General features: G+C 36.4%; 1 protein-coding gene across 1 annotated transcript; it reads left to right on the top strand.

The window, feature by feature from the left end:
* Positions 1 to 25,068: 25,068 nt before the first annotated feature.
* MAP9 (microtubule associated protein 9) lies at positions 25,069 to 57,954 on the top strand. Its single transcript, XM_082728461.1, has 14 exons — positions 25,069 to 25,139; positions 26,118 to 26,267; positions 27,073 to 27,157; positions 28,279 to 28,599; positions 34,530 to 34,759; positions 42,013 to 42,106; positions 43,576 to 43,814; positions 45,846 to 45,916; positions 46,943 to 47,111; positions 48,056 to 48,145; positions 49,793 to 49,954; positions 50,086 to 50,231; positions 50,422 to 50,554; positions 56,700 to 57,954. Exons 2-14 carry the CDS (start codon positions 26,193 to 26,195, stop codon positions 56,820 to 56,822), a joined length of 1,938 nt encoding a protein of 645 aa, XP_082584587.1. The 5' UTR covers positions 25,069 to 25,139; positions 26,118 to 26,192; the 3' UTR covers positions 56,823 to 57,954.
* The last annotated feature ends 14,135 nt before the right edge of the window (positions 57,955 to 72,089 follow it).

The raw sequence follows: 72,089 nt of genomic DNA, 5'->3' as shown, positions 1-72,089 counted from the left end.
ATTTTCATTCAAGGCATTTCTGAAGCACCAAAGAAAGACAGAAAGTTGGGAATTCATTGAGCTTACAGAAAAAAATTATATGGTTGCTTTTTTTCTTGCTCGCTGATAAATGCCTATTTGTGGAAGAATATAGAAATACAGAGTCTATAAAACTCAGTTTCATTATAACTTCATGACAAGATTATAGGAAAGAAGCTGATTCTAATCTTCATTTAACTATCAATGGGTTCTAAGTTCTATTACAATAAGCTAGCAGTCATATGAACCAAATTGAATTAAGTCATTTCAGTGGTCTTTAAACATTTTGCTCATGATCTCCTAAATGAATGTTTATAAATTATGTTTCTCTCTCACATGTTTAAGTTGACATCCAAAAATTTTTATAAATTTCAATGAGATAAAACTGCTAGATTTTTATAAATATTGATATCATGAAATTATTAAAATATCTATCCAATGTTTCTAATGGAATTTAAGTATGTTATAGTTATACACTTGACATAATTAGAACATTATCATAACAACATCTGAGAAAAAAGCATTATCCTAATTAAATTACATTCATTTTCTAAAGTTCAGGGCCAATTTGTTATAGATAAGATTTTGGCAACATTTTGCCCAAAACCCTTATAGATGATCTACTTTGAAGAGTATAATATAATGGTCCTTGTTGAAATAAATATCAAAAACAAGAAATGATATTACCCTATTGATAATTTTCAAGCTTACCAAATGTATTCTGATAATTTTAGTACGTACACTTCTGACAGTAGATTTCAAAACTTGTTTACATTTTGTTAAGCTAAATTAACCATTACGTGGTGTCACATTTATTAATAGCCCCAATGGTCAAAACAAGTCAAATGGCTGATCCAAGATCAAGACGCAAGTAAATAAACTCTACCTTTGATGTGAGGAATAAAGAAGTCATATAGCAAGGGCATGAATAGAGAAGGGTGAAAAATTGGGATCATTTCTGCAATTACATAGATAATAGGGCATCAAAAGCCATGAAGCTTTGTCTTTCTTCTCTCATCTCTCCTGTTCTACACTAGCTCTATCCTCCACATTAGCAAAACATACCAGGGACAATAGGTCATTCTAACAGAAATGAAAGAGGGGCAGTGAATTAATTGTTATATTTTTAAAATAGGTGATTCTATACAAATAGGATGTCTTATTAAATTATATCCACAGAAGTTTTGTAAAAGTGTAATTTTTTAAAGAAATATACATTTGGAGGGCATGGGGAGATAGAGAGGAGAAGGGAGTTGAGGGAAATTGGAAGGGGAGGTGAACCATGAGAGACTATGGACTCTGTAAAACAATCTGAGGGTTTTGAAGGGTCGGGGGGTTGGAGGTCAGGGTACCAGGTGGTGGGTATTATGGAGGGCACGGATTGCATGGAGCACTGGGTGTGGTGCAAAAATAATGATACTGTTATGCTGAAAATAAAAAATAAATTAAAAAAAGAGAAATATACATTTGGAAATTTGGGTTCTATCTCTGTATCTGTCAGTCAATTGATCCTTGACAGTATAAGAGTCTCTCTCTAGCCTTTGATCTATTCTTTCTTAGTCCCTTTATTACAAAAAAGAGTACAATAGAGAGGCAGATGGAGTTGGTCAAAGAGTGGGCCAAAGAGAAAGAGAAGAAAGGCAAAGTGATAGGTAGGCAAAAGGACAGATGCGAAGAAGAAAAAGAAAGATCCATGAAAAGTCAAGAAGAGAAAATGCAGGTAGGCATTGCTCTCCCACGATTTTATCATTTCAGCTCCTAAGATTATTGAAAATAATACCACCCCTACATTCGTAATGAGAGTGCATAATAGTTAAATAAGAAAGAGGGGCCTATAAGGACAGCGTCACCCAAAAGGAGCCAGAGGGAGGCGTATCCATTCACCTTGCACTCCAGTCACTGTTTGGTGCTGGCCCTCTAAAAACGGCAGATCCAAATAGGCTGGTTAATCCCACTCAAGAAATCTGTGCACCAGCAGCCTCTGTGTCAGCTAGGAGACTATTATATATTCAGAAGCTCAGATTCCACACCATACCTACTGGATCAGAATCTACATTTTTACCAGCTGCTGAAGGGACTTGCAAGCACATTGAAGTTTGAGAATCCTGTGTCAAATGCACAAGGAAGCCCTTCACATATGTATTCCCAGGAGCTAAACAGGCTGGTGTGCAGAGATTAGTATTTTCTTACAGCAGAATCCTTGGCTCTGCATGCTTATTAAGGCTCAGTAAGCTCATACATATTCGCTTAAGGCCGGGATGGGCCTTTTATAAATCCCATGTTGTCCAGCTAGCTAAAGCCTGAGGTATAAAGCTGCACGTCCCCACTGCGCAAAGCCTCTGTGTGATATTTTGTTTCACAAAATTTATTTAATCTGATTCTCAAGGTTCACATGTAAAGGAACCACATATAGGGTTTTCTTTTTCTTCATAGAACATAAAATAAAACACTTTCAAATGTACAGTTCATTGGCATTTAGTCTGTTCACAATCCTCTGCAACCATCACCTCCCTACAATCCCAAAACATCCTCATCACAGCCAGAAGAAGCCTCATTACATGCTTGACCATTCAGTCCCCATCCCCCTCTTTCTCTAGCCCCTGACAACTATCAATTTGTTTTCTATCTCTAGGGATTTACATACTCTGGACATTTCACATGGATGAAATCATACAATTCATGCTCCTTTGTATGTTTCCTTCCCCTTCGGGTCGTGTTTTTGACCTTCACCCATACTGTAGCATGTATCAATATTTCCTCCTTTCTATGGCTGAGTGACCTTCCGTTGTATGGATATTCCACATTTGTTTATCCATTCACCAGTTGTTAGACTTTTAGGTTGTTTCCATTTTGGAGCTATTGTGAATAATGTTCCTCTGAAATATGTGTATAAATTTATTTTTTTAATTAAATACCTATTCCTAGTTCTTATGAGTGTATACCAAGGAGTGAGATTACTCAGTCATATGGTAATTCCACTTTTAACTTTTTGAAGAACAGCTAAAATGTTTCTCATAGTGGCTACACCCTTTTGCATTCTCACTTGCAATGTAATTTTTCCATACTTTTATTAATATTTATTTTTTCCATTTTTAAATTTTTTTTAAATTTTAATTTTTTAATTTTTTAAAAATTTAAAATTTAATTTTAAAATTTAAGTTGAAAATTTAAAAATATTTTTAAATTTAAAAAAATATATAGGGCACCTGGGTGGCTCAGCAGGTTAAGCCGCTGCCTTTGGCTTAGGTCATGATCTCAGGGTCCTGGGATCGAGTCCCACATCGGGCTCTCAGCTCAGCAGGGAGCCTTCTTCCCTCTCCCTCTCTCTCTGCCTGCCTTTTTGCCTACTTGTGATCTCTGTCAAATAAATAAATAAAACCTTCACCCAAAAAATAAATAAATAGATAGATAGATAGATAGATAGATAGATAAAATGTAGCCATCCTAATAGTGTGAAGTGGTATCTTGTGGTTTTAGGAAATGTAGAATGGGAAATTCTACATTTGAGAATGGGAAAATGTAGCCATTTTCCTAATGGTTAATGATGTTGAGAATCTTTCATGTATTTATTGGCCATTTGACTATCTTCTTTGAAAATGTGTCTCATCAAGTCCTTGGCCCATCTGACTCTCTCTTAGCAACTTCCAAATATACAATACAGAATCATTAACTACTGTCACCATTGTACATTACATTGTAATTATACAATGTAATTCACATTACATTACAATATACATTTATATGTACAATGTACATTACATTCTCCCATTGTTTTCAGTTGAGCATTTTGTCCTTGTGTTGTTGGGTTCCTCTTACAAATCTGACTTCAAAGCCACCTGTGATTCAGATGTTGGAGGAAGGCAGATCTGCCTTATAGTTGATGAAGCCATAAGGGAGCTTATAGCTGAAATGTGAGAATTAAATGGAGTTCCTCCCTGCCCCCTTCTCCAGCCCAGATCCTGCACCACCTCACCCAACATGTATGGGACCACTTTTATTCAGGACTGCAGTCTCACCGTGTTCTAAATGGGTCTCTAGAAAGAGATCTTTTACTTTCAAATTTTAAAATGGTTAGCTCCAACTACATGAAAAGTACAGATCAATGGCTTTCATAAAGTAATTCATCCCACATCTGTGGAGAGGAGTAAAGCATGGGTTAACAGGTCACAATACATTAATAAGAAAAGTTTTTCCTCTTAGGAACCAGAGAGTGGGGAGGGGGAGGGGAATCTCCCTATTTGAACCATCAGAATAAAAGTACTTTAATTTTAAAATCACTCATTTATTTTAGCAATGTAAATAATATCGAGGTGATTTTTTCCCAACAGTCCTCATTTTGTTTTTTAGATTGCATTCCTAAAATGAATACGACATCGACTATTGAATTAAATGTTTAGGAGAACATTATAAGAGTAACAGTTAAGGAACTAAAAATAAAAACAGACCACAACAGAAAATGTTTACGTTGTATTTGGTTTTGTGTTCTTGAATTCTTTTTTATTTTTAGTTTTCTTGTTTATTTTGTCAATCAAAATAAATGACGTGTTTGTTTCTGGAAGCACACAATAGTCTTGATTACCCCATTAAAGGGAGTCAAGCAGAGACATTTCATGGTTGAAATAATTCCTCTAGAGCATAGTGTTGGAGTATCAGCCAGTTTGTGGGACAGAACACTGCCGGCCTTACGTGTCCTCGGGAGCCTCCGGTGAACAGCCATCATCATGCTGTGGGCAGCTCACAGCATTAACAGTTGTTCCTCATACCTCACACCACCTGACTTCCTTAAAATTTGTTATAGCTCCTCTGCTCTTTCTACCTAAAGGTTTTCCTATAGTTTTGTTTTTTTTTTTTTTCTTTAAATCCCCTAATTCTCTATATGATATCCTTCTGGCTTTCAATACTTGGAATGTTTTCTGCTCTTCTTACTGAACCCTGGATCATGGAACATTTGCTACCAGAAGTAGTTCTGGGCCTCTCAGAGAGCTTCCATAACTACGCAAGACAATCTTCTCCCTCATAGCTCCAACACCACTGTTTACTAAAGCAAATATAAATTTTATGCTTCTGCTTATAATTGTAGCACAAATTGAACTATAGTGCTACTTGAATTCATAGTCTGAGCAGGTCTTCTTTATGAAAGTCAGGACATGGTTGAGAAAGTGTGAGTCCTAAAGAACTGGACATGAGAAATTGGGGTAGATTCAGAATAATCTGGTGACCTTTATCCTTTAAATTCCACTGTGACTGTCTGAGAGAAAGGGCTTGACTTTCTTAGTCTCAGCCCATTAGATTTCTTTCCTTGGAAATCCTTCATTGCCTTTATTTGAGGCATTTTTCTTATGCCTCAAAATGTATTCTCCATACTTCTTCTTTTCTTTTTTAAAAACTGTACTTTTTTTTTTTTTGTAAAATTTTATTTATTTATTTGTCAGAGAGAGCACAAGCAAGGAGAGTGGCAGCCAGAGGGAGAAGCAGGCTCCCCACTGAGCAGAGAGCCTGATGCGAGGCAGGACCCTGGGATCATTACCTGAGCCTAAGGCAGACACGTAACTGACTGAGGCACCCAGATGTCCCTGTTCTTCACACTTCTTGATAGCTCTAGATCTGTAACTAGAGTCAGTCTCCTATATGCTGCATATGAACAAGAAAAAGTATGGACAAGGAAAAGGAAAATATCACATGAAGACCAAAATAATCACAATAGTTTTCAACATATTTCAGTGCAAACCTGGAGAATATTTGTGAGATTGCATTCTATCAGTGTTAAACTGGGGGAGGAAGTAGCCTAACACTCTGTCAGATGGAATTTTTTAATGTCATATTTATCAGAGTGTCTTTGTTTAATGTGTTAGCTCAGGCACTAGAAGTAATTTTAATATTGGTTGTCCGATGGAAATCTGAATTCGATGGTATTGTGTAGTCAATGAACTTGAGATTCCAGAACTTCCTTTGTACAACCCAAAGAAGGAATCTATAGAATAAGGAGTTGGAAATGTTAGAGTAGCTTTATTATGTGTAGCTTAGTCAACCAACCCTTAATACATGCCCTGAAGAATCCAGAAGGACACTCTTCTGCAGCACTGACATATGTCAGTGAGGGGAGCTCCAGTATCCTTCAAGAGCTCTAACATAGTTCTTTGCAGGCTCGAAATGATGGTAGATATTATACCATGAAACACACTCCTTAATTTTACTTGGGAGGCAGTAGGATCTGAGAATGAGAGAGGACAAGTAACAGTCCTGAAGGCAAACATGAAGTTACAGGAGTAGGTGCTTCCTATTTTTGTGGCATCTACTCCAACTGCATTTCACCTCTTTCTCAAACTAAACAAAGACTACTTTGGGAATTTCCTAGGACGAGCTATGGGGGTGTGGGGTGGGAAAAAAAGCAGGCAATCTGCTGATATCAGTCAGTAGTGCACTGGTGCAAAATTACAGCGCCCAAAGGAGAGTGAGGGTGAGAAATCCTCCAATGGGCAGCACTGTGGGCAGTTGATCGGCTTATTCACTCTTGGTATGATAAAGGAGGGATGGCAGCTCCTCTACAACAAGGCACTGATCTGTCTGATGATTTCTTGGAAATAAAGTATTACGGAATTGATGACAAGAAAGTTTGTGGATAGATCATTTGGAAGGGGTCCCAATTTTTAGTTTATTGTTCTGAGTGCTAAATATAAAAAAGCCAGGAAGACTCTATTCGTAATCAGATGGATAAGATTAGCTAATGCTCTGTGAATGTTAGTCAGCCTTTCTTCAGCTACCCCTGTGTTTATTCAAAGTGGAATCCTCAACAAGGAGGGAGATTATACACGAATTCAGCAAATTAAATTCATCCTCACCATGGCTGTTTTGGCTTGTTAATGTTGAATGTCTAACCTTCCGACAGCAGACACCAACAACACGCCCCTGCTAGGGCACCATATGCAGATGGGACCAACCAGTCACTTTTATACAGTTTGATTTTACTAGACTATACTCATCGTGGAGGAAGTTGAGATTTGTGATTACTGAAATATACATACTTGTTCTGCATGTGGCTTTGTCTTCTCTGTTTAGATTGCTCTGCCAGAAACACCACCCAAAATTTTTTTTGAATGTCATATTTACCATCATGGTGTCCATCAGAGCACTGAATTTGACTGAGGAACACTTTTTAACCGAAGAAAAAAATGATGTACTACAGTCACCCCATGGGATCACTGGTTGTGTCATGTTTTCCCTTACTCAGAAGCCACTGGCTCTCATGTAATGGTTGAATGGATCTCAGTTACTGTACTGGTCAGAATAGGGTACTCTCCCACATGATGCAGTACTTGCATTGAACTGGGACAGATATTATGGCTAGTTCTCCCAAAGGTACACAGTTTCAGGAACAAGCAAGGAAGAAGGAAATCTTAACTTACTGTTATTCCTAATGAATTACCTGAAGATCATGTTTCTCATCCCTGAAATGGTGGGTTCTGTCTGTTTGAAAGGTCTTGCTTCCCAAAAGATTAATGCTTCACCCAGGATATGAAACAATGATCCCGTGTAGAAGTTAAGACTATAACCTGGGCATTTGGGTTTCTTTTGCAAGAAGAGAGTAAATGATCTTGATTAATTAAGGGGAAGTTGGGTTGTGTCTATAGAGATAGGAGGAGTTTGGAACATATAGTATGTATTATATAACATATAATGTATTATATAACATATAATAAATGACAGAAAATGTAATATAAAAAACTGAAAGGTATATCACATATAAACACAAATGCACAACTCCATCATTGACTCTAACATTACGATAATGTTTTCCATGTTATCTTTATTAATCTTCTCAACAGCAATCAGAGAAAGGTATCTTCATTTTTTTCTGTTTTGCAAAGGAGGATGCTTCAGAAGGTTGAGCAATTTACCCAAATTCACAGAGCTATTAAGTGGAAGAGCCAGGATTTTAACACAGATTTCTGATCCTATTGCCCAAATTTAACTGACAAATTAAAACAGACAAAATGCCACTATGCAAGACACATGAACACAGTGCCAAATTGCAACATCTACTTTAAATCTACTTTAAATGTTTACATTGAAATTGAAGATGTAAAGAAAAGTGAAAACATGAAACAAAAGTCTAAAAAACTTATAAAAATAAAAAAAAGAATACAGAAGATTTAATTTTAATAAACAAATAGAAAAAATTAATGGATAATGACACAAAAATGGTACATAAATCTAAGAGCTACTCATATAATTGAATAAGATTTGATAGGTTTATATCTAGTTTCAACAGGCATTGAGAAAATTTCTGATTTGGATGTCCATTGATTTACAACGAAGAATTGGTGGTCAGAGCCACAGGTATGAGTATGCTCTTACAGTATTATTCCTGTTAATTAATCAACACTCTTGCCCCCACTGAGTTGATTTCCAAACTTGTCTATTATCTTGTTTCTGATCTTTTTCCTTCTAAAATATATTTTGATTCATTTTTTCAAAAAATTATTTTCCTCTATCTGCCATTTGCACAAGTCCAACAATAAGAATATTCTAAACTTAAAGGGAGCATCAACAATTAATGCCATGTCTGAATCATAAATGTCCAATTTAATCTTGTAAAAAAATCTTGTAATCTCTTGAACCACTGAAAGAGGAATGTTCCACCCACAAACCAGTAAGAAAAAGCCAGGATACAAGAAGATAAGCAGGGGTAAGTTCAGAGATTTATTCTAACACACATGCAGTGCAATTGTAAATGCCCTCTATACTGTTTTTGACTATCATATTTGCAAGCACTTTTAATATATTTTAATATATTACAAAGTAGTCCAAGCTTGCACTATTTGGGGAGCATAGTAAGAAAAATCATAAAATACTCTATGCTGAAAAAGATACGGAATAAGATTACCGAAAGAAGTTACGGTAACTGATTCAAGAAACGATCTGTTCTTCAGTGTGAAATTAGCACCTTTTCTATCATCACCAGAAACTAAAAGTAGCTGAACTCTCTTATGTCCATTGCGCTGCCCTTGGGAAAGACTGTGAAGCAAATTTCACCCCTCTCCACTAAAAAATACAAAAATTGAAATAAGTGCAACCCTTCTCTGAAATAACATTTGACTAGTAATTATGTAAGACCTATATCATATCTACACACAGAGAACACACAATACCCTTAATTCTGAATCCATGGAAGTTATATACAAGAATTATTTCACTTTTTCTATAAACACCCACATATAATAGAGATTAAATGATGGAATCTATCTATTTTAAGATCTGGACAGTGTGGGATAAAGGTGGATACTCAGGGAGAAATTATCACATTGTATTTGGTTAATTATAGAAGGTTTTGTGGAGGATATAAATGTGGGAAAGAATTTTGAATGATGGTATGTGGGAGGCTTAGAAGAAATGGCATTTCTATTTAAAAGATGCTTCCAAAACACAGTGTATCGGTAATAATAAAACATAGGTTTGCCTGAAAAAGAGTGGGATTGTGGGGTTGGAAGCAGGTGTGTAGTCATGGAGTTCTGTATTTCTCTAACTTTTATTCACATTTTTGATGCTCTTAATTGTATCAACCCCTGCAAGATTAGAGTGCTTAGTCCATTTCTCTTTGTAAAGCTGTCACACAAATTGGAGTTGTCCTCCCATAATGGTAGAAAAATTAAGTATTGTGTTTTTAGGGAAACTGGTTTCAGGTTGTATAAGAACTAGGAGATTCTTCTCTTTCTCCTCCCATTCTCTTGCCTTAAAGAGCGGACAACATTCAACAATTCAGTGGCTATCAAAATTTTTGCTCCTATGTACTGAAAAAAGTATATTTTATTATACCACCTCAACATATGTGCATATACAATATGTGTATTAAATTTCTATTTTATAGATATTATATTTGTATATTATGTAATGTATTATAAATATTTGTTATATATTTTCCGTATATAATATATTCATTATATATGTGGGAATATAGGCTTTCTGAAATAGCACATACTTTTCTGGTTTATAATGTCTGTGTATTTATGTACTGTTCTAATCTAGCTTATGCCAGAAATCTCTTTTTAATCTTGATTATGATCTAATTAATGTGATAAGTCATTAGTGGTCACATTCACAGTTTGGGAAATGCTGCCTTCCTTGCACACAGACACTGATGTAGTTGAAAGCACTTTCTGCTTCCTCCTTTACCCTGTGTTTCATTCTCTCCATCTCCTGGGTAGCACTCCCTGGTTTTCATATTCTTCCACTCTACATATATTCCTATCACCTCCATTTTAGAAATAGACAGACATCTAATTTCCAACTGATTTGTTGAACAGGTGAGGAGATTATCCATTCCTGTTTATTGTTTCCTGTGCCTGATCTCACTACTCCATTGGTTCTACCATTTCTCTGTGAAGTTCCAGAGAGCAGAACCTGCAACCGCACAGTGGTCCTCTTTGCATGCCTATGGTTAAAAAAAAAAAAAAAATGAAGCTCCCCACTATTCCCCTTTTTCAAGATGTAGCTTTATATTGACATGGATATAAGGAATACAGTAGAGACATCATCACTCTATGATGAGAGTGCTGTGATAGAATAAGGTAAAATCTAACTCCAAAAAATAAAAGCAATGCCCAAAGTTATAAAAGATTTCTTATTCAATGATAGTTTGAATCCTACTCAAAAACTATGAAAGACTGTGTGTGTATTTATGTGTTTTTGCAACAAAAGTCTAACTATAAAATCAAATAGAAATAAATATTCTTATCAATAACCAAATGTCTAAAGATAGAAACTAAAAGAAATGGAAACATGTCTGTTGGTGTTTCCTGTAATAGAAATGCAGCTTATCCTAGGATTTAGAATAATTTATATGTAACACTCAAAAAAAAAAAAAAAAAAGAAATTCTTACATTTTTGAAATTTACTCCACCTACTCTATCAATGTCCCCTAACTAATCCTAGAACTATTAGGACTATTTCTGTTTTCATTCTGACTCTATGCTTAAATTCTTTATTTGCTAAAATAAAACTATTACTATACCTTTCAGTAGTTCAATATTCGATGTGTCTGGTAATAGTAATTTTTTGCAATGTAATTCTGTTCCTCCCAAACCATCTTAAAGTTTATCTGTAATTTAATTATATGTAATTAAATTAATTATATTAATTTTAAATATATTTAATAGTGTTAAATTTTTTTCTTCAAGTTTTTATTTAAATTCAAGTTAGTCAATATGCAGGATAATATTAGCTTCATGTGTAGAATTTAGTGATTCATCACTTACATACAATACCCAGTGCTCATCACAAGCTCCCTCCTTAATCCCTATCACCCATTTAGCTCATCCCCGCCACCCATCTCCCCTCCAGTAATCCTCAGTTTGTTCTTTACAGTTAAGAGTCTGTTTTATGGTTTCCCTTTCTCTCTTTCCCCCCATGTTTTCATCTGTTTTATTTATTTATTTATTTATTTATTCAGATTTATTTATTTATTTGTTTATTATTGTGTCATGTTAGTCACCATACAGTACATCATTAGTTTTTGATGTAGTATTCCACAATCCATTGCTTGCAAACAAATAGCCAGTGCTCCATGTAATCCATGCCCTCCCTAATACCCATCACTAGGCTAACCCATCCATCCAGCCCCCTGCACCTACCTCCACAACCCTCAGTTTGTTTCTCAGAAGTACGTCTCCCACTCTGATTTCTCCCCTCTCACTTTTCCCTTCCTTTTCCTAATGTCCTCTATGCTTTTCCTTATGTTCTACAAATAAATGGAACCATATGATGATTAACTTTCTCTGACTTATTTTGCTCAGCATAATCTCCTCCAGTCCCATCTATGTTGATGCAAAAGTTGGGTATTCATCCTTTCTGATGGCTGAGTAATATTCCATCATGTATATGGACCACACCTTCTGTATCCATTTGTCTGTTGAAGTGTATCTTGGCTCTCTCCATATATCGGCTATTGTGGACATTGCTGCTATGAACATTGGGGTGCAGGGGTCCTTCTTTTCACTACATCTGTATCTTTGGGTTAAATACCCAGTAGTACAATTACTGGATCATAGGGTAGCTCTATTTTTTTAAATTATTTCTTTTTTTTTTTAAAGGTTTTATTTATTTATTTGTCATAGAGAGAGAAGCGAGAGCAAGCACAGGCAGACAGAGTGGCAGGCAGAGGCAGAGGGAGAAGCTGGCTCCCCGCCAAGCAAGGAGCCGATGTGGGACTCGATCCCAGGACGCTGAGATCATGACCTGAGCCGAAGGCAGCTTCTTAACCAACTGAGCCACCCAGGCATCCCGGGTAGCTCTATTTTTAATGTTTTGAGGAACCTTCACACTCTTTTCCAAAATGGCTGCACCAACTTACAATCCCACCAATAGTGTAAAAGTGTTCCCATTTCTCCACAACTTCTCCAACATTTGTGGTTTCTTGCCTTGTTGATTTTTGCTATTCTAATTAGTGTAAGGTGGTATCTTAAAGCAGTTTTGATTTGAATTTCCCTGATGGCTAATGTTGATGAACACTTTTTCATGTATCTGTTACCCGTTTGTATGTCTTCTTTGGAGAAGTGTCTGCTTACATCTTCTGATCATATTTTGACTTGATTATTTGTTTTTTAGATGTTGAGTTTGAGAAGTTCTTTATAGATCTTAGCTATCAGCCCTTTGTTTGTAGTGTCATTTATAAATATATTCTCCCATTCTGTAGATTGCCTCTTTCTTTTGTTGACTGTTTCCTTTGCTGTGCAGGAGATATTTATCCTAAAGAAGTCTCAAAAGTTCATTTTTGCTTTTGTTTCCCCTGCCTTTGGAGATGTGTCTTGAAAGAAGTTGCTGTGGCCGATGTCAAAATGTTACTGCCTATTTTTTCTCCTCCAGATTTTGATGGATTCCTGTTTCTTTTTTATTTTAAGGTTTTATTTATTTATTTGACACGGAAAGAGAGATCACAAGTAGGCAGAGAGGCAGGCAGAGATAGAAGGGAAAGCAAGCTCCCTGCTAAGCAGAAAGCCCGATGCGGGGCTTGATCCCAGGACCCTGAGATCGTGATCTGAGCCAAAGGCAGAGGCTTAACCCACTGAGCCACCCAGGCACCCCAGATTCCTGTTTCAAATGGAGGTCATTCATCTATTTTGAGTTTATCTTTGTGTATGGTGTAAGAGAATGGTCAAGTTTCATTATTCTGTATTTAGCTATCCATTTTTCCCAGCACCCATTTATTAAAGAGACTGTCTTTCTTCCATTGGATATTTTTTTCCTGCTTTGTTGAAGATTAGTTGACCATAGAATTGAGAGTCCATATCTGGCCTCTCATTGGTCTATGTGTCTGTTCTTGTGCCAGTACCATGCTATGTTGGTGATCACAGCTTTGTAATATAGCTTGAAATCAGCCAATGTGATGCCCAGGTTTGTTTTTCTTTTTCAACATTTCCTTGGTGATTCCGGGTCTTTTCTGGTTCCATGCAAATTTTAGGATTATTTGTCTCAGCATTTTGAAAAATGCCATTGGTATTTTGATTGGCATGACATTGAAAATATAGATTGCTCTGGCCAGCATAGACATTTTAACAATGTTTATTCTTCCAATACATGAGCATGGAATGTTTTACCATCTTTTTGTGTCTTCTTCAATTTCTTTCATGAGTGTTTTGTAGTTCCTAGAATACAGATCCTTTACGTCTTTGATTAGGTTTATTCTAAGGTATCTTGTGATTTTTTTGCTATTATAAAAGGAATTGATTCTCTAATTTCTCTTTCCACAGCTTCATTGCTAGTGTATAAGAAAGCAACTGATTTCTGTGCACTGATTTTGTATCTTGACACATTGCTGAATTGCCATATGAGTTCTAGTAATTTGGTGATGGAGATATTGGGGTTTTCCACATAGAACATGATGTCATCTGCGAAGAAATGGAGTTTGACGTCTTCTTTGCCAATTTGAATACCTTTTTTTGTTGTTGTTGTCTGATGCTGTTGCTAGGACTTCTAGTACTATGTTGAATAATCGTGGCAAGAGTGGGCATCCTCCTTGTGTTCCTGATCTCAATGGGAAGGGTCTCAGCTTTTCCCCATTGAGAATGATAATCACTGTGGATTTTTCATAGATGGATTTTATGAAGTTCAGGAATGTTCCTCCCTCCCTATACTCTAAAAAGTTTTAATAGGGAAAGGATGCTATATTTTGACAAGTACCTTTTCTGCATCAATTGAGAGGACCATGTGGTTCTTGTCTCTTCTCTTATTTATGTGTTCTATCTCATTGATTGATGTGCAAATGTTGAACCACTCTTGTATCCCAGGGATAAATCCCACCTGGTCGTGATAGATAATCCTTTTAATATATTGTTGGATCTTATTAGCTAGGATCTTGTTGAGAATTTTGGCATCCGTATTCATCAGCTATATTGGTCTGAAATTCTTTTTGATGGGGTCTTTGCCTGGTTTGGGATCAAGGTAATGTTGGCCCCATAGAGAGTCTAGAACTTTTCCTTCTGTTTCTATTTTTTGAAACAGATTCAAGAGAATAGGTATTATTTCTTTTATGAATGTTTGGTAAAATTCCCCAGGAAATCCTTCAGGTTCTGGACTCTTATTTTTGGGGAGTTTTTGGTTAATGCGTCAATCTTTTTACTGGTTATGGGTCTATTCAGGCTGTCAATTTCTTCCTGTTTCAGTCTTAGTAGTTTATAGGTTTCTAGGAATGCATCCATTTCTTCCAGGTTGCTTAATTTATTGTCATATTGTTGTTGATAATAATTTCTGATCATTGTATTTTTTTTCCTTGTGTTAATCATCTCTCCCCTTTCATAATTTTATTAATTTGGGTCCTTTCTATTTTTGGGAGGGATAATTCTGGCCAGTGGCTTATCGACCTTATGAATTCTTTCAAAGAACCAGCTTCTAATTTGTTAATGTGGTTTTTTGTATTTCTGGTTTCTAATTCATTGATCTCTGCTCTAATCTTAATTATTTCCCTTCTCATGCATGGGTTGCGTTCAATTTGTTGTTGACTCTCCAGATCTTTAAGGTGTAAAGATAGTTTGTATATTTTGGATTTTTCTTTCTTTCTTTTTTTTTTTTTTTAGTGAGGCTTGGATGGCTATGTATTTCCCCCTTAGGACCTCCTTTGCTGTATCCCATAGGTTTTGGATCGATGTGTCTTCATTCTCATTGGTTTCCATGAATTGATTAAGTTCCTTTTTGATTTCCTCATTGATCCAAACATTCTTGAGCAGGATGGTCTTAGCTTCCAAGTGTTAGAATTTCTTCCAAACTTTTTCTTGTGATTGAGTTCCAGTTTCAAAGCACTGTGGTCTGAGAATACAGAGGGAATAATCTCCAGTCTTTTGGTATTGGTTGAGACCTGATTTGTGACCTAGTAGATGATCTGTTCTGAAGAAAGTTCCATGTGCACTCAAGAAAAATTAATCTGTTGTTTTAGGCTGGAATGTTCTGTATTGATCTTTGAGGTCCATCTGGTCCAGTGTGTCATTGAAAGCTCTTGTTTCTTTATTGATTTTCTGCTTAGTTGATCTGTTTATTGCAGAGAGTGGAATGTTAAGGTCTCCTACAATTAATGTAATATCAATATGTCTCTTTATTTTGGTTAACAGTTGGCTTATGTCGTTGGCTGCTCCCATGTTGGGGACATAGATATTCACAATTGTTAGATTTTCTTGTTGGATAGACACTTAAAGAATGATATAGTGTCCTTCTGTATCTCTGACTATCTCTGTATCTTTAGCTTAAAATCTAATTTGTCTGATATTAGAAAGCAGCAGTAGAAACCTGCTACCCCAGTTTTCTTTTGAGATCCATTGGCATGAAAGATAGTTCTCCACCCCTTCACTTTCAGTCTGGATGTACATTTAGGTTCAAAATTAGTCTCTCGTAGACAGCATATGGATGGGCCCTGTCTTTATCCAATCTGTAACCCTGTGCTGTTTTATGGGGGCATTTAGGCTGTTCACATTGAGAGTGATTATTGACAGATAAGATTTTATTGTCATCATGTTGCCTGTGAAATCCTTGTTTCTATGGATTATCTCTGTATATCACTGTTTTATATAACTCTTGGGGTCTTTCTCCTTTTATAGAATCCCCTTTAATATTTCTTGCAGGGCCACCTTAGTGGTCATGTATCATTCAGTGTCTGCCAGCCCTGGAAGCTTCTTATCTCTCCATCTGTTCTGAATGTCAGCCTTGCCATATAAAGAATTTTTAGCTGCATGTTATTCTCATTTAGTACCTGAATATGCCTTTCCAGCCCTTTCTGGCTTGCCAAGTCTCTGTGGACAGGTCTGACATTATTCTGATGTTCCTCCTCCTGTACAAAAGGCATCTCTTCCCCCTAACTGCCCTTAAAATGGTTTTCTTGGTTCTAAGATTTGCAAGTTTTACTAGTGTATACCTGGGCATTTGTCCACTCTCACTGATCTTGGGGGGTGTCCTCCCTGACTCTAGGACACGATTGCTTGTTTCATTCCCCAGGTTGGAGAAATTCTCAGCTACAATTTGTTCAAATATATTTTCTAGTCCTCTCTCTCTCTCCACCACTTCAGAGATCCCAATAATTCTGACACTGGAGAATTTCATGGTGTCAGTTGTTTCTCTAATTCTGTCTTCACGGATTTTAAGCTGTTTGTTCCAGGCCTCCTTCTCCTCATCAGTCTGTCTTCAAGATTACTAGTTCATTCTTCTGCCTCAGTTACCCTAACTCTTAGAGTATCTAGATTAGATTGTATCTCATTGATACAAGTTTTTAAGTTTTGCCAAATCTGCTATCACTTCTGCCCTTAAATTCTATGTTGCCATTAATAGTTTTCTCCAGCTGACTATTGTCTTCATAACTACTACTCTGAAGTCTATTGACATCATACTTAGATCCATATCCATTAGATCTGCTGGAGAGGCCATTGTCTCTGGGTCTTTTCTTTGTTGAGAATTCCTCCTCCTTGTCATTCTGTTGAGTTGTGGTTGAGGGGATGTACAGTCAAAAATTTCAACCACTATCCAGGCAAGGTGTATCCTCGAAGTTTCAGAAGAATAGGAAGTCACGGGGCGCCTGGGTGGCTCAGTGGTTTGGGCTGCTGCCTTTGGCTCGGGTCATGATCTCAGGGTCCTGGGATCGAGCCCCGCATTGGGCTCCCTGCTCCGCAGGAAGCCTGCTTCCCTCTCTCTCTCTCTCTGCCTGCCTCTCTGCCTACTTGTGATCTCCGTCTTTCAAATAAATAAATAAAATTAAAAAAAAAAAAAAGAATAGGAAGTCACCACCAATAAGAAAAGAAAAGAAAAAAAAAAGCCAAATCCATATCTTTTGTCCCAAGAGTAATATTTATAAAGTATAAAAACAAAATCAAACAAATAAACAAAATACCAACAAAAGAAAAAACAATCCAAAATAAAAAGGGGGGGGTGGCAGGAAGGTGGTTATAATCCCTCAGTATGGGTGAGTAAGGGTATTTCAGTTCTTCCTGGGTGTATATTCTTATCTTTGTTTGAGAATTCAACTTTCCAGAGATACACAGACAAGGTTCCCCTCCCCCATCCCAGCAATTGTCCATTAAGCCCTTTTGTTCTATTTGAGTATTACTATCAGTCCCTCCTCATCCCACAGCCACTGGTTCCCAAGGTATCACTGGTCCCCAAGCACAGGGCACTTTTGCATTGGGGTATTACTTTCCAATAGCTCCCTTCTGGTGGCTCCCTCCCCCTTCTGTTTATCCTCCTGATATCTTTCTTCACAATCCCACCTCTGTCTTTTGTACCTCTCAACTGATGATCTGCTGTCCCATAGAGATCCAAACATATATAATCTTACATCTCAGGCAGGATTTATGGGTGTCCAGAGTGCTCTGGTGGATATCCAGCTCAAATCAGGAGACCAGTTGAAATAGGGTCCCCTACTCCTCTGCAATTTTGTCCCCCTCCTCCATCTGTTTTGTTTCTTAAATTCCACATGAATGAAATCATATGGTATTTCTCTTGACTTATTTTGCTTAGCATAATACTCTCTAATTCCATCCATGTCAGTACAATTGTCAGGATTTCATTCTTTCTTATGGCTGAGTAATATTCCATTATATATCATATAAGTGGTAATCCCATTTCTCTAATTATGGAAAGAGCCCAAATGTCCATTTTTGTTTGAGAATTCAAATTATCAAAGGCATATGATCATAATATACTCTTAAACATCTCAGAAATACAAACACATAAGTGGGTAGGTTTCTATAGGTCTTCATATTATAAAAATATAGCTATCTGGAACAACTTCTGAGGTTTTGAATTAGTGAAAGTTACTCTTTTAGGTATCATTTCTAAACATTTTACAATTTTTTTAAAGATTTCATTTATTTGACAGGCAGAGATCACAAGTAGGCAGAGAGTCAGGCAGAGAGAGAGAGAGAAGGAAGCAGGTTCCCTGCTGAGCAGAGAGCCCGATGCGGGGCTCAATCCCAGGACCCTGGGATCATGACCTGAGCCGAAGGCAGAGGCTTTAACCACTGAGCCACCCAGGCACCCGTCTAATGATATTTGTAGTAAATATCCTTGCCATATACATATCTTTATTAAATTTAAAGATAATACAAAAGTGAAAAATTGTATGCTGGATGACAAAATAAGAACTCAAGAAGTTTTCTATAGAGTGAAAGATTTAAAAGAGTTGCCCCAAACCATACAATGATATTTAACACATTAAAATATCACATACATTTTGATTCAAAGTTTCTTTTGAATCATATTGTACCTAAAAAATCACAGCATCTGGTTGTATACAAGTCCACAACACGAACCAATGGTAGAACCCATCTTCTGGAAAGACATCAACATAAGCTCAGACTGTTAGCAGTTTTCATGCCTTAGAAAGGAATCATTCCTTTACATAGGTTAAACCACATCTAGGTTGTTATTCTGCTTATCTTTAGACACAACTTTTGAAGGACAAAATCAAATTATATTATCCAGAAAAGAACAACCAGGATGATAATGGACTTTTGAAACTACAGAAAATAGCAGTAAAGGAAAAAGGTAAATGGGGAGAGAGAATATGCTAAATATATCCAAAATAGAAATTTTGTCATGTGAAAGAAATATTAGATTTATTCTCTGAAATTCTGCAGCATAGAACTAGAATCGATGTATATAAAGTAGGATAGCACATTTTGATTAAGTATGAAGAATAAAATTGTGATAATTAAAGCTAAGAATGAAAACATGTATCAGATCTTGGTGTATTCCATCTACGTCATTAGAAGTATTCCAATATGTATTTTCCCTTAACATTGTCAACTCATATACCAAGGGTTATGTTATTATTTCTATGGCATTCTAGGATTCTAACTTATTCTTGCAGGGTGACACAGTTTCATTTAGACAGCAGAACTCTCTAAGTGAGACATAATGTTCTTAAATTGCTTTGTCTAAAAGAAAAGAATCTCAAATATAAACTTCGAAACTGATATTCATAAACCAGATGCAAAATCATGTCTCATTACTTCATTCCATCTAAAACAGTGAGATTTCCTTTTTAAAAAGGTAAGTCCAAACTTCCAAAAGATTTAGGTTTTGCAATCTTTGCCCTCTCCAAAAAAAAAAAAAAAAAAAAGAAAGAAGAAGAAGAAAAGCAAAATCTGGACGATCTGAAACCTTTTTAGACATCACTTTACCAACCCCTGACATATAACATTTCAAAATGTAAAATAAAACCAACATAATAAAAAAACAGGGAAAAAATAGATTCACTGGCAGCTAATAGGGAAAATTTTATCTTATCTAACAGATAGTATTGGCTATCCTAAAGGGAAAGTTTCGTGGGCTTTCATTATAGAAGGAAAAGAAACATTATAATATGTAATGCAGGGGGAAAAAAAAAAAGAGGAAGCCTGCATCGGATTTTTATAGAATACATTCCTCTTTTTTTCCTCCATAATAGAAAAAAATCAGCTGGCTATGGGTTGTACGGACATGCTGTTTAAAATGAAAGGCTGACATCTGAATCCAAGTCAAGGAATAAAAGCATCACCTTATATATTTACTCAGGAATCACAAAAGTTCATTTTAAGGTTAAGAAGCTTGCATAATAGAAACTTTTTACAAATGTTTATTCTAAGTTTGGCTACAGTATATGTATATAAAATGCCTAAAATTGAATCCTCGATTGGGCAAATGTAGTGTCTTTGAAGTTACGTAAACTATTTAGTAATGCTTTAGCATTCATCATTGCCTGTTTTAAACATGAAGAGTTTTAATTTATGTTATTTTTCAGTTCTGTGACCTGATGGATCTCCTTAAGAGCACTTTATTAAATAGTGCCTTCCTAATGTTAGGAGTAATAGTTATGGAATTAGGAGATTTGAAATGTTTTATTTTTACCTCCAGAAGAATATTTTTCTGTTAGATTTTAAAATAATTCCTTTTTTCTTTAACCATTAATGTTTCCTTTAAAAAACTGAAGGAAATATTTTATATTCATGTTTTTACTTGATGTGTAGTTTTTTTATTTGGTGCCAATATATGACATTTTTTAAAAAGAGACAATTAACCCAGGAATTATACAATAAAATGGTAAGAAACGTTTAGTCTACACAATTGCTTCTTATAAGGGAGCAATAAGGTATCTAAGTCATGAATAAATTTAGGTGAACACTATTCTTATGTTATGTTCTTATGCATATGTTGTAAAAACCTTTGTAGAAGGCATTTTGGAAATGAATATAAAGCCAGCTAATGTACTTATACTTTGACCCAACAATTCCAGCTCTCATAAAAGCTGGAAATAATCTAAAGAGAATTCAATAATAATTTTAGAATATCCATAATTGTATAACCATAGAGTAATGCACAATTAAAATTTAATTAACATGAAAAGATACTCAAGTTAAAAGACCAGGTTATGTGTAACCTGGACATTTAAATGTGAATAGGAAAAATAGTATGTAAAAGAATGCTAACTCTTAACAATGACCACGGCTGAGTTCAGGAGAGTAGAGTATAGCTTGGAGTATGAGCAGTTATGCAGGTCTTTTAAAAATATTTATAAAAAAAAATATTTTCTTGTCACATTAAATAAATTCCTAACATTCTAATGTAAGGAAAAGGTTGATCATTCAAAAAGCTTTATAAAATTATTTTAAAAGTAGCTTATTTTTCAGTGTAATTTTTAATCACTCTAAGCATAATAAAACATCCCCAAAATATTAATGATCATGTTCTTGTTATATTCCAGGATGCTAAATCCTTTGCTGCCATCTTTTGGAAGTAGGTTACTAATGCATGCCACGGATTTCTTTTGACCTGGAAGACTTCCCAGATTAGGGAAAATCTATATTCTCACAGAAGTGAAATGCTAAAGCAAAATTATATTTTCTCCATAGTGTTGAAAAATTTGTTTTATTCACACTACCTACAGCTGGATTCTGGCCTCTCTTTCTTTGAACATCCTGAAAGGGGTGATCTTTTACAAGGAAACTCTGACTGACCAATGCCTGGACTTTCCTCAACACTATATCTTAATTCCTCAGAAACTCAAGCATTTTTTGTGCAAAAACAGTAATAGTTTGTCTTTTTCTATCCCCAAATCAGATTTGTCTTAAGGTGAAGGTGCACAAAGCAGGAAGGTACTGAGCAACTCCAAAAAGATAGATGAAAGAGGGCGCTACACTTGGAAGAAATGACATGTAAAACCATTTACACAGTGTGGGCTAATAGATTAGGAAAGAAAGAACACACTAGCTCAACTTCCAAAGTAAGAATAATTTCATTGTCTGTATGAAAACATTAATAAAACTGAAGATTTCTTAAAACTTCAGTAGCATCATAAAGTCAATATAACAAACCAATCTTGTCCAACATTTCACAGACGAAAATAACTACCTGATTATCAAGTTGAATAATATTTTTCAAAACTACCTGAGTCTCAAGATGGTACATTAGACATGCTGGTATAATAGACTAACAGTGGCTGGTTTCCTTCATTCATTGGAAGCTGATAAACACTTTTAATCAGTATAGTTGTTTATCACTGGCTTCCTCAAGATTCTGACACTTTCCTTCTAGAAGTTCTCACCCCGGAAGTCGGCACTGGCATTGAGTAATGCACTTGCATCTTGGTTGTTCACTCTCATTCTCTTCCAGCATGAGCATTCAGTGTTTAATGTATATATAGTCCTTATCATTTGACATCAGTGAAGATTTGCTTTTTTGTAGTGCACTTCTCAAAATGCTGGACATGTGCTTTATTTATTCACCCAGGACTGGCTGTGAGTACATCCTTCGTCTCTAACTTGTGCTTGTCAGTCACAAGACAATAAATAATTTGCTTGCTGAGCGGAGGGCAGGGAACTTTTGAAGAAGTCATTCCTCAGTTGCCTTATGATTGGAAATAGATCTTCTCATTCACCTTGTGACCTGAAAGGCAACACACTATCATTTTGTTCAAATTCTTATATCTGCAATGAGATAGACTTCACATTCATAGACCATTTCCTCTGCTTAAAATATACTTCTGATCTCTCTTACTTCCTAAACTCATTAATCAACTCACACTTAGTTTCTCTGTGAAAACTTAGTAGTGTCTTCAGGAAGAATTCTTTGCTCTCTCTTGAGACCTTCTCTCTTTGTACTTCTACAGAGAAATTAGCACAATGCATAATCACTGTGTGCTTACCCAACCTTCCAGCTGTCTCTGGTCTATAAGATCTCTAGGCAGAGACCTACTCCAGTTTACATTTGAACTCTCCGGATCTGACCTAGAATGTTATTGATATGGATGTACCAAATGAATGAATGAATGAGTGAAGGCAAGGTTGAGAAGTGAAAAGGGCATAAACTCAAAAAATACTTGCTAAGCAAATATTTCTGAGATCAAATATATACTTGAAAAAAGAAAAACAAAATAAAGAGAAGATGTTATATAAGCTACTGAAATTGTGTGTGTTGTAGTGCCTTTTTTTTTAATTGAGTATATGTGGCCTTTGGGGATGTTTCAAAAATTATTTTTCATTTAAAATGCTATTTGTTTATGCATGAGTTCACACAACAATTATGCATTTATTGCAAATTATGTGTTAGATAAAATCATAGTATTAATTCAGGTATTATATAATGTCATTTTTAACATATTATACTGAAGCTACCTGAAAATATTGATAAAGTACATAATATTCTACTGCTTAGGATAACAGTAGGAAAATACTGTGCTTTAGGTTTTGTGTAGAAATAAGATTGAGGTCAGGTTAACCTCTTTTGTTTACTATAGCTTTGTAAGTCATAGTTGGATATTGTTTATTAATTATTTTGTATTAAGTTGAAATTAAAAATCCAGTGGGTTCTATGGAAAAGAGTATTTTAAAGGCTTTTTCATTAATATTTTGTGTGACTTTTATTTTCTTAAATCACATGTAAATGAAAACTACATATTAGGCAGGTGGATTAAAAATGAACAGTTTTTTTGGATGGATATAAATATTCAACATGAACAAATTAGGACTTCGCATATTAGGATGATGTAGATCCTGTCTTCTCACTGTGGGCTCAGGTACCACAATGGAATCATACTTTTTTTTTTTTAAAGATTTTATTTACTTATTTATTTGACAGAGAAAGAGAGAGAGAGAGATCACAAGTAGGCAGAGATCAGGAAGAGAGAGGGGGGAAACAGTCTTCCTGCTGAGCAGAGAGCCTGATGCGGGGCTCCATCCCAGGACCCTGAGATCATGACCTGAGCAGAAGGCAGAGGTTTAACCCACTGAGGCACCCAGGCACCCCATCATACTTATTTATTAATAATTTATATGAATTAGAAAGTTAACAGTAACTGGTAGGAATGAGAAATCTCACTCAAAAATGTTTGAAAATTCCAAAATTAAGCAAATGTTGATCAAACTTCATTTTCCAAACAAGTGGAACATGAACCAAACACAATTTTGAAAAAGTTGAATTGTAAATGTTGTAAATGTTGCTAAAAGCATAATTTTTAACTAAATTTCATATTTTTTATGCACATTTAGTTTTCAATACATTTGTTTATTAAACCATATATCTCAATGGGATTTGTTTATATATAATTGTTGAATGAGTGAAAAATCAATAAATTTTAGAGATATGGGAAAAAATATCAGGTACAACTTTAATTACTGGTCAATATATTTATTTGGACAATTTAGCTTGGATTAAATATCTTTTAAATTAAAAATAGTACAAAATCCATGTTATTTTGAAGTCTTTAAAGAAGTGTTTGTCTTTTGTTTATTGAAGGATTCCCTATGCTAATGAAGTGATCTTGATCTGGGTTCCTTTAGCAGCATGTGGTGCTCCACTATTAGACCATTTTGTTTATTGACTGGTTTGATTTTAACCAGATTATCCACTTCCCATACAAAGGGGGAAGCTTTACATTAAAGAAATACTTGGAATGGGTTTGCGCCTGTGTCCACAAGAGATGATTTCTTTCCAGGTGCTTTGTGACTGAGTTGCATAAAAAGTGTATCTAATATTGACTGAATGCAATCCTAGGCGCCCTTACAGGTATCCCACCTGCGTTATTCCATTGGGCACTCACAGCAACCCTCTAAGGTGGCTATCATCATCATTATATTTTTCCCAGAAAAGGAAACTGGAGCATAATTTGCCTGACATCACACGGGTATAGGGAAGGAGTATCGGGATTCAACAGAGCAGTTCCTCTCCTCAGCCCGCAAATGTCACTATATAGCTATTCTGTCAGTGCACTATTCCGATTCACAGAACTACATATCCCAACTCTGGCAAAACGGTAAATGGGCTTTGGCTCAAGCGGCAGGTGGAGGTAAGGATCTCACTCCACGAGAAAACACAAGGCTCCTGGTTCCGGGTGGGAGCCGGAGGGGCCTGTCTCCTAGGCAACAGCTGTAGCGCTGCGGACGACAGTGCACCCTTTTCCAGGGACCCAAAGGGGTGACGTCATTTCCTTCAGCCGTTCCTTCCGCAACGCTTCAGGCGGAAGAGCGGCGTTGGACCCGAGAGACCTGGCGGTTGGGAAGTCACTTCCTTCCGGAGACGCGGTTTCCTAGCAACCGTCTCCCATCTCCGCTTTTTAGTCCCTCCCCTTTGCTCAGTCAGGTGCTCAGTCCGGTGCGGTCCCCGAGAGCCGGCAGGCCCAGGTCAGGGCGGGAGGCTCCGGCCCAAGGCCAGGAGCTCAGTGGGAGGCGGTAGACCTCCGTAGGATCGGCTGGGGTGGGATAGAACGCGGGTCTTGGAGGGTCTTGGAGGAACGGGACGTGGATGGCGCTCGGTGTGCTCGGGCCTGGCGAGTGCTGGGAGCTGGGCGGGGAGGCGGCGCGGTGCAGTGCGGAGCCGGCTGGGACCCAGCGCCACTCGGCCGGCCCGGCGCGGTCCCTGGTGGCGCGCTGCGGCGGACGGCTGGGTAGCCGAAGCCCAGGCCTCGGCTCCGAGCACTGGAAAAGTTCAAGGGCCCATTCGTGCAGTGATTTTAATACTGCCTATCATGGAAACTTCGTTTTGTTTTATCTAGCCCTGTGAGCACTGTTGCGAGAGGGAAGAGAGATTGGGGGGGGGGGGAGATAGATATGTATATGTGTGTGTATGTATGTATACATACACACACATATCTATATCGCTGTTGAAGTGTAGCATTATGATCTTTGTCTTTCACTAGAGCTGTACGCAAGCTTTTGCTTGTTGGCTTGCTTGCTTGTTTTGGTTGTCCTTCTAGCTCTATCTTTTAAAAATGCTGCCAATCGCCTTTAAAACAAAGTATGGCTGTTTCATGGGCACTATTATATTTTCTGTATGGAACAGAAGTGAAAAATAAGGTGGTGTATTTTAACTGGCAACATTTTACCATACTAAGCTGTTACAGTCGTTTATTTGCTCATCCTTAAAATAATTGCTAATTCTTTCAGGATAACTTCAATTTGACTTTTCCTTTTTTTGATAATAAACTTGTGAAAATTTTATATTTCTTTATAAGGACGCTAAATATTTAAGTGAATATGTAGCACAATGTTATGAGATGCTTTTCTTAATTTTTTTTGTTTGCTCTTTTTTTTTTTAGCACTAAGGAGTAGTAATAGAAATACTCAAATATGCAAAAAAGTCTGATTTGTTTTTTATTTCAGATATCATCAGAGTTTGAATTATTCCTATTATTTATTAGCTGTTTTATAAAGGTAGAGTAAAAATTAAAAAACACTATGTCCGATGAAGTTTTTAGCACAATTTTGGCTTATACAAAGAGTCCAAAAGTCACCAAAAGGACTTCTTTCCAGGTAAGTATTTCAAACGTTTTTATTTTGAGTAATTTTAAAGGTAAACATTGTATTAGCAATGTTGGATTTGAAATGATTCTACAAAGGGCCCTGTGTAACACAGGAGTATATCTTACATTCCTTTGGATGTTTTTTTTTTTTTTTTTTCTTTTAAATTCCTTTGGATGTTTTATCAGGTGGTCCTGTTTGGGCTCAAGTGTTACTTACCAACTCTTCTGTGTGGCTTACAGACTATTTAACTAGCTTCACTACTAGGTTCTTACTAAGTTAAAAGTTTAAATCAACTTTTAAAAGTTAAGTTATATAGAAACTTTAAATTTGCATGTAGTTTTTTTCTGTTATAATAACATTTCAGTTTTTTCCATCCAGTCACTACAGTTTTGAACTCAGCCTCTAAGTTTGCGGTATTACATTTATTACTGCAGTGTGCTAAAACAAAAGATCTTAAAAAGTACCAGTTTCTTCCAAAATGCCAGTTTGTAATAAATCTTGTCTAAATTGAGTCCTATCTTGTTTATTACTCTCCTGCCTTAATTACACCCTGTAACTAATTTATTTGCTGTTGCCTATCTCCTCCTGTTGAACTGTAAGTTCCATAAGGAGAAGGGGCTTGTCTGTGATGTTACACATTGAGTCTGAGGGCTTGGGTGCATGGATTCAGGTAGGCTTTCATTGAATATTTGTTATATGAATGAAACCCGAGTTTGAAGCAGTTTTTAATCAAGTGTTGTTTGTTTAAAGAATTAATTCTAAATATGAGACCTCTATGTTTGGATGGAAATTGATTTTAATTATCTTGTTTCAGGATGAGCTAATAAAAGCAATTACAGCTCGCTCGGCCAGGCAAAGGAGTTCTGAATACTCAGATGACTTTGAGAGTGACGAAATTGGTATGTGTCAATGTGGAAAAGTGAACCACTTTTCCTCTTTTTGTTTCCTTAGTTATGTTTAGCTCATCCCTTCAAAAATAATCACTTATGTCAAAATAACTGGTTCTAAATAATTGGTTCTAAATTTCCAACTTTTTAGTGAGCAAAAAGCCACTCGGAAGCTCAAGAAGTTGTATGATTATCTTTGTTTATTTCTGAATGGTGTATACTAAAAATATAAATTAACTGATAGCAGTTTTGAAGTAAAAGTATACCTGTCTGCTATAAACCATGTTGGACACAACAGTGCCAACCGTATGAGACTCTACAGCGAATTAAAAACTAGAGCCCAGAGAACTAAACTTTACTGCATGTCATAATCACTTTTATAATGCTTTTTGTAAATCAGATTTTCTTTTGGCTGTAATAGGGGTTTAGTTTTAAAAACCTAGCATATCAGTGCTGGTATGACTTAATTTTGTCTCTTTCGGTACTGTAAAAATATTAACATTTTAGGTTTCAGATGTAAGCACACAGAATTCCAAACTTGAAATTCAGCGCTTTATACTTTAATATTAAGTGAATAATTTTTAATGTTCTCTGTGAAAATCATCAGAACAGTAGTGAAAGCATTGCTGTATAGTTAAATTGGCATTCTTTAATACTCTTCTCACAGTAAAATCTAATATTCAGTATGGATGAAATTGTAGTACCAAAGTTTTTATGGAAAATAATTTAATTAGCTAGTAATAATTTAATTAACTAGTAAAATCTTCCACTCACCGGTGTTTTTGATTTTATATAATGAAGTCATTTGCAAATAAAAGCTCTACAGTCCAAAACCTAATTTAAATAACCCAAGTCATCTTTATTTTGAGGAACCTTTGAATAACTTCTCAGAGCAAGTTTGGCACACAATTCACACTCACTAAGTATGTTTTGAATAAATTAATGAAATTGAATTTTTTTTCCCAAAAATATCGATAACAATTGCCTAAGTTAGCTGTGTGTCAGAGCTGCAGATACTTGTCCATTCATTGTTGTAAATTCATTTCTAGTCTTTAAGACAATCTTTTTGATTAATATGACCTTCACAGCTTTAAAAAGGCTATTGAAAACATTTTTTCTCTTCCATTTTTCAGTTTCCTTAGGTGATTTTTCTGACACCTCAGTAGATGAAAATTTGGATAAGAAAAAGATGAATGATTTCCATTTATCAGATGATGAAGAAAAGAATTCTCCAAAACTGTCATTTTTGAAAACCAGGAAATCAAATAGTGACATAATGGAAGATGAGGCAGTATTCTCCACCAAAAATGTTGAGGAAATGGCCCCTGAAGGCTGTGGAGATATGGCTGGAACTCCCTTATCTGAATCTCAAAATAAAGACCAGGAAATTGAAAAAGACGAAATTAAAATGAAACCTAAACCCAGAATTCTTCCAGTCAAAGGCAAATCTTCAGGTAATTCATGTTACTATAATTATATTTCTCTTATTTAATTTATTATTTTTAATTTTTAATTTTTTAAAAAGATTTTAGTTATTTGAGTGAGAGAAAGAGAATGAGAGAGAGCACACGTGGTGGGAGGGATAGTGGCAGAAGGAGAAGGAGACTTGCTTCCTCAGGTCATAACCCTGAGATTATGACCTGAGCTGAAGGCAGACTCTAAACCCACTGGCCGCTCAGGTGCCCCTTGAAAACTTATTTTAAGATAATCACAAAATATCTTTATATGGTAGCTAGTAAATATTTAAGAAATAGGCATAACTTTGTAATTTAGAGTCATAAAGCAAAATAATGGAACCACAGAGAAAACTCATAATTCTGATGTCAGGTTGCATGTTAGTCTTGCATGTATGCTGGTGCCTAACAGAAGGCCAGAGTACCTTGCCCTCTACAGCTGTGGCTCCCAAAGTTTCTAGGTCCAGCCTTCTGAGGCCTTTGGGCTTCAGTTTTGTTTTTAGAGATGGGACTGCAATGCAGTCCTTTCTAATCCATTTTACACTCCAGAAATTAGCTACAGCAGGAAGGAACTAGTCCTTCAATCATTTCCATGCCATCATTTGCCAGAAAATCTTTTTGACATTTGAGAATGTGAAGGGAGAGAGTTTTGTTGTTGGTGTTGTTATTTAAGCCTCCAGCTTGCCTTACGGAAACAGAATCCCCATTTAGTTTTTCTCTGTTCCCTGGGAAAATCCACTCAAACTCAGTTTTCTGAAGGGAAGTTCCTGGTGTGATTGGGAGTAGAGTCATTTCTTCGCAATTCTACTGAGCTCTAGACACGGAGCAAAGACGAAGTGAAGCAGGAACCAGCCTCTCAAGAGGTCCCCTGGGCCACCATAGATACAGAAACGGGCATAGAAGTTTAAGGTTTTGGTGTCTTCTAGGCATTTTTTTCCTGTTTTATAGAAAAAATATTTGTTGATACTAACCTTCATAAAAATATCTTTCCTTTATATCATCATCAAATATTCTACTGGTAAATATTTCATACTTCACATATTAGATATCACTAGTAACATCACACAGAACTTTATTTCAGAAATTTTAAGGGAACCACTCCTTCCCCCACAATCCCATTGACTTTCAAATATGAACAGAGCAGGAACTACTAGGAGAAGAGCCATTGTATTGTTAATTATATGTGACCTTGGCAAATAAGGTAGGCCTTATTGTCCTCTTGAGGAGGAGGATAAAACCTGCTCTTGTTCTACTGAATTGTTTCAAGAATCTATTGAAGTATATCTCAGAAACTATATAGTTCTACCAAAAATATAAGCACAAGACATAATGAAACAGAATTAAGTTGCTGAATGTACCTTCCCGGTGTACTGAATAGCACCAAAAGTGGAGAGAAAGGGACATAATGGAACTTGGTGAGTAATCTAGTAATTCACCATTTCCCAAAGTACATCCTACAGTCTGTTCTTTGGTATTATTGGAAAAACAAAGAATTTTAGAAATTTTAAAGTGATTTCTTAGTGGGAGAACTTCTTGGAGCCATTGATAAAAAAATAAGAATGGGGAATCTTCAAGAAGGATAGAGCAGACAGTGTTACCTGGTTCCAGTAAATTTAGAAATCTATTTTGTGGATTGTATTTACCATATTTGCTTGATTCTGAAAAGCTTTTCATTAGGTAAAAAAGAAAATGTAAGCATACAGAAGCTAAAAAGTCTTATGTAGAAGTATCTAGTTAGAACTGGATGGTGGATAATCATCAATAATCTATAAACACTTTAAAAAGAAAACTGTGACAAATTAAAATTAATAAAGAAATACTGTCTTTAAACCACAAGATGGCACCAAGATTCTAAATACTAGACACAAATGTGCAATACTTATTTTTAATGTCATTAGCCATTTGTAATTTATTTTATGTTATATAAAAATAATTACCAAAAACAGTCATTGACACTTAATTAGGAAAGAAAGCATTTTTAAAATGTATAGTTGTATTTTTTTTTTTCTTTCTGAAAGCTTGACAGTACTTCTAGGAGTGGAGTGGAATTTTGGTATAAAATATATTAAAGTCATTATTCGTAGACTCTTCAGATTGAGGAAAAAAATTGAGATTAGTGTTTAGTGCCTGGCATATACAATTCAATAAGTATTTTATTGAAGTGAATGATTTCATTAATGAAAGAAAGAGTGTGGTTCACAAGTTAAGCTTTATCCTTTTCTGAATTTTTAGACTTTTTTCTTTTTCTTATGAAGTTTGGAACTTAGTGTTTTTAATGTGAGACATTGCCAAGTAGCAATTAAGGCTTTATAAAAATATTGGAACCTGAAAGTTTACTTTGTTCTTGCTGTCTTTTGTTAAAAGTGCAGTAACTAGATTCTTCACTTGATTGAGCAACTGTCACATGGGGAATGATTGCAGAAAGTAATTTTTGCAGGATGTGTTGCTTTTATTTTAACATTAAAATGACTAAAGTCATGAACTTTGGAGCCAGGGTGCCCTTGCTTTAATCCCACAAACTAGAGTTTATGACCGTGAGCATATGACCTCTTTGTTCCTCATTTTATTTGTCTGTAAGATGGGCGTAATAGTTGAACCTGAACTAAAGGTTTGAGACGATTAAATGAGTTTATATATTTGAAGTATTTAGAACAATCTGGCATAAAGCACTTTTCTAAATGCTTTTATTACTTAGCATTTGTTCGTAAGCAGATTATTTTATTTTTCCATACATATTTATTATAAATACAGTCTGTTTCAGTATGTTACAAGCACTGTGATGATAACTAAGAATACGACATTAAAAAACATTGTACCAAAAACAAAACAAAACAAAAAAACCAAAAGACATAGTACCGATCCTCCAAGACTATCTTAGTCCATTTGGGCCACTATATGAAAGTACTATAGACTAGATGGGTTTTAAAAAATGGAAACCTATCTCTCACAGTTCTTGAAGTTACAAGTCTGAGATCACAGTGCCAGCACGGTCAGGTGAGAGCCGCAGATCTCAGACTTCACATTGTGTCTTTACAATGGTGGAAGGGGCAAGAGAGTTCTCTGGAGGCTCTTTTATAATCCCCTTCATGAAGGTTCCACCCTTGTGATGGGGTCACCTCCCTACTGCCTTAATATTATCACCTTTGTGTTTAGGATTCCAACCTAAGAATTTGAGGGGTACACAAGCATTTAGACTGTAGCAAAGACTTTACCATTTATTGGGAAGGTATATAAAAGGTGTAGTAAGAACGCAGGAAAGGAGGCACCTAAGTTTACTTGAGGGCATCAGGTAAAGCTTCCTGGAGGAAATGGCAATAATAGTTCTAACTGAAATAATAGTACCCATAGTCAGGAGTCTTGGTTGCAAATGACTTGACTCAAACTTCAGTGGAAAGAAATTTATCACCTTATTGAGCATGGATGTCAAAAGACCTCTCTTTAGATCTGATTAAATTTGTAAACCATAGTTTTATGTGATCTGCATTCTCTATTTCTAATTCTTCTTCCCTCCCTGAATTCCAGACCTCCTCACTGTCTCCTCCCACCCCTATCACTGGCCCAGTTACTCCATCCACTGGTCCTATATTTTTGTCATTGGGTCTCTTTGTCTCAGACTTCCCTCCACCTGGCAGGAAAGAATGCCACTAGTAGTCCCCAAATCATATCCTTTGGGCCTTGTGACCTTAAAGGCATATCCTCCAACTCTAAATAGAAAAATACTGACCTGACCATCTGCTGTGGACAGGAGAAATGATGTTTCTGTGATAAGCTGGGAGGGTGACATATACTGTGGGCACACCCCTCTCACTGAGGTACGGAGGAGATGTTTGTTAACCCACTAGAATTATAAGGATGGAGAAGAGGAGAGACTACCCCAAAGAAAACAGGAGTGACAAACAAACCAAAAAAACAAAACAAAACAAAACAAAACAAAAACAAAAAAAAGAAAGAAAGAAAAGTTTACCACAGTTATTAATGTTCACTGAGAGCATTTACCATATTTACCATGAGTCTGGCACTGTGCTATGCACTTCATTTTCTCACTTAGGTCCCACAGGGGCCTTGGGAATTCTTAACTAATTTTACTAATGGGCAAACTGAGCTCGTGGAGATGATATGGTCATGTAAGGTTATAATGCTAGTAAATGTCAGAGCCAAGATTTATGTATGAAATAGACACACTCCTCCAGACAGAAGGTAGAATGTTAGTTGCCAGGTGCTCTGGGGTGAGGAAAAGGGGGCTTGTTGTTCAACAGGTGTAAAGTTTCATTACGAAGGTGAATATATTCCAAAGATCTGTACAACACTGATTCTCTAGTTAACAGTACCGTATTGTACGCTTAAAATTTGTTAAGAAGATAGGCTGTAACCACAGACCTGGTTACAGACCTACCTCTTAACAATTTTGTAAATTGTTCTTGCCACAATTTACAAAAAAAAAAAAAAAAAAACCTGACTCAACACCTTCTTTTAGGCATTATATAATATTCTGCTTACACTGAGGCTCGAAAGACAGGCAAGCATTTGTCAGGAGAAGCAGCGGGAAGTGGACATTCTAGACAGAGAGATGAGCTGGGTAAAGGTATGGTAGCAGGAGGGATTGCGGCACAGCAGGGAGACAGCAGTGAGCCTGCCATTTCTGGAACACAGATTACAAAATGGATGTGCGGGTAGATGAGGCAGCGCCAGCTGGAGAAGACCATAAGACCTTAAGCTTTTATTCCACAGGATTTGACGCTGGGGAGCCATTGAGGCATTTTATGGAAAGGAGTAATGTGATCTGATTTTCATTTTTCAAATACCTTCGAGGCAGTAATCTAGGAAAGAGCGGATGAGGAGCTGTGGGTGGGGATGCAGGAAGTGGGTTAAATGAGAGATGTAGCAAGAAGAATCAGTGGGGTATCCTGACCCATTAGATAGAGAGGGAACATCTGGGATGGCTTGAACATTTCGCCAGAGTTTAGAACACAGCTAAAATTTGCAATTGAAACATTTATAGTAGTGCCACTTGGTATGATGATGGGGTCTTCTAGCAGTGTTCATAAGGCCATGTGTAGATGAAGAGGAGGAAGATGCTGATTATTTTAGTTTGAAATTTTGTTAGAGGGAAACACTGGTAGAACAGTGAAGAAATGAATATGCTTAACAGGTAAAATTTGGGCAAAAAGTTTATGTAAAAACTTTCTTATATTTTGAGGGCTGGACATACACCAGCCCTAGATTGTTGTTTTAAACTTGGAAGTAATGGAAATAGTCACTGAGAAATTTGTAATAACTGCAGAAAAGTTTTATGGGCAAAAAGCAGCAGCTCATAAATGTTCTTCATTCCTCTGTCCAGGGAGAGCGAACACTTCTGCCCCAAGTACCGACATCATCTTTGAACTTGTAACAGAACTTACCTTTCTCTTAGAATTTCTGTTGTTTAGAACCACCTCCCCTCCCAATCTGTAAAACCCTGGACAGGGCCATGGTCACTGTCTTGACTATCAAGTCTGGGAATGTGACTAATCTGTATGCAGCCTAGCCACAGATACTGGCTGAAGGCTCATAGATGAGCCCCCTCCTGTTAAGAGAGGCAGAAACTGGGGCATAGTTGGTGTTTTTTTGTTTGTTTGTTTGTTTGTTTTTTTAATTTTTTGCATGTTAGGAGAGTTCATAAAATTGAAGCGTTAACTTTTCACAAAACATAAGTATGCTAGTTCCTTCCAGGATGGCAACTACTTTTAATAAAGAAAATTTGATCGTGAGCTGTTGCTTATTTGTGCTTCTGGGAGCTCTGTGTAGAGAAGGGTTGTGGGCTGCTTCTGGCTCTCCAGGACAGAGAGCCACGGTACGCAGGCACAGGAAGGAAGTGGGGCGGCGAAGTGTGGTAGATGAAGTCATGGGCACTGTTCGGTATGCTCACCTTAAAACGGTTTATTTTTCAACAGAAAATGGCAGCAGTCTTGAAGCAGACAAGCACTTTAAGCCTTTACCTCGTCCACGGAGCATGTTGAAAAAACACAGCCACAGGGAGGAGAAAGATGGGCTAGGCAAAGATGAGACCACTGCCCTCCATGAAGAATTAGAGGCACATTCTGCACCCTCCCCCTTTCCAAAACTAAGTGACAGACAACTAGAAGCTATGAAAAAATTGTTCTCCGAAACCCTCGATCCTGAGGTTAGCACTACTGTTGAATTGCTGGCTTGTGCTCTTGAACTGAGGTCTTTGCAGCTAATTATGGAAAAGAGAATATTTGTGTGCATGCATGTGCATATGTGTGGATGTTTGTGTGTGTCATACATGTTTTCTTCAGCAGTTGATAGGGAAATCTAAAGTGGTTTTTTTTTTAATATACAGTATTCCACTGAGTCTAAAACTTCACCAACTCTAAGATATAACAAAGATGTAGCATTATTTTATGTACTGCTAAGAAAGGAGAAAACTATAGACACCAGTAATTATAAAATGAATCATCCAATTGCAGAGAAAGTAAAATGTGAAAAAAAAAGTTGCCCTTTTGAATCTGTGTGATACTATCTTTCATCGTAAGAATTTATAGGTTTATTCACATACCTTTTTTTTTTTTTAAAGATTTTATATATTTATTTGTCAGAGAGAGAGAAAGAGCACAAACAGGCAGAGTGGCAGGCAGACAAAGAGAGAAGCAAGCTCCCTGCTGAGCAAGAATCCCAAAGCAGGACTCGATTCCAGGACCCTGGGATCATGAACTGAGCCAAAGGCAGCCGCTTAACTGACTGAACCACCCAAGTGTCCCATATTCACATATCTTTGAATTATATTATTTATGGCTAAGGATAATATAGCCAATGTCATTTTATTTATTTGGTTTTATTCACTCAACAAAGGTATATTGAATGATCATGGCATTGTCCTATATTTTGGGGATCTGCCAGAATGGGAGTAAATGTGACCCTTTGGGATTTCATCAGGGAGTTTACTATGTATTGTGATTAGGAGAGAATACTGGACCTCCCCTCTTTACATTGCACTGTCCCTAGTGAACTGCCACCTAACATTTAGAATGGGAAGAACACTCTGTCTCCATAATCTGCTTGAGCAAACTGGGGAAAAGGAATGGAATGGTACCTGACTAAGCTTCTTTCTTTTTCTCCTCACTCCTCTGCTGTAGTGATGTGTGTAAAGATCTGGTCCCTGGAAGGTGGTACAGAGGGAGACTGAGGGTAACTCCTGTGTGTTATGACTAAATAAATAAACCTTTCCAGTTCAGACAAGGAAGTATGAGCACGGTAGACAACAGGTTCAAATCTGGTTTCGTAGTTTAGCTTTGCCAGTAAAGCTGACAATTTGATATAAATCTTTCTGACCTCGATGTTCCCTTTCCTAATTTGTTCTGAAAAATTCAAGAAAAGAAAAAGAGGTGTTCTCAAACCCAGTCATTTTATATTTAATAAAATGATCTGTTCAAGCAGATTTCGTGTTAGTTTACTGTAGCTGCTATAACAAGCTGCCACAAACTCCAGACAGAAGCCTCCAGTCTGGAGGCTAGAAGTCCAATGGGCGGTGCCATGTTCTCTCTGAAGCTTCTAGAGAAGAATCCTTCCTTGCTTCTTCTGTTGGTTACCAGCAGTCTTTGGTGCTCTTTGGCTTGTAGCAGCATCACATCCTTCCTTTGCTCCATCATGACGTGGCCTTCTCTTCCCTGTGTCTCAGCGTCTCCCTCTCTTTTCTCTACAAAAAGGCACCAGTCATTGGATTTAGGGCCCACCTATTCCAGTATGTTTTCATTTTAACTACTGCCATTTGCAAACACTTTATTCTCAAATAAGATCACATTCTAAGGTTCTGGATAGACATGAATTTCAAGGGAACACTATTGAAAGTGGTACTAGTGCCTCGCTTTAAATGCTCTTTGCTAACATTTCCGTATCCCTTGACTTAAGGGGGAAAAATTATATTCCTAAAGTTTTTAAAGTAACATCATATTATGACAAAATTTAATCAAATAAGACACCAATTTATAATCCCACAATCTCATAGTAACTATTTTATCAGTTTTATTTCCTTTTAGCCTGTTTTTCTAAACTTTTTTTTTTAATCACATTTGTCGTCTTAACATAATGTTTGTATCATACTTCTTTTTTATCTCAATATTAGATCATGAAGTGTTTCTATGCTGCTGGGTGATCTAGAGACCATATTCTCCTTACTGATTGTAACATAGACCATAACACAAAACTTTTATGTTATTGTGGGGTATATTGGATACTTCTATTTTCCCTTTTTTTTTTTTTAAGATTATTTATTTATTTATTTGACAGAGGTCTCAAGTAGGCAGAGAGGCAGGCAGAGAGAGAGTGGGAAGCAGGCTCCCTGCTAAGCAGAGAGCCTGGTGTGGGGCTTGATCCCAGGAAGGACCCTGAGATCATGACCTGAGCCGAAGGCAGAGGCTTAACCCACTGAGCTATCCAGGTGCCCCTGCATACTTCTATTTTCAATAATCTAAATGTTACATATTTTTCATTATAAAAATCGTCCTGTGCTCTGAATCTTCTTTAAACCCACCTTCTCAAGGATTTCCCATTTATTTTTTTGCTCAACTCTTTCCTCGCCATATGTATGACCTTTGGCCCTTCATTGGAAGAGTCAAAAATTGGTCTGTTTCCATCCACATTCAACTATGATCAGGACTTTTTGACTTTGTGTACACTCTCTCTTGATACCATGCCTCTCCTTCTACTGCCTTATCTTCCTTCAAATATCTTGAAATTTTGGATCTTGAAATGGTGACATTTGCTTTCTTACCATCCTCATCTCCCACCTTTCCTTTTTGTGTGTCTGTGTGAGAGAGAGAGAGAGAAGAGAGCAGAGGGTGTGGAGATGATACATATATATGTACAAATGTCAAACTAAGCATTCCTGGGATAAAATCTGGTTGATCATGGTAGAATATTTTATTGTGGGATTTGATTTGTTAGTGTTTTGTTAAGACTTCTACATCCATATTTACAGGGCTATTTACCTATAATTTTTTCCTTACAATGTTATTATCTGGCTTGGGTATCATACGAGTTGGGGAGTATCTCTTCCTCTTTTTTTCTAAAAGTTTGTTTGGTATGAAACCGAAAGTTTGGTATCAATTTTTTTTTCCTTAATTGAGAAAATTCACTAGTGAAATCAATGTGGAATTTTCTTTGTGAAGAGATACTTGACAGTAAATTTTATTTTTGGATACATATTTTGGTATTCAGATTCCCTGTTTCATCAATTTGGTAATTTATGTCTATTAAGAAATTTGTCCATTTCATCTAAGATTTTGAATTTATAAATGGGAGGTTGTGACTTTTTATCCTTTTGATGACAGTGAGATTATCATAACATTCCATCTTTTATTTCTAATAAAAAGTTTATGTTTTTTGTCTTCCTTGTTAAATCCTGATAGGCATTATCCGGTTTTATTAAACTTTTCTAACTTTTCTAACCAACTTTGACTTTGTTAATTTTCACTATTGTTTGTTTCTAATTTCACTGATTTTCACTTATTATTCTTACTTGCTTTGGGTTTAATTTACTTATACCCCTTAAGTTAGAAAATGGGTTCATTGCTTTTAAGCCTTTTATCCTTTCTATTAAAACCATTGACAACTACAAATTTCCCTCTCTGCACTGCTTCAGGAGCACCCCATTTTTTTGATGCCTTTCACTTTCACTGTCATTTTTTAAAATATATTTTCTTTAAATGTATTTTCTTTTTTTAAAAAAATTTTATTTATTTATTTGACAGAGATCACAAGTAGACAGAGAGGCAGGCAGAGAGAGAGGGGAAAGCAGGCTCCCCGCTGAGCAGAGAGCCCGATGCGGGGCTTGATCCCAGGACCCTGAGATCATGACCTGGGCTGAAGGCAGAGGCTTAACCCCCTTTAAATGTATTTTCTAATTTTCTTTTTGACTGGTTATTTTGTGGTGATTAGTTTTATTTTCAAATATTTGTATCTTCTCTAGGTGTAATTTTGTATTGATTTTAATTTGATTTTGTTATGAGCAGAGAATATATCTTACTTGATTTCACATTTAAAAAATTTCTTTAGGTTTTTTTAATGGCTCAGCCTAAGTGTATCTTATGAAAGTTCAATTTGCATTTATAGAGAACGTAACTTTTGCAGACATTGGGTGTAATGTTCTATAACTTCAGTTTGCCCAAGGTGGCTGGTAATGTCTCTGAAATCTTCTCCATCCTCATTGTTTTTGTGTCTAGTTGTTTTACCAAATATTGACTAAGGGGTGTTGAAATCTTCAGTTATGTTTGTGAATGTGTCTCCGCTTCCCTTTAGTTCTGTCAGTGTTTTATGACTCTGTTATTAGACACATACACATTTATTATCATTATGTCTCAACCCTATTTACATTATGAAATGTTTCTACCCCTGGTAATACTCCTTATCTTGCAGTTTGCTTAGTCTGATTTCTCAGCTTTCTTATTACTGGTATTTGCACGGTGTACCTTTTCCTATCATTCTCTTCAAACTATTTTTGACTTTTTAAATTTTTTATATTAACTCTTTTGTAATAATTATTTGGTATTACCTTTTTTTTATCAAGTCTGACAGTTTACTTTTTAATTCTATTCCATTTGTGAGTGTATAGTCCATTTACTTTTTTTTTTTTTAAGATTTTATTTATTTATTTGACAGAGATCACAAGTAGGCAGAGAGGCAGGCAGAGAGAGAGAGAGGAGGAAGCAGGCTCCCTGCAGAGCAGAGAGCCCGATGTGGGGCTCGATCCCAGGACCCTGGGATCATGACCTGAGCCGAAGGCAGAGGCCTTAACCCACTGAGCCACCCAGGTGCCCCGTCCATTTACTTTTAATTTGGGACTGATTTGTTGCTGTGGGTTTTCTGTTTATTGCATTTTATTTAGTTGATTTATTGTTCCTCTATAATGTTTTCCCTGCCTTTTTTTTTTTTTTTTTGAGAGTTAACCACATGGGTTTTAGTGTCCAATTTTGATTCCTCTTTTGCCTTTTTAGCTGTACTTATTTGTGTTATATTTTTAGTAGTTGCTCTGGATTTCAAGATGCAGCTATGAATTATCAGTCTACTTAGATACTACACTATTTCATATTTAATATAGAAATCTTGTGATAGTGTAGTTCCATATATTCCCTCGTCCATCCTGCTATTGTTGTCATATTACGCTACATTTATATATGATATAATCCTCACAATTCAGTGTTACAATTTCTCTTTAAACATAATTTTTTGTCTTCCACTTTTAATAAATTAAAAGAAAAAAATAAATACAGTTTTCTTAAATTATATATAGCATTTCTGAGGATCTTTATTCCTTCCTATAAGTCCAAATTACCTTCTAGTGTTATTTCCCTTCAATTTTAATAACTTATTTCTGTTTCGCTAGTCATGGGTTCTGTAGTCTTACTTACCTAAAAAATATTTATTTCATTTTCATTTTTGAAGGATGGTTAGCTGAATATATGCTTCGGGGCCAACAGTTCCCTTCTCATCCTCGCAACTCTTTATAGGTTTCCATTGTTCCTGGCCTGTATTATTTCCGGTGAGAAATCAGTGGTAATCATTTTGTTGCCTTCCTAAATATATCTTGTTTTGGGTTTTTTTCTGGCTGCTTTTCAAAAATTTTTTTAAATTTTGTATCATAACATTTGACTACAGAGTAACTAGATGTGTGTGTTTTTAAAAAGTATTTACTTGGGTTTCTTTGAGTTCTCAGGATGTATAAGCTGGTACTTTCTAAGAAAATGGGAAGTTTTAAAATATTTTTTCCTGCCCTAGTTTTCTTTTCTTTTAGTACTGAAATCTTTGGTATGTCTCATCTAATCTCTAAAATTCTGTTCATGTTTTTTCAGTCTTTATTTCCTTTGTTTTTCAGATTGAATAATTTGTATGGCTCTGTCATCAAGTTCACAGCCATGTTCTGCCATCTTGATCTGCTGTTATCTATCCAGCAAATTTCTTACCAGCAAATTTCTTATTTCAGTATTGTAGTGTCCAACTGTATAATGCCCATTGGTATTTTTATATTTCTAGTATCTAAGATCCCATCTGTGTCAGCCTCCATGCGTGCATTTCCTTTAAGTGCTTGAGCATATTTATAATGCCTACTTTAAAGGTTAATTGTAATATATGGATCATCTCTAGGTTAGTTTCCAAGGACTATTCTTGTGATTTTTGTTTTCATGAGTATGTGCCACCATTTTCCATTTCTTTACGTATTTAACAACTTTTTGATTGAATACAGGACATTGTGAATGATTATGTTATAGAGATTCTAGATTCTGTTATGTTCCTCTGAATGGTGTTTTAGTATACGGATATTGTGGCTGAACTCAAATTCCCAACTCTGTCTCCCTTGTTGCAGATATCTGCTTAGTTCTTTCAATTTGTAACTGCTGTGATTTTATAGGATCTTTTCTGATGTCTTTTCTATGCCATGCATAGATGAGCAAAGAATTTTGAGTGAATTTTATATGAAGATTTTGGGGTTCATGCCTACTGCAGCTCTTCCTCAAACTTACTGGCTGATCTTCTAGTCCTAAACTCTATCCTCTGCTCCCTTAAGCTAGCCCAGTAAGGCTGTAACCTTGTACCACTCGAGCTGCACAGATGGGTGAACTCACTCAGACATAAAGCTACTAACTTGCTAGTCCCCTCTGCAAAGCTTTGTCTCTCGAGGTAGATTCCTGTGTTTCATCCCTTTTGTCATCTTCCTAGATGGTTTCTATTTATTGCTTTTAACAAATAATTGTATTTGTACCATAAAACATTGTGGAAATAAAAAATAGAATTTATTATTTATACAACAAAGTCAAACTTCTTACAGTGTGATACCATCAACTTTTGGCTAGATTACTGTTCTCTAAAGAGATTTGTAGTTCACACACACAATTATTTCATTTCAGATATACTTTTCAGAATTTTGAGGAAGACTCAAGTGCATGAAATCTATACTATTTCTATCTAAATATTTGGTAGTAGCTGTTTACTTGGTGTTATAAATTGCTTTCATTTGCCAAATAGTAATATTTGACACCAAGGGTTTTTGCCTACTGTCTCCTTTATGCTTTCCTAGAAATAAGAATTAGAAAAAAATATATCAAATCTTCATCTCAAATATTTATGAGATTTGATTTGAGATTAAGAGTTTTGAAAATCACTGAAAACAAATATCGAGATGCTGGCTCAAGAACTAGAATAGCTCTTTAGTGATCCCTTTTAATGATCAAGCCATCAAGTCTTCCACGTAAAGCATGTTAGCCTCTGTAGGCTTAATGCTTTTGGTGTTTCAACAGCAAACTCCTAATTATGATGATTTCAGACTTTTAAAATGGGCTTAATAATGCTGTTGCCCTACCACAAATCTTAAGAACTAAACCTACATTGTAAATTCTTTCTTTCTTTCTTTCTTTTTTTAAACAGGAACCATGTTTAACAAGTTTATCATCGCCATCCCTTAAAGAAAGTCTTGGAGATTCCTTTTCACCAGGATCTGGAGGAAAAGCATCCATAAAAGGTGGTTGTATCAGATTATTACATCTTAGTTTATGTGTGAACTCTATACTGCTTAGAATCCTATTTGTAAAAGAAAGAATACATAGTTATAGGAATGACAGGTTTGTATTTGCCTCAAATTGTGCTATTTACTAACCATGTGATTTTAGATGCAGAATTAGACACAGTTCCAAGAGTAAAGCAACTAATCTCTCTGACCCTGTATACTGATCTTATAATGGGGATCATAAGAGCAACCCACCCCACACAGTGGCCATCAGAACTAAATGGGTTAATGATACATGTAAAGCACTGAGAACAGTGTTATGGTAAGCATGCAGTTAGTGTGAGGGGTGATGTATGTCTTTTCCTAGTCCTATGACTTAGAGCTTCATGAGAGCTAAAAAGGCATCACTGTTTCTAGGACCGAGATGTGTAACATTTATTAAGTGCTTGCTGTGTAGTATAGTTTTTGTCATTTTACAGATGAGAAAAACTGAAGTGCAGAGATATTGAGAAACATACCCAAGGTCAGTAACGGAGCTGTAATTTGAATCTTTGGCTCCATAGTCGTTCTTTTAACTGAATGCATTGATTAGCAGCTCTAAAGAATCCACTGATGGTACTTGGAGTCATGAGTGCTCTCCAGATGAACAGGTCTAAACTCTATTACAAAATTATCTTAACTCCTGCTTACTGCAAAGCAGGTTTCAAAGATGGCTTTAATGAAAGCAGCAGAATTAAGACTTTGACAATAAAGAGACAAGGTTGCCAGCAGGTGGCTCCGAGTAGAGCTGAGAGTTGGTGATTGATTTCTTTCTGTTAAACATTCCAAAGGGGGGCAGACAGAATAACAGAAGCAGTTCTGTGATAGCAAAATGGGATCTTCTCATGCCAGAGTCTGAGACTGTCCTTTGGAGCATGGAAAGGATAAGCAACAGGCTCACCTTTAGTGCCTGTTAGTAAAGGCAAGCATCTTAACAGGGATAAAGCTGTCTAGAGGATGGCTTTATTTGGTGTGATGACTCTTCTAAAAGTGCATGGGTTCTTGGTTCCCCTTGTACCTATACAAGTTTACAGCTGTACTGATTGTGCCTCTGGTAACGTAGAGATGTGTGCCTCCAGCTTACATAGCCTCTTGTTCCAGCTAAGAAGGCCAGACTTTGAATAGAATAGATATTGCCAGCCTACTTACTTGGTTTATCATCAACAGGAGCTTTTGGTGTGTCTTTTGCTTTAGGATAGTTATTCCATTTTTTTACTCATATATTTTTTTCTAAGTGTTAGGTATGTCAGGTGTTTTTGTAGATTGAGTAGCCATTTTCTCTTTCATAGATCACTGGAGAAAAGTTTACTCAGGTTGAATACAATAGCTCTCCTTTATTGTATTCTGCAAGACAAAGAGTTTGTAAACACTCCTTTTAGTAGAAAGCAAATGAATCTGTCACTAGTTCGGAAGGGAGTTTTAGTTTTGTGACTCTGTCTCAATAGATCAGAACGAAGAACTCCCTGAAAACCACATGAGATCCAATGAAAATGAAGAGAATTCATTTTTGATAGACTTTGTCACTCCTCCAATTGAGAAATCCCAGGAAAGTCAAGTGATTACTGATGACCTTGAAGAAGAAAAGGAGAAAGCTGAACTGATGATGAATGACTTAACAGTTGATCCACCATTGTTGAAAGATCAGAGTATCTTAATATCTACTGATGCAACGGAGCCTTCAAAGGTATTTGTATGAAATTATGCCTTTTATACTACAGTTTGAAACTCAAAATAGACGCTTTAAATATTTTATCTGCCACATTATGTACTTCTGAATTGTCTGTGGAAAACTCATTTTTTGATAATGACACATTGTTAGGTAGACAATAGAGTCAGTAGAGTTTTACTTTGGTGAAGGTTTGCAGTGAATATAAAAAAGTCAGTATTCCTTAAAAATTATCAAAGGCATATGATCATAATATACTCTTAAATATCTCAGAAATACAAACCCATAAGTGGGTAGGTTTCTATAGGTCTCCGTATTATAAAAATATAGCTATCTGGAACAACTTCTGAGGTTTTGAATTAGTGAAAGTTACTCTTTTAGGTATCATTTTTAAACATTTTACAAATTTTTTTTTTAAGATTTCATTTATTTGACAGACAGAGATCACAAGTAGGCAGAGAGGCAGAAAGAGAGAGAGGAGGAAGCAGGCTCCCTGCTGAGCAGGGAGCCCGATGCGGGGCTCGATCCCAGGACCCTGGGATCATGACCTGAGCTGAAGGCAGAGACTTTAACCCATTGAGCCACCCAGGCACCCCGAAACATTTTACAAATTTTAAGGAAAATCCTTAAGACATGTTATCACCGTCTTGCTTACTTAAAAGGATGGATAGGATTATTATCACAAACGTTATTATTACTGTTATTACCTTGAGAACCAAATGTTTGGTGTGTAGGATTACTTGTCACTATACTACAAGGTGTCAGAAAACTAGTTTTTAAAATTTATGGTACAGTACTTTTAGTCTTTATTCCTCTTAAATTTAGTCTTTATTCCTTATAGCTATAGTTAGCTGGTATCTATGTATACCTAATCTTGGGGAAGGTAACAGTGCTAATTGAAAACTGTGGTTGAGTAGGAATTTTATAATACAGAATATTAGTGCTAGTGCATTGTATTAAAATTTATGGAGATGGTTCATTAAACTATGTTCCAGTTATATTGTTCCTAACCACTTTCTTCAGGAAAAATCACTTATGCCAAGTTAGTGATATGCTTACATCTGTGGTCTCACTTCAATGCTAGCACTGATCTGACTCTGTAAAGTAGAGAAGTTACTCCTTAAAAAGAAAAAGGGTATTCTGGAACTTACAGACAGGATCCTAGAAATGTCTAATAGGGGCAATTCTCAATAACAACAGGGAATTTTGTATAACAAGTAAGAGTGTAACATTTCGTTTGATTGAATCCTTGGCTTTATCCTTACTCTGTCCTGAGGGATCTTCCTCAAGTCTAAATCACATCACTCCCCTGCTAAGGTCTCAATTGGATTGTCATCAGAAGAATAAAATGCAAATTCCTTCCCACATCCTCAGGACCTCACACCGTTCTTCTCTGACTATATATTCATCCACTCCCGCTGCCATTTGCTGTGCACTGGTGTCATTCACTTTCTGTGTCTCAAAACTATCAAGCTCTTTCCCTTCTTAGGCTCTTAGTACTTACTGCTTCTTTCTTCCCACAGACCTTCCTTGATGCGGGCCCCTTTTTACCCATCATTTTACTTGACACTGCTGTCAAGACCTCAGGGAGGCCAGGGGCACCTGGGTGGCTCAGTGGGTTAAGCCTCTGACTTGGGCGCAGGTCATGATCTCAGGGATCGGGCCCCGCATTAGGCTCTCTTCTCTGCTCAGCAGAGAGCCTGCTTTCCCCTCTCTCTCTGCCTGCCTCTCTGCCTACTTGTGATCTCTGTCAAATAAATTTAAAAAAAAAAAGACCTCAGGGAGGCCTTTCCTGGTCACTGTCATTAACGTAACCCCTCACCCTAGTCACACTCACTGGACCCTAGTTTATCTCCATTATGACTCACATTTGGCTTTGTGTTTCACGTCCGTCAACCCTTTCTAAAATGTAGCATCCTTATTAGTTTCCAGTAGCTGCTGTACTTGACACATAGTAGATGCTCTAAAAACATTAATTTCCTGGCCTCTAGGCAGGTAACTATGACAGTTACAGTGAGTAATCCATCTGTGGTATTTTCTCTTTAATAGAAAACAATTGAAGATAGAAATATGAAGACTAAAAAGTCAACAAATTCTAGAGCTTCCAGTGCATCTGGCAGGTAATAAAGCTGTCGTTATCCCTTATTAATGAATGTACATTCCAATATAGCTAGTTTTAATTTAACTTCTGTAAAGTGAATTTCATTTGGTATTACTTGATTTTCTTTAAACTCTCATCTCATGAATGAATGAGTTCATTACTTCATGATAAAACTCCTGAGTTGATCATATTCTTTTATGAAAAGGAGTTGGTTAGGAGTTCTCTATGCTCTGCATTGTTCCTACGATGGAGTTTCTGTCCTGTTTTTCCTGAGACAGTACATATCAGTAATAAAGCTGAAGTCCAGCATCATACTTCTCTATTAAACACCTTTGTTCCACACATGAAAATTGTACTTAAAACCTCGAGGTTCTGTGGACTAAGTTGGTTTATTGAGATGAAAAGACTCCATATTGCTTCATTCACACTGATGATAACAAATGCCTAACTCATAAATGATAATCAGAACCTTCTCAGTCTTTTCAATTACCATAAATCAAATAAAACTAGAGTCCGCAAACTTTAACTGTAAATTGCCAGTTAGTACATGTATTGGACTCTGTAGGCTATATGGTCTCCGTTGTAACTACTCAGTGCTGCTGGTGTAGCAGGGGAATAGTTGTGGTGCAGTAAACTTAAAAAATAAATAGACGGTACCAAACTGGATCATGGGCCATATTTTCCTGCCAACCCCTGAAATAGAGGATGCTGTTCTAATTTTATATTTAGAGTTGTTTTTTGTAACAAAATGATACAAGAGACTTAAAATCTACTTTATTAATACTTTTTTTTCCATATAACTTGAGATGTAGTCCATTTTTCTTGAAAATGTTCTAATTATAAATATCTTGAAAGAGCATCCATTTGAAGCTCTTAGTAGATGAAGAAAAAACTATCATTTTTCCTATTTTATCATCACTTCCAAAGTACTTATAATTTATTAATTTACAATATAATTTCAAATATAGTAGTTGTGAATTCTAGTGAATTTTTCTTCTACCAAGTACAACTAATATTTTCTGTTGATTTATTTGGATCTTTTCAGATTAATGACCCCTGAGTTCTTAAAGAAATCTAATTCTGTAAGGAGACCTCCGTCAACAACTACCTCTTCTCACTATTTAGGGACTTTGAAAGTCTTGGACCAAAAGCCCTCACAGAAACAGAACATAGAACCTGAAAGAGCAGACAGCATAAGGGCAGCTGTTTATCAGGTAAAAAGGAAAACATATAACAAAAAATGAAGAACTGATCACGTAATAAGATTACCTGTTTACCAAGGAATAAAAAGACCCTATCATAAATGATGGCTTAATACTTAATTTATTAGGAAAGATGTTCTTTTATAATACCTGAGCAACCCAGAGTTTTTTTTGTTTTACTAGAATACTTCCTTCCAAGCTTTGCTTAACCGATCATGGTTGTTTAAATAAGAGAATATGCCATAGCAACTTATGAAAATACGATAAAAGCAAAAATACTGTTAAGGTCTATACATGTTTTTATACTTTTTCTCCTTAAAATGTATATTGTTAAGAACACAGAGAGTTTTACTTTTTTCCTAAGACTTTGCATTAAGCTTATACAGAACAAGACTTTCCTGATTTTTTTCACAGTTCCCAAAGACATCCTTTTTTTTTGGTCTTGTTTGTTTTACAAAATAGTACACTAGTACACTTTAGAAAATTATATTTGTAAATTTTGGAGAAAAATGTTAATTTATGTAGCCATTATGTTCAATCTTCAGAGTCTGTTGTTAAAACTAAGATAAGTTTTATTTTCTTAACTCATCTTTATATATTAGAATATTATCAGAAAAAGAAAAGTGATACTAGTTTATATGGAATTTCTACATTTTGTATTTTGCTTTTTTAAAATTTCTTGGGTGCTCCTGTGGCTCAGTTGGTTAAGTGTTTGCCTTCAGCTCAGGTCATAATCGAGTCCCACAACAGGCTCCCTGCTCAGCGGGGCATCTGCTTCTCCCTCTGTCCCTCCCCCCTGCTTGTTTTCTCTCTCTCCCTCTCTTCCTTTCTCCCCCCCCCATTCTCAAATAAATAAAATCTTAAAATAAAATTTCTATCAAATATTTCAGAAATGAGTAAGAATTCTGAATCATTTGGGAAACTGAATGTTATATACTTTTTTCTTGTTTTCACAGGAGTGGTTAGAAAAGAAAAATGTGTATTTACATGAAATGCACAGAATTAAAAGGATCGAAAGTGAAAACTTAAGGATCCAAAATGAACAGGTATTCTGAAATATAGAAATGGAAAATATTCTGGGTTTTTAAGTTAGTAAAATATCTCTGAGTAACATTTCTAAATCCACTGTTTTGTAAATGGCAAAATAACATGGATATAAAAGAATTGATTACTGATTTTATTTCTCTGGCACTTCATACATTTTTAGTTTGATATAAATATAACCATCTCACATGAAAACAGATATGCAAAGATTTCTGATTTTTGTATGTATGGAATATATTTGACACTACTGATTTAGGAACTTAACTATTACTTGGACTACCTATTCACTCTTACTTAACTTTTCACTGTTAAAATTGACTTCAGTCTTACAACTTAGCCAGGAACATAAAGGATCAGCAGATATGAACCTCCATTTTTCCTCTTTTCCATCTTGAATTTTATCTGTGTCCTAAAGACTAACGTCTATGGAGGGGTGCCTGGGTGGCTCAGTGGGTTAAAGCCTCTAGCTTCGGCTCAGATCATGATCTCACGGTCCTAGGATCGAGCCCCACACTGGGCTCTCTGCTTAGCAGGGAGCCTGCTTTCCTCTCTCTGCCTGCCTCTCTGCCTACTTGTGAGCTCTGTCTGTCAAATAAATAAATAAAATCTTTAAAAAAAAAAAAAGACTAACGCCTTTGGGGAAAAAGAAAATACTAACGCCCATGTGAGCTCTTGACTGATATCCTTCCCACTTACTGGAGGTGGACTCTTATTTTACGCTGGTCTGTACTTCAGTCTCTACCTCTGACTCCTGCCTGGTGGTCCGCAACATGCTAAGTTCCCTCCCGACTTCTGAAATAGAAACCCTTCCCTGTGCTGTCCAGTACTAAAGGGATTCAGAAGGAAACCGGGTTCCCCAATGCCTGGTACTGATGGAGAAGCATGCAGGGGTGTGCCTGCATCCCCATCAGCAGTTCTGTGGCCTTAGATGGCTGAGCTGCAAGCCCGACACCTTCTTCTGTCATCGTCACAACTCGCTGAGGTGGCTTGTACCTTTACTTCTAAAGCGTGTTTTTTTATAAGACTTCATGTCATTTAGCATTAAGTAGTAAGGCAGAGAATATAATGGAATTAGATGGAGGTAAGTCAAGTAATAACATGCTTACCATACCTTCATCTACATTTTTCTCAGTCTGGCACCGAGTTTCAGCATCCCGGCTGTGTTCATTTTGTAACAGTTTTATGCTTTGATGTCAGTCAAAATTCAGGTTCAAAGCAAAGATCCGGGGCTTTCTGCAGGACTTGGCCAGTTGAGTTCACTCTTACTTTATAAGCCTGAAACTTTCCTGATATTTTCCTTGTAATGGAATGTTTTATTCTGAGCATTTTGCAGTAGCACTCAGGCCATTATAGTTTATTTTGATAACATTTGTTTAGTAGGCTTCCAAAAAAGAGTTCTTTCCCATGAATAGCAGATCAATATCTGATAAACGGGTTTAGAAAAGGATATTTTAAACTGAAATGAGTAATTCCGATAACACTTTTTTTCTAAATCCACTTGTCTCAACCATTCTAAAAAAATTACCTACTCTGAACAACAAGGTCTAGAAATGACGATGATGAAGGGAATTCAACACAATCAGTATGTGTCTGTATCTGCCGCTGTCTGTCCACTCTTTATATGTCTGTCTCTTATTTTTTTGAAACAGAAAAAAGCTGCTAAGCGAGAAGAAGCATTAGCATCCTTTGAGGCCTGGAAGGCTATGAAAGAAAAGGAAGCAAAGAAAATAGCTGCCCAAAAAAGGCTTGAGGCCAAAAACAAGAAGAAAACAGAGGAAGAAAATGCCGTGAGAAAGGAAGAAGCACTGCAGGTACTCGGCGGCTTAAAGTTCTTGGTGGCATGATTTTGCCTTCTCTGACTACTGGAGATTAGTGACTAGCTCTGGCTCTCCTTATTGATCATTTTCACAGTTAATAAGAAAATCACTGTGTACTTTTTCAGGCCTTTGAACGATGGAAAGAGAAAAAGATGGAATATCTTAGGGAGAAAAATAAAAAGGAGAGAGAATATGAAAGAGCGAAGAAGCAGAAAGAGGAGGAGACGATTGCTGAGAAAAGGAAAGATAACCTAACTGCTGTTGAGAAATGGTAATCCCAAATGAGAGCTATTTGATAGTTTCCAAGTGAATAACACTTTAAGGCTCTTGAAAAGATTATTTGCTTGAAATTTACTAAAACATTGCCATCTCATTATTGTAAAGCTATATTCAGGAATCTTAATTTTTTCTTATTCTATCCTCCCCTTTAACCATCCGGTGTTCTGTAATATCCTACATAGGAATGAAAAGAAGGATGCTTTTTTCAAAGAAAAGGAGAAAGAGAAAATAAATGAGAAAAGAAGAGAAGAACTGAAAAGAGCAGAGAAAAAAGATAAAGATAAGCAAGCTATTGATGAATATGAAAAATGGCTGGTAGGTATTGTCTGTTAATGCACTTGTGTCTTGTGAATGCCCTTTATTCGTGACTTTTCCATCCAGTTCTCTCTGTCTCTCCCTACTGACCATTTTTACCTGAAGCTGCCTTGTGGAATCTCGTTCTCTCCCTGTGTCCATCCTATTTTCTTTGATTTACTCATTTCTGTTGATGCTTTTACTCTTTACTCAAGCACTCAAATGTCAGGCAGAATATTCTTCGTTATCTGCATCCTGACATTCATTTACTTACCAATCACGCCTGTTCTTCCTTTGCAAAGACTATTCTGTCTAAAATCATGGAGAGCTGACAAGTGCATTGCTGACGGTATGCCAGGCTATTTTAGGTGGGACTTGTCATGACACATAGTAATACGGGATTGAATAGTGAGAAAGTTACTCCATTTTTTAAATTCTCTTTTGATTTTTCTAATGACCTCAAGGAGAAGGTTTCATTTTGGTGTTTTTTAATGAAAGAAAGTAAGTAGAAAGTGTGGGAGGAAAATGTCTAGCTGGACTTAACATTATTTTGTTTTTTGTATTTTTTGTTTGTTTTAACGTACTTATGTTTATGGTCACTTTTCATTGATGTTAAGCAAAATACCATTTTCTGGCTTAAAATATCATTATAAATATGCATGTTTATCAATATTTGGCTAAGAATGCATTCATATGAATAAGTGCTTTATATATGAGTTGGTGACACATTCATCTGAGTGGTTAGCACATCCCATGTTGCAGCAACCAAACCGTGTAAAATTGCTCCGCTGGGTTTGGGATCCAGTAGGGTATCTTTCTAGTAGGAATGCTTGTCTGCCTTTTTTTTTTTTTAAATCTACATCCATCTGCTAGTTAAAAATATCATCCAAGGTATTTTGTGGTTGTATTTCTCTGGTTAGGACTGAACTTGAGCAGCTTTTCATTTGTATAAGGGTCTTTTATAATTTTTTGTGGAAACTGTTAATTTATAGACTTTCCACATTTTTCTGTTGCTCTTTTTCTTCTTGATTTTTAGAAGCTTGTTTAAGTATTAGGGAAATCAACCCATCATTTCTGATAGGAGTTACAACTACTTTTTCCCCCATTGTTTTGTTGGTCTCTAAACTTTGCATATAGTATTTTATGCCATGAAGAACTAATTTTATTTTCTGATGTCAAACTTATCAATCTGTTAGGTTCTGATTTTCAAGCATAATTGAAAAAGCTTTCTTTATAACTTGAGGCTAAAAGAAGTACTCCCATTTTTCTTCTAATAACTTTCTAATTTTAGTATCTTGACATTTTAACATTTGATCAGCTTGTAATTTACCTTGATAATAGTAATAGTGATGATAATATGATTCTGATTTTATTTTTTCCAAATGCATTTCCTATGAAATAGCCTATCTTTTACTCATTGATTTGAGGTACTGCCTTTGTTATATGATACCTTCCCAGATTTTAGGGTCAATTTCTTGACTTTCTGTCCCATTGGTCAATCTCAAATCTCATGGTACATATTCCAGCACTGTACTGTCTCATTCAGGGCTTCATATGTTTTCGTATCTGTTTTGGTTAATCTTCCTTCCTAGCATGTCTTTCAAAGTATTTCTGACTGCTACTGTTTACTTTTTCACATCAGCTTTAAAACCAACAGTAGCTAGAGAGGCATGCAGGACACCAAGCAGTCTATTTAAAGATAGGGTAAAAAGATGAATGAAGCACTTAGGAATAAACTTAAGAAATGTATAAGACCACTATGAAGAAAATTTTAGAATACTTCTGCAGGACACAAATGAAGACTTGAGAACCTGGATCCAAACTGCTCTTGGATAGAAACACTCAGTCTTATAATGATGTTATAGATGTCAGTGCTTCCTGAAGCAATTTACAAATTTAATGATTCCTAATAAGTAGGCCAACAGAATTTCTTCTTGTTTATGTGTTGATTTTAATGCTACTTTATGCTAAGTCCATGCAGAAAAACAGTAAGGAAAAAAGGTGATCAGAATTGGTTGGATGGTTTGAACGAAAAAGGTAGTGTTTTGTGATGGTTTCCTTAAACTCTTAAATAGTCCTTGGTTCAAGAAAAATTAAAAGTCTTCTTCTATCAAGGAAGCATATACTAACTGTGCTATATCACTTAGGGTAACTAAATTGGCATGTTTTTCAGTTTTCACATACTTTTGATGATGGGAATAGAATTTTCTTAATGACTAAGTCACTGTTAGGTACATTGTGTTTTATTATAGTATTTAACCACTTTCTTATTCTAATCAGTCCTCTGGAGAACAAAAACTTATCAAAGATGAAAATAACTTGTTTTGATATGTAGTACAACCTTGACAAATATAATGCTACTTATTAAAACATCCAGTCACATTACAGATCTAGTCCTCCAACTTGCCAATTTCTTATTGCAATTTGTTTCTAGAAAGAATGGAAAAATACCCCCATATGGAAATCTAAGAACTTCAACTTTAATGTAAAGTTACATCTCAAGATTTTGTTATAAAACCTGCTTTAAGTAATGAGCATTGGATGGGTTATCGTTTTAGGGGAAAGTTACAGTCAAAGATCAGTAAGACTCTCTTCTTTATGCTGGTTCCCAGATTAATGAATAGTTACCATTAATAAGGGAATGAGTAAAAAATTCACACTCCAAAAAACAGTACTCAAAAGGACTGTTTAACAAGATTCATTTAATGATTACTCCAGATAACCTTTTTGATCATCTTAATTGATATTAAGATTGATAATTAGTTGCCTGTTTCCTATTCTGACTTAGCACCTGCTTTTAAGAGCAGACTTGTTTCATGTTTTCCTCTCTCTCCCCATGTAAAATGGAATGGACAAAAAGAGCATAATATGTGCAATCAGTTTCTGTGGACTCAGCCCCACACTGCTTTTCTGCTCCTTAGCTAGAAAGTGTGTCTCTCTCTAAGATACTACAGTGTTTAACAGAGGCCCAGTTACAGTTTTTTGTTGTTGCTGTTTTTTTCTTAGTTAGGATTCTGAAAGGAGAATCACTCTTTGCTTTAGTAGGAATATCAAGCATGGGGCAAAATGTTAAGACAGTAAAAAGAATTTCATATCTTTTTTCATTCCCTTTGTTGTATGTGAATAATTGTATGCTTATGGAAACCTTGCATTATCGTATTCTTCTTGTGACACATCAGTTCCATACACTTGCTGGTGAAAGAATCATAGACACCTCATAATGTACCAAGATGCTGCCCCTCCCAAGCTGTCCAGCCTGTAGAGGTGACACTATCTAAGGTTCCTGGATACTGCTGCTCTTTGAGAAAATCATCAATATGAGGAAACCACCGAATTCTATAGTGTTAGCAGAGACTTAGAGAAATGAAGAGACAATCTGAGCTGTAGGATGAAAAGAGCTAGTGCTGCTAACATTTCAGGAATTCCTGGATTAATGTTTAATTTTCATAGTAATCCTCACATAGCCCTTTCTTTGAAGGGAGTATGTGCAGGGAAACAAAATGATTCTAAAATTCATCCAGCATAATAAAAATGGGAGAATATAGAAGGTAATATTTCCAAAATAAGATGAGGTAGAAGACTGTTTCTATCAAGCAATAAAGTATAAATTTACTGTCCTACTCTCCCATGAACCAGCATTCTCCTTTCCTGGATTTGTCCCATCACTTTCCAAGATGTATAATTCTTAATTCTTAATTCCTCATTTGCCTCCAGTTGTGGTTCCACATCTCACTACCCCTTTTTAATAGCTAAACTTCTAAGGAAGTTTTATTTACACTCCATACCCTTTTCACCCTCAGCACACTCCAGCCTTGTCTCTTTCGCCATCACTATACTGTAACTACGCTTCGAAAGTTAGTTTTGCCAAACCATCTAGCAATCCAATGTGTTGTTTCCTGCTGCATTCCCCAGACCTCTCAAACATGCTCCCTAGCCACTTTCATCTTCTGGCAACTGTCACCTCCCCTGGGTACCTTGCTCCCCTGGTGTCTCTCATTTCTCTGCCTTTCTCCTCAATGGCATTTGTTGACTTCTCTTCTCTTACCTGTGTTCCAGATGTTACCATTGGCCTGCAGGCCCCACACCACCTCACACACCCACCTGTCTTTTCTGGTACCCTCTCCTGTCTTCTGCCCAGTTTGAGTCACACTGGCTAGCACTGGCCCTCTTGTTTTCTTTCACATCCCACGTTTCTCCCACGTGTCTGAGCCCTCACACATACTGCTCACGCTCTGCTTGGAATGCTCTCTCCTCGGTGCCTCTCACAAGGGGCTTCTCTTATCTGGCTTGTCTCACTTTGAAATGACTTTCCCTGAATCCACTTTTCTTTGAAGCCATGCAGTCTGTTTTATTCTTTAGCAATCACAACAATTTTTTTATATGTTCCATAGAAATTTTCACAATTTGAAATGATCTGTTGTTTGTTTGTTAACTGTCTGTTTTGAAAATCCCCTGAGGGACAAGGACCAGATTTGTGTTTGGGATTTTAGAATCACGTTATACGTGGTCCCCTATAGTATACTGCTTGACCCAGAGTAGGATCTTGGTGCTTAACAGTTGGATGAATGAACACAAATCAAAGCAGTATAATACCAGTAAATAATAGACGCCCCCATCCCCTGCCCCAGGACCTGTCAGAACCTGTGACAAGGAAGGATGTGCTGCTATATAATAAATAACACAAATTAATGGATGCAAGGAAACTGTAACTTGGGTTATTTGTGTCACATTTGGGCATGAGATCACTTCAAAGCAAAGCGAAAGCACCTAAGCATTAAATATAAAATGCCAAACAATAGAATAACTGAAGGAAAACAAAACACTATCAAGTCTCACAGGGATAAGATGCTTTTCTAAACCGAGAAGTGCTATAGAAATAAAAAGAAAAACATGAATAGATACTGAATTTAAAATCACTAATATGTTAACATAAAAAGTCCATGTAGGTTCTGCTTGGGGCGGTGGGTTCCTACAGCTGCTTTGGAAAATAAATCATTTCCCAGCAAATTATATTAATACCAGCAGATTCACTCCTAGGCAGATACTTGGAGAGAAAATCTTGACTTATAAGTACAAGGCATCAAACAGGGATGTTTACTAGGGGGAAAAAAATCATGTTTTCAACAACACAAAAATAGGTTAACAAATAGTGATAAGTTGATATGCTGGAACTCTATGAATATTCTATGGAATATCAATGAACTAGAGCTGTAATTCACATAGGTGGTTCTTAGGAATATTAAGATGGATAAAAAAGGAAGCTGCAAAAGTACAGCATGTTACATTTTTCTCTAATTATAAAAACATGCAAAACAAAATTACTTGTTTTGAAATTAATACATTTATAATACAAGTACTAAGAGATGTGCTGAAATGATAAGCATCAAGTTGAGAGTAATGGTTACCTCACTGGGGTGGAGAGGAAGCAGTATGATGGAGGAATGAACACAGAGACCTTCAAAAGTATTGGTCCTTGTTTTTTTTCATAAGGCAGATGGTGGGCACACAAGTTTTGATTACATTACTCTTTAAACAATTGTCTCGGCTGAAATATTTTTTTTTTTTTTTTCGCTAAAAAGGACAGTAATGTAGGTAAAATGTGTGCTGCAAAGATAATATATATCATATGAAAATATACAAATTACTAAGCATTAAAAGCATCGATACCCATAGCCAGATAATAAAGCAAAAAAATTCACAAAAGGGCTAAAGAAAAATATAATGTGCTCAAACTTAATAATCAACGAAACGTGAGACTTAATTTTCAACTATTTATAACAATTTTGAAGTGTCCCTGCTGGTCATGGCATATTCAACCATTGCACCCAGTAAATTAAGTTCTGAGATTATGTTCTCAAGTCATCACTAACTTCTCATAATTTTCTCTTTGAGTTATGGAATTATAGGTCTTTTCCCCCATTTTTCATAATTTTGTTTAAATATTATCACTTTAAATATTAAAAAATAAGTGATTAAGTGATGCATTAGTACCTATTGGTAATATAGATGAGCAATATACTCAGCCGCTTTTCCTTTATAACCAGTTAAATAGGAAGTGACATTTTAATGTCTTATAATGGGTTACTTTGTTCTTTAGCAAGCAACTTGATTTGAAAATAATGTTCATATATGTATATACACTTAAAGTTTTCTATTTTCTCTTTAGGAAAAGAAAGAAAGGCAGGAAAGAATCGAACGAAAACAAAAGAAGCGTCATCCCTTTCTGGAAAATGAGGCACTTCCTCCCTGGAGCCCTCCAAGCAGAACTGTATTCTCAAAAGTGTTCTGATACTTCTCAGCTTTACATAATTTAGTTATCAATTCCCCATTTTAGCCACTATTTATTCAATTACTTATAGTTAGAAAAGTCTATTTTTATTAAATGCCAGCCGTTTCCACTAACAATGGAAAAGATGCTTTGGAGTTTAATCAGTGAAATAACTGAAAGCTTTTTTTTGGACTGTAGGTAAACTGCCTCAGATGAGAAGCTAATAATCAGATTGCTCTTACCATTTGAATGACCATCACGTCCTGACAGTCCTTACAGTCAGATGATCCATGGTCACTTTCCTGAAGCTGTGCATGGTATTTAAGTGTGTTTATTCCCCAGAATAGGAAACCATCTAGGTGCTATAATCATAGAAATTATTAATGCAATCTGTGAATGATTGTGCACCTAGGTTCAGGTTTTAAAAGGAATCATCTCTGGGGGTATGCATATATGTAAATACACATACATATTTATGTATATATATATATATTTTTTTTTTAAACTGATCTTTAGCTCAAGCAGTTGCACTTGCACTGTGCAAGTTAGAGTTTCAGTCAGTTAAGGCAGTAGGTCAGTAGAACTCGAATTGTTGAGGCATTTTATTTCAAAAGTTTGCCTTATGTTTTAATATGAGTTTTATCTGTCCCAGACTTAAGGTGACAATCGTAGGCACTTTTATAATGAGTAGACCTCTAAAATGTGTCTTCTAAGTTCTATCTCACTTTATTATTCCAGTGGAACCAAAAATACATCCATTTCTTGGTAGTAATACACTTCATGCAATAGTTATGGAAATTCCATGAGAGTTCAAGGTCATTATCACTGTTAATTTTTTCCAGACTAAAGCCATGTAATTTTCAATGTAAATTTTCATGTAAACGTAATTTTCAATCTCTTAGCCCTTCCAGAGTCTTATAGTTTATATTTAGAAGACACCTATATAGAAGGCAATTTGTAGAAAATGCCCAAAGAATCTTTATTTATTTATTTGATCTCTGCATATCTTTAAATTAATTGGACTCATACTTGAACTGGTCAGCTGATTTATCACAGACCGAATGTATGCTCTCAGAGCTGCAATACTACTTTTGCCAATGGTGCAGCGCAATGATGGATGAGAATAAATAATTACTATTTATTAAGCACCTAATGTATGCTTGCTGCTGGATCTTTACAGATGTCAATTCTTATCTTTAGAACAATTATTCTGTGTAGGTGTTATTTTGCAGATTAAAAAATACTGAGACTCAGAGAAATAACTTGCCATACATTTAGCATGTGATTGAATCAGGATGAGAATTAAGTCTTTCTCCCTCCAGAATCTGTATTATATCAACTTTACAAACACATATCACCTCTGGGATCCTAAAATCATGTATTGTTATCCGGAGATTATCTTCCTTTTAAGAAATATCTGTTTGTTATTTAGAGATGTTGAACTTCATTAGATCTATAAAGTGGAAGAAGTTTCCATAATAGTGGAAGATTTAGTCAAATGCCTTGTACCTAGCGTTAGAATGTGAGGAAAGCCAGCAGGTTGTAGAACAGAGGCTTTGAGATAGTCACTCAGGAAGTTTCAAATTAGGGAGATACCATGGGTCACTTTCTATGATCACATCAGTGCTACGAATAAATTGGTTTTAAAATTATAAACAAAACTAGAAGCACACTGCCAGGAACTAGGAGCATACTTCATGAAATTGAAACTGTTATCCTCACTATGTACTTTCAAAACATGGGATTTAGCTCATCTCTTTTTCACCAAATACATATATAGTGCCTACCAGAATGAATCATTGTTTTTGATATCCAATTAACTATTCACAGCTAAAAAGGAATTTGCAAATTCCAGGGAAGTAAAAGGAAAAAAAGATCAGGGATATGAGATCATAAATGTGTCATAAATTTCATATTAAATATTTGCTTACACTTCCCAATTATTTTCTTCTTCATTATCATATTCAGTAGCTTGCCATTATCCCTTCTTAGTTGTTGTGAGCACTGAATGAAATTAGTAATTAAAGTAAACCACATGGCATTGTTTTCATTTAGGGACTGTCAAGAGCCCTGCATTTCCCCACTTCATGTATGTGAGAAGGTTAATGTAGGCAGCATTGATAATGGTTATTTGACATACATTTTTAGTAAACAAGAAGAAATCTCCACTTTCCTGGCCAGTCTAGCACTCAAAGGAGAATACGGAGATGACCTGTATTAGGGAGTTCCTAAAAAGAAACGTAAATACTAATTTCTTAGCACTGCTTGTGAAATAGGATGAAAAGAGAAATTGAGGTGTTTGCAAAGACCCAACAAGTTGTTTCCCTCAAATGGGGAAGTTTGTCTTACTATGATAAATAATATATTATTTCCCATTTACAGCAACCTGTGCTGGCCAGTTATCTAGTTGAATGAAACCCTCTTTTTTCCTGCAGCAGAAATAAAGTTGAGTTTTGGGAGCTGCTTATTTTCTGAGATCGAAAGGAGCAAATCCAGCCTGGTAGTATTCTCGTGAATATATTTATCTGTTTAAGGGGTATGAGTTCCCCATATGTCCTTAAAAGTATCAAATGTAAATAGACATATTTACTCATTAAGTTTTCATTAATTTATAATAAGAGGGAATTCAAATTAAGGACACTAAAAACCTATACATTTTCTGGTGAAGCTTCCAGTTTTGTAAATTGTATTGATCACTTGACACTTCAAAGTAAAGAAAATAAGAATTTAATGAATATTCTAAAACATTACTGAAAAGAATTTCCCTAGAAATTTACTTATCAGTACAAAAAATAAAATATTTTACACAATGTATTTTCCAGAACAAATAGTGTTTGTAGAAAATAGTATTACATAAATAAAGAAAAACTATATGGCATTTTAGATCAGAAGGAAGAGGCAGTTTTCTTGAAGAAGACAAGAAATGTTCAGGGATAACAATTTTTCCGTGATTTGTATTATATCACATTTTGAAAATGTTAGTGGCTCATTTATTGTTTTAATAGTATTGAAACTGATATTTTTCACTGTTGCCAAAGCAGTAGCTGATAATAGTTAAGTGTCCATAGCTGTATTACCTTAGAGTGATAAAACTGCATCTGGGAGTGTTTTAATACTTTAATAAAACAGGCCCAAACCCTCTTTCCAAGTTGAACAAAATTCCTCTGACTTGCCCACGCCCATACCACTAACCAGAAGAATCCAGAGTTAGAGATGAGATGTCCAGTTTTCTAGTTGTAATTTGCCCCTATCCCATAATTTTGAGAACCCAATAAAACTTTTCACACTAAATTTTGTATCCATGGTCATTATCAGCTTGGTTCATTGTGATCCTTTCAGATGGTCCTTATCCTTCCAGTGCCTTCTCCATAACTCCACCAGATCAAGGCTCTTTGGACACCTACATGACTACTTCATGGGTGGTGGAGGACATAAGTTTCTCAAGCCCTAAGTCACAGGCGAAGATACAATGGGAAAAAGGAATTTCACAAAATGGGAGAAATTGCATGTCAAAGTAGTTCCCGAGAATAAACCTGTACAGAAAACAAACTTCCCTGATGTCATCTTGGCTCTAATTTCAGAAGTGCTATATTAATAGGTATTTAGTCCCATATGATCCCATGTTACACAAAGCAAAGATATTATCAGTTGCCCTGCTTCCTAGGTACACTGGCTGACAGAATAATGAATGCTATATAAATGCTTAACTGGAGACTTCCCTGAATTCTTTCTGTTTTAAAATTTCAGGTGATTTGATTATTTTGAAACATGTTACATGTAATTGTATAATGTTAACTAAATTATTGGTATTAAATTTAGGATGTTATTTTAAGAATTACCTGAGGAGATGTACTTACTGTCTGCTTTCTAGTATCATACTTCATGTTGTGCTGAATTAAAGTTAACCATTCAAGATTTATTTTATTGGGTTATGATGTTATTTATTGATCGTGCCAGATTTCATTTCATAACTTTGGAAAACGTGGTATGAGTTTCATTTCTGGGCTAATGATGAAATGATCATTGCCATGTGCAGCAACATGGATGGATCTAGAGAGTATAAATGCTAAGTGAAATAAGCAGTCAGAGGAAGACAAATAACCATATGACGTCACTCATATGTCAAGTTTAAGAAACAAAACAAAGACCCCTCACACACACACACACACAAAAAACCCAGACTCTTAATTATAGAGAACAAATAGAGGGTTACCAGAGGGAAGGTGGGTGAGGAGACTGGTGAAATAGGTGAAGGGGATGAAGAGTACACTTAACCATAATGAGCCCTGAGTAATGTATAAAATGCTGAATCACGGTATTATACACCTCAGATTGACATAACACTGTCTGCTAACTACAGAACTTTTAAAAAAAGATGAAATGATCATATTACGCTGATACATCTTTTACTAGAAATGCCTGAAAATTTTTCAAAACTGACTGAAAATTTGGATATAAACTTTTCTTTTTCTTGAAGTAATACACAAGTTACAAAGGTAATGTAATTATAAATTTACCAAATAAATAGTGCAAATAGCAAAAATAACCCACATTTCCATCTCCCCAAAATAATCATAGTTAACATATTTTGTACTCTTCCAGCTTTTAATTTCCAGTGCCTTTTTTCCTATAGTTGGAATTAAATGGAGAGTGAAGAAAATAGAAATAAAATTCCTTCTCTCTCTCTGTTTTTCTCTGTACCTCTCTCCCATGCCACCTGTGTGTGTATACCTATGTGTTGTATTTCTGTATACATAGATCTTTGCATATATTTATTAAATATAGAGTAATATCTATAAAATATATAAATATATATCAAATACATATATAAAATTTATTTATATAAATATATATATATATTTGAGTGCAAAACTCAGGAAACCAAATATGCAGTTTTGATCTTATTTTAATTTTAAAGAATAAAAATGTTTGAATATTGTATATATACATGTGTTATATTTTTATAAATTTCTGGTTACCAGTGTTTTCCACTCAACAATAGATAATGAACATATGCTATTATGCATTTTCTAATAATCTTTGATGCTGCAACTACAGTCTAACCTATTTTGGGCAATTTGCTTCCTTATAATTGTTTACTATAATAAGTAATAATACAGCCAACATCCTTGTAGTCACTACCCTTGTTATCAAGAGGGTGGACCTCATTAAATCTATAAAATGAAAAAGAATCCATAGTATTTAAGGAGTTAGTCATATTCTTTGCATCTGCTATTAAAATGTGAGGCGGGACTCCTAGGTTGTTCAGTCAGTTAAGGGCTGGGACTCTTGATTTCGGTGCTGGTCCTGATGTCAGGGTCATGAGGAGCTCTGCATTGGGTTCACACTGTGCAAGGAGACTGCTTAAGATTCTCCCTCTCCCTCTCCCTCTCCGTCCCTCTCCCTGCCACCGACCCCTTTGCATTGTCTTTCTTAAGGGCGGGGGTGGAGGGGGAGGGCCACAATGTCAGGAAAGCCAGCAGGTTGCGAAACAGGCTTTGAGATAGTCACTTAGGTTTCTCAGGATTAACCTCCCTAAGGCGCATGTGCAAGAAAAGAAAGACATCATGGATCACTTTGTCAGATCCCATCATCACTACAGAAAAACAAAAGAAATTTCATAAAACTAGAAACTTTTTTATATTGCCAGAACTACAAGGAACTACACAGGAATGGGAGTTGTTTAATGGGTACAGAAATCCAGTTTCTCAAAAGGAAAGAATTCTGGAGATTGGCTGCACCTCAGAGTGTGTGTGCTTAGCATTACTGAACCGTATGTTTAAAAATGGGTGAGATGGTAAATTTTATCTTAACGTGTATTTTACCACAATTCAAAAAAAAGAGAAAAAAAACTGCACAGCAAGACAAAATGCTTACTCATTCATCCATGGGAGAAATACAGAGAAAACTTCTCCCCTAATTAGAGAGATGTCTTTTCCTTTGGTCTGATCAGATCGACTTGTTTATCAGGGACGACACATCCTTGATTTAATTACAGTTCTCAGGAATGTCCTAGCTGCTCAGTTTAAACAGAGATTGAACACTGAGTAGAAAAGAAACATTTCAACCACACCTTCTGATCATTCCTCCTTCCAGTTTTTTTTTTTCTTGGATATTCTTGCCCACCTAATATTGAGATAAGCTTTAGGCTTCTTTTTGAAGCTTTTAAAACAAAATTACGATTCTTGGTAGAATTGCAATAATCAGGCATAGTAAGAAAATCTGTTGGTTAGAAAAAGAATAAAACCAATCCTGTTCTGAGGCTGATTAATATTCACTTGTATTTTGTACAGAGAGCCATTTTACTCTTAAAATTAATGAATCTATTGTGCTCATGGGTTCCCTTTGGGGAAAATCCACTGTGATCCCTACACATCTTCCATATACTCAAGAGTAACTGTTACCTTCTTTACTACATTGTTCCCTTCTCTTAAATAACTGTTATGGAAGGTCTCACCTTTGTAGGCGAATATATGTATCTCCCCAACTAAAGAACTTTATGAGGGCAGGGAATGATATTTTATATATATTATATATTTTATACATATTGGTATTTTTCCTTTATCAGTGGGGCCTGGATGAATATTTCTTGGCTGATAAAGAACAAGTTAAAAATAGAGTATAAAAGACTGCATATGTGTTTATAATGACCATAGTACACATAAGAGCAAGGATGCTGTTATTTGATAAATTTATATAAATTATTTTATATATAATTAAGATGGCTTTAAAATGAGTATGATAACTATTGCAAATAGCTTAAAATTTTATTTTAACATTTTTTAACATATATCACTTATCACTTATCACTCATTATCACATTATTTTAACATATATCACTTTTTCAGCCCAAAACAAAACAAAATTTTTAAAGTGGAAAACTCTCTGTGTATGTGTATGTGTGACTGCATTAAGCTGGAAAACCTCACATATATTCTAACATTCACAATTAAATAGCTTGAGCCCTATCAAGAGAACTCTTTCTTTCTTGGTATCCTTCCCATGGTACTATTCAGCAACCAAAAAGGAATGAGGGAAGAGAGGGAGTGAGGATGGGAAGGCGGGAGGAAAGACAGCAAGCAAGCCCAGGCCTCACTGGCTCATTCATGCTAAAGGACAAATCTTGGTAGAAAAATCCATGAACTAAAGCTTAAATTCAGATATACCAAGTGTGGATCCTGATAGACCATGACCAGGCTGTGGAAGATTTCTTTTCAGCAGGCATCTCTGAAGAAAAAATGTGGGAGTTGTGACCTGAAATGAGAAGGCAGCATTGGGAAGACTCGTTGGAAGAACAGTCCAAGCAGCAAGAACATTGAGGGCCAAGGCTTCGAGGAGGGAAAATGCCAACATGGTGTGTGGTGAACAAGAAGCAGAGAGGAAGGAAATGAGGCCAAAGAGGAAGAAAGATTATATAGACAGTCTGAGGCATTTTAAGAAGTCTGTGTTTTATTCCAAGTGCAGTGGAAGAGTTCTAGTTGAGGTGAAGTGATGTGACATACACTCTAAAAAGTTCTCTCAGTCGGTGCCCTTGGGTGGCTCAGTCAGTTAAGTGTCTGCCTTCTGCTTAGGTCATGATCCCAGAGTCCTGGGATTGAGCCCCACATTGGGTTCCCTTCTTGGAGGAAAGTCTACTTCTCCCTCTCCCACTCCCCCTGCTATGTTTCCTCTCTCACTGTGTCTCTCTCTGTCAATATATAATAAAATATTTTTTAAAAAATAAAATAATAAAATTTAAAAAAAAAAAAAGTTCTCTCAAGGCTACTACTATGTGAGGAGTAACCCGTTGGGAGTTTTCTTTACTAGCCCAGATAAAGAGATTTGGTTTAGGGTTGTAGTGCTGGAGGTAATAAAAAGTGGTTGGATTTGATATACGTTTGGAAGGTAGAGAAATAGATGTTTCTAATGGATAGAATCTGAGGTATGAGGGGGAAAATCGACAACAGCATCAGGGTTTCATTCCAGCCTCAGTGAATGAATGGATAGTGATGCCCTTTATTCAGAGAGGTTTGTAGGTGACAGATTTGGGGATGCAGGATTGGGGGGTGGATCTGACGTTTGCAGGGATGGATGCCAGAAGTCTCCGAGCGTAGTGAAGGGATTAGGGAATGGAGAGGCCAAATGACCCAAATCTGCGTCCAGCCCTGCATGCTCTTTAACTGACACACACTGTCAGTTCTGTGAACCCCACAGCACACTTATTGTTCCAGAAGGTTTAGTCAGTTCAAGGGACACTTCAAGCATGGGCCATGATATTCCTGTCCCAGGAAGCGGTCACATCCCAAGACAACCCATGTGGTGCTGCGTCTAGTCACAGAGGCTGATCAGCACTTCTCTTGCTGTTCAGAAAGCCTTTTTTTGCCACCCTTTCCCACTACATTGAACAGGAGGCACTTCATTACATCATGACGAGGGGTCATGCAAAAGAAGTATCTCTGTCTTTTTACTTCCAGGAAGCTGCTTGGCCCCCCTGCAACTTTCCTCACTCTTTTCCGGACAATTCTCCAATTTTACGTAATAATAAATATGTATGAAGATCGCTGTTAAGCGAAACGCAAACACAAACTTCATATTGTATTCCAGAGCTAAAAGCTGGTAGGTTCACAAAGTCCTAGATTCACAAGGGTGACATTGTGGTAATAAATAAATATTTCATATTCGCTTCTGGCACAGAGCTTCTAAAAGTCTTGGAATCTGTTAAGTGATAAGAGCAACGTTGGTGTCTTTTGTTATGTTAACAAGTTGACTGTACTTCAGGAAGCAGGCTGGTTGCTAGGAGACCCAGCCAAGGGGTTAGAGAGTTGGAACTTTCAGTCCTGCTCTTGGGAGGAGAGAGGGGCTGGAGGTTGAATCAATTGCCAGGGGCCAATGATTTCATCAGTTATGTCTTAGGAAATGAAGTCTCCATAAAAATCGAAGTGAAGGGAGTTTGGGGAGCTTCCAGGTTGGTGAACATATAGAGATTTGGGGAGAGTAGCACACTGGGATGGGGCATGGAAGCTAGGCAAGCACCCTACCCCATACCATCCCCTACGGATCTCTTACTGAATCCTCAGGCTGTTCCTGAATAATGTGTTTTTATAATTAACCAGCAAACTAGTAAGTAAAAAGCTTCTCTGAATTCCATGAGCCACTCTGGCCAATTAATCGAACCCAAGGAGGGGGTCTTGGGAATCTCCTATCAGAAGCAGAGGTGATAAATAACCTGGGTTTGCAATGGGCATCTGAGGTGGGGGGGAGGCACTAGGGGTTAAAGGGGTGGGGAATCATGTGGGACTGGGCTATTAACCTGTTGAATCAGATGCTGTCTGCGTACAGAGTGTCAGAATTGTAGAACATTCAGCTGGTGTTGCAGAATTTTTTGTCGATGGTGTGGTAAAACCTCCACACATTGGAATTAAGGTACAGAATCCATTCAACAAGGTATAAAAGTGTATATAGTAAAAAATGTCTTCCTTTGCTGTTCTTGGCCACCAGCTTCGCTTTCCAAAAGGCAACTGTTATTAGTTTTTTTGTTTTTCCTTCCAAAGATATTGTATATATTAAAAGCATATAATTATTTGTTCTTTTTACCACCCTCAAATGATATTATAATGAGTGTACTAGGCCGCATAGTGTTTATACCTTGGAAAACTTTCTGGACTAATGCATATAGAAATACTTTTTTCTTATAGTTTTATGCCATTGCATTACATGGATATTTGATAATTTAATTGGACAGTTCCCTTTTAAAAGACCTTATTTCCAATCCTTTGCAGGTATTACAGTGTCAAATAAAAAAATCAGACATATAGTTACATGACCATTAATATGCTATTTAATTTCTATACAAGGGAAGCCAATCAATAAATTGATTTCATCTTAAAAAAAGAGAAACTACCATGATTTATATAAAAGGAAAAGTGAAGAGGAAAAAAGGAAGAAGGAAAAAACACCAACCATGTGGAAATGTGACCTATATTTTCCTCTCCTTCAGTAAACTGTTGATTAGCTGGCTGTTGTCTGGGGCCAATGGGGATATTGTGCCTTGGACAGCTGGATAGGTCATTGAAGGAAACAATTTCAGTTACCATGGAGTCTTTAAAAAGCTTGATTTTTTTTAATGTTTTCATCCATTCTTTATTATATTTTTTGGTTTTTTAGATTGTTATTTATTTATTTGAAAGGAGAGAGAGTGAGCAGGGAGAGCAAGAGAGGGAGAAGCAGACTCTCCACTGAGCAGGGACCACCCTCCCCCAATACAGAACCTGATCCCAGGACACCAGTATAGTGACCTGAGCTGAAGGTAGGCACACAACTGATAGAGCCCCCCAGACACCCCAACCTCGAGATTTTTTAACCCTAAAATATACCTGTCAAGTAATGTCTCTCAGTGGTTTTGGTTGGCACTTTGTCTTAATCAGGCCAAGTCTGCACCGGTCCCTTCATCAGCATTTCTCACAGACGATATTGTAAAGTATCGTGGGCACATCATTTTACACGTGGATAGCACCATCATAGCAACAAAGTTGAGAACTCCTTTCAGCGCTGCACTGAAAGATTCGTGCATTTTAACAATGAAAGCTATTGCCATATTGTCCTGCACAGAGGTTGGACCCACCATGAAAAGAGGCAGCACATGCTTGCCTATGCAATGTGATAGCCTCCTGTTCTTCTTTAGCTCTAAATCACATTTAATTCCTAGTTTTGCAATCCACACTGACTTGGTTTAGAACACATAGGTGTATTTCACTTTCGCCAACAAATGTGACTGCCTTTTTTTTTTTTTTAAACATAAAGCCATCTCTATCTTCAGGTTTCCCACTTTAACCAACATGATTAAGAGAAACATTTGGCTCTCCTTTGGAACTCGACAAGTATGTTGATAAGGCCAACTGTCACATGACCTCCATACTGAACAGGCAAAAAAGGAGGAATAAAGATCGTGACAAATTAGGGATACAGGGACGCCTGGGTGGCTCAGTTGGTTGGACAACTGCCTTCGGCTCAGGTTATGAGCCCAGAGTCCTGGGATTGAGTCCCGCATCAGGCTCCCAGCTCCACGGGGAGTCTGCTTCTCCCTCTGACCTTCTCCTCGCTCATGCTCTCTCTCACTGTCTCTCTCTCAAATAAATAAATAAAGTCTTTAAAAAAAAATTAGGGATACAGAGTATAGCTTTTTGTCAGCAACAGAATTCATAATTTTTACATGTTTAATGACTTTCTAGATGAACAACGGCATCACCTAAACAAACAAGACTCTTAGCATTAATACTGCGAGGTCCGAATGAAACAACCCTGCACGTCTTCCTGGTTTCGGTTTCCCCCAAATTCCAAACTGCCAGGTCAGGGCACATGAAAGATCAAAAGCACACTGGTGTGGTACAGAGACAACAGTCTGTCTTTTTGACAGGGCAGTCAGGAGAGGCTTGGGGCAGAGCTCCGGTCAAGTGGATCATCTCCAGCTACAAACTGCTCCATAGGTGTTTCTAGAAGGGTGCCCCAAGGAGGTTTGCATGTAAACCACTCTGTACCTGCAGACTGCTACACAGTGAAGAATAATGGAATTCACTGCTCTACCTTGACTCCAAAGATCCTCAACCATATGCCATTTATTTCAATAGCTAACTGTAATGGGAGGGAGTTTGCTTTTTGGGTCCTCAAGAATCACAACTATGGTGGGCAGCCCAGGTAGAACCAACGGAAGTTGGATAGCTCCTGGAAATCAGGGGGAGTCTTCCCAAGGGCACAGTTCTGTCTTCAAGTATATGTTGACTTCAGAGTTTGTGTGAGATTTTAGTAACATCCATACCGCCTGTAGGCTCATGGCTCTGACCTTTCAAATAATTTGGGTGCCATTTTTACAAGCCAGAGTTCCATGATTATTTTGATATACTATATCTAACATGAAAATAGTTTATATGTAGAGGTTAATTTGCTTTGCAGAAGAAATTTTAAGTTTATAACTGTTAATGAAAGAAAAGTCTGTTCAGTTCCTTAAATAAAATTCCAATTGTAATGTTCTGATTTATGCCAAACAACTTGATATAAATTGTAATCACCAATTTGTAAGGTATGAAATATCTATTCAAAAATTTTATCCAGTGGTTTCTTGGTTGGCTCAGTCGGTTGAGCATCTGACTCTTGATTTCAGCTCAGGTCATGATCTCGGGATCATTAGATCAAGGCTTTTGTGTGGCTCGTCACTCAGCATGGAGTCTGCTAGAGATTCTCTCCATCTTGTTCTTCCTCTATCCCTCCCCCGACTCTCTCTTTCTCAGATTAAAAAAATCTTTTTTTTAAAGATTTTATTTATTTATCTGGCAGACAGAGATCACAAGTAGGCAGAGAGGCAGGCAGAGAGAGAGAGGGAAGAAGGCTCCCTGCGGAGCAGAGAGCCCAATGCGGGGCTTGATCCCAGGACCCTGAGATCATGACCTGAGCTGAAGGCAGAGGCTTAACCCACTGAGCCACCCAGGTGCCCCTCTCAGATAAAAAAATCTTAAAAAATATTTTATTATTTATCAATATTAATAATATATCTTGTCTGCTGGGATTATTAGGGGTTTGATGGGATTATCTTTAAATGTCTTGATTAGGATTGTATCTGGACATCTCATCTAGAAACCCTGACTTGAAGAAATCATGTCCATAAAAGACAATTCAAGTCTGTCATTTTAAATTTTAAAATATTTTATTTTGAAATGTTATACAAAATTGTTATTTAACTTGTTCTCTATTAATTTATGTTTTTAAATATATATGGAAAACCCAATTAATTTTGTTAGCCAAGCCTGAGACAGGCAACCTAAAACACTAAGAGTCATCAATAATAGCATTGTTTTCCTGATGTCAGATGAAACATCTTGGATACACAGCTTCATCCTTCCCCAAGAATGATGTCTCATGTCTCAGAAATACATAATCAAAGTTGTGACTCTTCCAGAACGAAGATTTGGCCAGGTCAACTCACTCTCCATGCTAGTTATAGAGGCAAGTGAGGAAATTTTCACCGACACTTCCCTTTGTTAAAGAAGAAAGAAAAATATGTGTAATATTAAGTGGATAAGCTTAATTTAAAAATCCAAAGGGAGGGGAAAGCAGCATTGTGAGATAGAGGAATAATTTTGGCAATATTAATGATTCTATATGATATGGAAGCCCAGGATATGATAAGTATGAGTCAAGTTATAGAATAGAGTATACCTGAATGGACCAAGCAGAGTTTATCCCCTCATGTCATTTATATTCTAGAAGGGAAGAGAAACACTGAACAAACCAGCAAATTTATAATGTAACGCCCATCAGTTCACAGTATAATAACCTCTAAGCAGGTTAAGGAGATAAAATAATAGAAGTTAATAGAACTGTGGAGGATTATCAGATGTCCACCTAAAGAGACTAATTCCAAGCAAAAACCTAAAAGGAGTGAATGAGAAACCATGTTAGTACCTGTAGAACAGGATTTGGACCAGTCAGATCTCATGGGGCATGAAGTAGGCTTTGGTTTCATTCTAGTATCACAGTATAAAATCGGAGAATTAAGACCAGTGACCTCACAAGCTCTTAAGATATGGAACATTTCCTTAGGTGTTTGGGTGGACAATATACTTCAGGGGGCAAGAGTATACACGTCAGAAGCTATTACAATCGTTCAGGGGATAGATGGACAGTGCTTGAAGGAGGAGTTGCATCATCAAATTCCAGATGTGTTTCAAGGGAGATGCTGCACCATTTACTCACGGGCTTGGGGAAGGTGTGAAAAAAAATAAAAGAGTAAAAAAATGGGCCAAACAACAGACTCAATGCCATTTATCAAACTCCGTGTCCCTTATCAAATAATGGTGACTTTATTAAACTGGGGACACTCGGAAATCAAGTTTGAGGGGGAAGCAAAAAGTTTTTTTTTTTCTGTAAATAATATTTTCAAAAGGATAGATCATGTAGTTTGAATATTCAAATCAAAGGAGGGAAGCTCCAGAAGTATAAATTTGGGTGTTAGCAGCATAGAGATGGTATGGTGTAAAGTCATGGGATTAGATAAGATCACCTAGAGGGTGAGCATAGGACAAAGAAGACAAGGGGAATCCCAGACTAAACCCTAGGGTGACCCAACATATCAAGGTCCGAAAGATGAAAGGACACGGTGCTTATGATTGGAAACATAGGCCAGTGTGATAAGAGCTAATCCAAGAGAGGTGGGTTCTCTGGAAATCAACAGAATGAAGTGTTTCCAGAAATGAATGTTATACAGTATCAAATCTTTCTGATCGATCAAGAGATTAGGAGACTAACTATTGGAGCTGTTGGATAAAACAGAAGTTCGTGTAACCTGAAAATAAGATTTCAACAGACTGATGGGATGAAGACCTGTTAGGGGAAGGGGGAAGAAAGGAAATAAAATTATAAGTATACACCACTCTGTCAATGTGCCTTGCTGTAACCAGAAACAGAGAAACTGAGAGTGGGTATCATTGCTGAAGGGGACGTGGGGTCAAGGCTGGGTTTATTTGTTCATAGAGAATTTATAGCTTACTCGCAGTAATTATTTAGCGAAAATGAAAAAGAACTATGCCTCATGTGCTTTTAGGCAGTAACAGAAATCAACTAATTTAGATGAGAATTATCTATGCCATTCACACAATATTAGTATTTCCCCCCTCAGCAAGCACAATCTAATAAGTAAGTCTTGAGTAATAAAATTAAAATTCAATGCCTACATATGGCAAAGATTTGTTACCCTTCAAGGTTTTCAGATCAATGTTACACATTTATGCCCCTGCTTTTAAAAACAGAAAACAAAAATATTAACCAGGGGTGCCTCGGTGGCTCAGTGGTTTAAGCCTCTGCCTTCAGCTCGGGTCATGATCCCAGGGTGCTGGGATCAAGCCCCGCATCAGGCTCTCTCTTCAGCGGTGAGCCTGCTTCTCCCCCAAACCCAGTCTGCTGTTCTGCCTACTTGTGATTTCTCTCTCTTCAGATAAATAAATAAAATCTAAAAAAAAAAAAAAAAAGTATTAACCAGTCATAAAAGCTGGCAACATGAATGCTTATTTGGAATATTTACAGACAAAAAAAAAAAAAAAAAGCATGGCTATGGATAAAATTCCCGAGGTAACAAATATGTCTACTTAGGAATTCCTTTAAAAAATTGTAATTCATATATTAACATATAATTACAGAAAATATATTAATTAAATAAACCTATACACAATTTTTTTATGTTGAAGGAAAGATTTACAAGGAAAATTAACAGAATATATGAATACTGCAGATTCATGTATAATACACCAAAATCTTCATTAGTTG

This window comes from Mustela nivalis (assembly GCF_964662115.1).
Source record: "Mustela nivalis genome assembly, chromosome: 4".
In the NCBI taxonomy this organism is placed as follows: Eukaryota; Metazoa; Chordata; class Mammalia; order Carnivora; family Mustelidae; genus Mustela; species Mustela nivalis.
Note: the sequence above shows the minus strand (reverse complement) of the source record. Positions and strands in the feature narration are given on the sequence as shown.

Coding starts and splice junctions, on each gene's coding strand:
- MAP9 (XM_082728461.1), top strand. CDS start 26,193: ATGTCCGATGAAGTTTTTAGCACAATTTTGGCTTATACAAAGAGTCCA. Junction 48,146..49,792: donor TAAGGATCCAAAATGAACAG/GTATTCTGAAAT, acceptor TTTTTGAAACAG/AAAAAAGCTGCTAAGCGAGA. Junction 50,555..56,699: donor ATGAATATGAAAAATGGCTG/GTAGGTATTGTC, acceptor TTTTCTCTTTAG/GAAAAGAAAGAAAGGCAGGA.